At 43.3% G+C, this 59,810-nt stretch overlaps 1 protein-coding gene and 1 long non-coding RNA gene across 3 annotated transcripts; both read right to left on the reverse strand.

Moving 5' to 3' along the window:
- Positions 1–9,984: 9,984 nt before the first annotated feature.
- On the reverse strand, positions 9,985–40,074 carry MFSD1 (major facilitator superfamily domain containing 1). 2 transcript variants are annotated; one of them, XM_081911114.1, is made up of 17 exons: positions 39,890–40,074; positions 38,714–38,766; positions 38,107–38,219; positions 37,074–37,116; positions 36,753–36,820; positions 36,376–36,484; positions 35,549–35,651; positions 33,785–33,883; positions 33,302–33,413; positions 29,282–29,338; positions 28,485–28,641; positions 27,581–27,678; positions 20,226–20,338; positions 19,783–19,830; positions 16,763–16,823; positions 11,960–12,071; positions 9,985–11,045 (listed from the first exon to the last, which is right to left on the reverse strand). In XM_081911114.1, the coding sequence occupies exons 1-17, from the start codon at positions 40,047–40,049 to the stop codon at positions 10,986–10,988; spliced, it is 1,566 nt and encodes a 521-aa protein (XP_081767240.1). In that variant the 5' UTR covers positions 40,050–40,074; the 3' UTR covers positions 9,985–10,985. The 2 variants fall into 2 exon arrangements, with proteins under 2 accessions (XP_081767240.1, XP_081767241.1); XM_081911115.1 differs by lacking the exons at positions 9,985–11,045; positions 11,960–12,071 and adding an exon at positions 12,222–13,020 and having other exon boundaries at positions 39,890–40,072.
- Positions 13,715–15,555, reverse strand: LOC309370001. Its single transcript, XR_014168336.1, has 2 exons — positions 14,154–15,555; positions 13,715–13,781 (listed from the first exon to the last, which is right to left on the reverse strand). It is a non-coding gene; the product is annotated as an uncharacterized lncRNA (long non-coding RNA).
- Positions 40,075–59,810: the final 19,736 nt, after the last annotated feature.

The raw sequence follows: 59,810 nt of genomic DNA on the forward strand, positions 1-59,810 counted from the left end.
ACACTCTGTCTCATGAGACCAGGGCCCTGCAGGGTCTGTAAGACAGAGTTGATCGCCTTCCCCTATTTTCTTTTTCCTTTCTCCCTCTGTGATGGAACTCTTATTTGGGGACTTCCCTGGCTTTTTTTCTGGCCCACGTAGGACCAGTCTGGATAAGTTGGCCTTGGTGAAGATTTGACGTTTTCATCCCTAAAAAGTTTTTGATTTGAGTTTCTACTGAAATGAGGCTGCATTTTAATGTTGTATTTTAATCTTACATTTAAAGAATATCCAACACACAATTGAAGTTCATAGTTTGCTATGACTGTTGGGAATTGTAGATCTGTGAGGGGGGAAATGAGACTCCAGGACTCTTTAGGGGGAAGTCATGTGCTTTACATGAACACTGGATGTGCTTAAAATATATGGTGTGCTCCTACCCTTCACGTCCACTCTGTCAGTCACTAGTTTTATTTCTCTCCTACATCCACCTTTTCCAGCCATCCCATCCAGCTTTCAGGGTCGTCCCCTTTTGACCATCAGTCAGCATCTGTAGGCACTGAGCACGCTCACTCCTCACTGGGGTATTGGGCAGGGTCCCTCATTAGTTTTCCTTTTTCAAATGGCTGCATCCAACATTACCATTTAACTCCAGCAACAAGCTGTGCAGTGGATTCCCCCATTCTCTAGCCCTAGAACCCCCTCAAAATCTGCTGTGGGGGGCCTGCAGGTATTGGAAAGGCAAGAGTAGAAATCATTCTATTTGTGACTTAAGAGCTAATTCTGTTATTTGTCAGCCAACCAAGGGGTGTTGGGTGGAGGTGAAGCTAGTGACCAAGCAGAGACCAAGCATGGTCTTCATTGAGGTAGCTCTGTGGGAGTCTTTCCCTCCATATGATTGGCTGAACGAACAAGGTCTGAAGCAGGAAATGCAAAAGCTCTCTGTTCCTTTGTCCTCAAACTGCACGCTGGTTTTTCTTCCATTTGCTCAGTAAAGTGTTATCAGGGCTTTTCTCTCTGGCTCTGTTAATAGAAGCACCCTCAGGAGTGGATGGGAACACAGGGAAGGTAAAGGGAAGTCCTTTTGTGGCATTGGCTATAAATGTTAGATGTTTTATTATGTTTTTCTATTCTGCTGGAAGCTGCCCAGAATGGCTGGGGAAAGCTAGCCAGATGGGCGGTGTACAAATAATAAAATTATTGTTATTATAACCCCCAAACTTTTGCATTTCTTCAGATTCCTCCAAGTATGCTGCTACCTCTGTCTTGTCCAAAGCTGTTGCCACTCTGACTGCATAAACAAAAACAATAGGAGAACTGAGTCAGAATTTAAAATTAGAAGGATTTGGGTTGATCAGAAATGGCTGGGCCAACTTGAGACTTTACTCCTATGGCAATTTATCCCATGCTTAGTGAAAATATTTAAGTAGTAGTGTCATTAAATGAAGGGGACTTGTTCATAGGTGGGTTTGGCTTTACTGAATAAAAGGCTCCCACACGTTGACTTTTTAAAAACTGGTCGTACTCTCTCAGGGGAAAGATGTTGCCAAATTTGGCTTGAGCTAACTCTTGATAATGTGGGAATTAAGTGATACTGCGAAGTGAGTCCAAGAGATGTGCTCTACTTCAGTGATTACATCTACAGGAGTTGTCATTATTTATATAGACTGTCACTTTTCTATATGAAATAGTGGGGGGGGGGGTTCATTGATTTGTATTAATAGGATACTGGTGACATCTAGTGGCTGGCTTAATAACATATCTCCAGTGTGAGTAACTCTGGGATTTCACTTCTGAAATGTAAAATAACATCGCAGTTCTCCACAGGCTTGTTAAAGGTTCCGATCTAGCAACACTCTTAGGACAAGCCATGGGACCAAGTGCACGTCAACAAATGTTTCCACCAGAACTGAGTCTCTAGGCTATACTTCAAAATACACTGAAATGGAAAATCGGTAATGGGGATCAGTGGCTAAGCTATGCTCTAAGAAGCCCTCCAGTCAAGTAGAACTTCATTATTCTGGAGGCATGCAAGCATTTCAGTGCTAAACCAGCAGGATGAGCCCATGAGAAAGACCCATGCAGTCAGCCACGTTCAAGCAATCGTGCTACTCATACGCACTGCAGCCTCAAGCAATAACACCATGTGGGAATGTGGTTCTTGCAGCTGTGGGTATGAACAAGGGGTTTGGGTTGGGGTAAAAATAAAACCAGATGCTACTTGAAGACTTGCTAAAACTGCTAGTGTATAGAATCTTTAATCTGCAAATAAATACAGCATGCTCCCTGTTATACACCCCACAGCCCTGGGAGTCCTCATAAGGGAGCTGGGCCTGGAGGAAGAACTGTGAGGGGAGAGACTTCATCAGGCAAGGCCTTCTTCCACCTGCCTTGCAGTCTCTGCTTCTCAGTACGTATTGTATTATTTTATGCACTGTGACCCACCATTGTTTTATTGATTATAGTTTAGAAATTATTTATTGTAATTGTCAAGTGTGTATTTGTGTTTAATTTTGATATGCTGGTATTTAATATTATTCTATTCTATTCTAATGGATTGTTGAATATTACTTTATTTGATATAAGTTGCTTGTTTTAAAGTTATGTCTTATTATCACATTTTTGTATTGGATTAGATTGTGGCAAGGTGTATATTCTTTGTTTCTTCAGCCTTGGGTATTGTAAAATAGAAAGACGGTATACAAATTAAAAGGGAAAGGAAAACACTACGCAGGCTCTAACAACCAATTTGGTTTTGTTGCCAAAAATGCTGGCAAGGGAATCCAGAAAGTATTTCATGATGATTCAGACTCTCAGAAGTGACCACTGGAAAACATTGATCCACAGGTTGACAGATGAGGCAGTGCACTCGCTTTCAATCTCTGGGATTATTGAAACAACTTTGAGGAGACTCTCATGAGGGTGTCGGAAGCGGAGTATGCAGCATCGATTTCCATTACAGTCTTTATTGTGCAACCATCTATGTGGTAAGTAGGGTATTAAACAGCAGATAACAACACTGGTGTTTTCTGAAAAGCAAGTACTAAAGCATTCTTTATGGTCCTACATCTGGTATTCAGGTACCATATTAGTTATAGGGCTCCCCAACACATTCGCTGAATGGTGGACTCTTTATTTTTAACTGCAATCGGCAAAAACCCAGAAGAGGAAATACTTGCAGTTATAATGATGGAAAATGCTTCACCTGCGGATTTTGCTCCTGCCATGCACTTGTTAAAGGTACAGTGGTGCTTCAGGTTACATACGCTTCAGGTTACAGACTCCACCAACCCAGAAATAGTGCTTCAGGTTAAGAACTTTGCTTCAGGATGAGAACAGAAATCATGCTCCAGCGGCGCGGCAGCAGCAGGAGGCCCCATTAGCTAAAGTGGTCTTCAGGTTAAGAACAGTTTCAGGTTAAGAACAGACCTCCAGAACGAATTAAGTACTTAACCCGAGGTACCACTGTATAGTAACCTACTAGGAAGAAGAAGAGAAAAGAGTGAATCCTGGTTAAATGTTGGTGTTATAGTTAATATTCCAGCTCCAGCCTATGATGGCTTAATTGATTTCACCAACAATTGATTCCATGCTATGAGTTGAAGTATTTCTGGGGTGGGGGAGAGATATTTTAAAAACTTATTTGAAGTGGGATGCAGATTTAACATCTTTTCTTTCCTGGATGAATAGAAATCTTACTCCCTGCGGTCTCACACAAGGGAGCCGCTGGTTAAATATCAAAAACTTGTTTCATGAACTTCCCTAATTAGATGTGAATACTGCAAAGATGAGTTGTGGAAAGTAAAAATATGCAAAGCGTTCCCTAGGTTGTACATGAAGCCTAATAAATATCTCAAGTCTCCTTAGGCTGCAACAAGCAGCTACCTCTGCGCCACAAAAAAGTCCTCCCCAATGCAGCACCACTATGTAAACCTATTTATAGACCTAGAAGCACCTCCACCTGGAGTTATCAAACCAACTCTTTGTTCTTTACAACCCAAGCAGCAGCTTGAGTTACACTACATATTCACCCTCCTGCTTCAAAATAAGCAAAAAAAAAGCCCATCTTGATCATCAAGAAAGGCTTTGTGCAAATAGTGATCATTATCCTGGCCTCCCATACGAACGACTGTGGTCTGCTGGAAGATATGTATCTGACTAAAAACCAAATACTGCCCCCAGTGTCTTCCATTTTTATACCAATTTATTTGCCGGTGTATATTTTTGCAAACCACTTTCGGAAGCTGCCTTTTTTTAAAAAAAAAAAAAAGCACTCTATATAATTTTTGTTAAGTAAACAAAACAAAGATTTGAGGAGTGGCATAGCGTGGGTTGCCAGTGCCCAAGGCCATGCATTGGTGGTGAGTGGGAGGGAGGGAAATAGAGGAGAATACACATGTGTATTCAACAGCCTAACGGTGTCCACAACACCCAAGAGATTGCAGTTGCAGAGATAAGAAAAGAAGAGTTATTCCGTTGTCTGGAGAAGTAGCTTCCTGGTTCACATGGAGAAACCTTTTTTAAAAAAAATAAAATAAAGGATACAGGATATTCTCTCACAAAAATATATTAACTTTTGTCCCATACAGAAAAAGTGGTGCCCTCCTAGCTCTTCACTGGCTGGCTCCACACCTCTGCATTCAGCAAAGCTCTGAATGGAAAATAGCTGTACTCATGCAGCTCCTTCATGCAATCAGGCCTTCCCAAAAGCTGAAGTGCGTGCAGCTGGCTTCTTGTTCTTCTTCAGACTGTATGGTGCACTCTTGTCAGTCAGCATAAACCCTCCTGAGCAAAATGGGCCAACTGTCTGATTCAGTAGAAGTCACCTTCTTTGTTCCTACAGGAACTGCAATCGGCAAAAACCCAGAAGAGGAAATACTTGCAGTTATAATGACTTCACCTGCGGATTTTGCTCCTGCCATGCACTTGTTAAAGGTACAGTGGTGCTTCAGGTTACATACGCTTCAGGTTACAGACTCCACCAACCCAGAAATAGTACCTCGGGTTAAGAACTTTGCTTCAGGATGAGAACAGAAATCTTGCTCCAGCGGCGCACCTAATCACTTTTTATTAATCAGCATAATCAGCTACAGTCTACAGTGGTACCTCGGGTTAAGTACTTAATTCATTCCGGAGGTCCGTTCTTAACCTGAAACTGTTCTTAACCTGAAGCACCCCTTTAGCTAATGGGGCCTCCTGCTGCTGCTATGCCGCTGGAGCACGAATTTTGTTCTCATCCTGAAGCAAAGTTCTCAACCGGAGGTACTATTTCTGGGTTAGCGGAGTCTGTAACCTGAAGCATCTGTAACCCAAGGTACCACTGTATCAAGAAACAAAGTAGATTGCACGAACCCAAAGTCTGCCCCCCTGCCTCTGATATATACATTTCCCCCAACCAGAATGTTCTCAAGTTTTGAACCAAGTTGAGTTTTGAACCAACTGCCTTAAAGCACACACAGAGACACACACCCTACCCTAGAAAACAAAACCCACCCACTCCAGCACTATCATTTCTGACAGTGGGTAGATGTAAGTCTTGGGGAAGGTCAGAGCGTCCTTGTGTTTGGAATGCCAAGAGGATGAGTGTCCTCTTTCACAGAGTGACATTGGAGTTGGCCTTCAGAAGAGGTCAAAGTGTACAAACCAGGGTGAACTTACAGGTGGGTCTCAGTGCTGCAGTCTACACAGTGCCTTATCATTTGCCTGGCCCAGCCCCACCACAGACTTTCAGCTGAGCCAATGCAGATACCAAACTCCTTGCATGTTGAGCTAAGGCAGCCAGGAGATAGGGAGGAAGGTCTCTGAGACGAAAAACTTGGAGGTGTTGGAGGGAATCCGAAAGTGAGGCAAAAGGTTTAATATTATTAATCTAACAATAGCAAGGAAGTAGATATGAGGAAAGCTCTCAGAAGAAGTGAATATGGAAGGGTTAAAGAAAATGGCATTTTGGGTGGAGGGATAAGGTACAAGTTGCGTGTGAAAGAATCAGAGAAGTTACAGGAAATGGGTGAAAATACTTTTGAGAGGAATATGGGGGTAAAAAGATAAATTATAAAGAAAAAAACCTCCTCCACTAAGGGTCTCAGCAAATTCTGCCTAAGCTCAGGAGGCTGTGACATTACCTCACTCTGTGGTCAGAAGCTCAAAGTTCCCCAGTTGGAAGGCCCACATGTTATCAGGTAAGCAATAAAAAACTCATCAACCACAAATAAGTACTTTTGAATACAGGTGCTAGAAGACAAAAAAGCGGTGGTCTGCTGCCATCCCACACTGTTTGTTAGCTTTCCAGAAGCATCTAGTTTTGGAAGTCAATGCTGGATGGATCTTTGGGTCCAATCCAACAGGGCTCCCTCCCTGTCCCTGCCCAAGACTGCAAAGCTGCTTTGCTGGGGAAACAAAGAGCACCATAGTTCAACGGAACAGCCATTTCAGATAATTACCTTTCAATTCAAGCCAGCCATCAAACATAACTTGTTCATTGAGACATAATGGAACCATAAAATTCATACAGAGTAATTTGTTTTGAGTATAATGTTTCCCCATTTGCTTCTGGCAGCATTCAGTAGAAAAGCCTTAATAACCAGCTTCACAATGGCGCAAGTTTCTAAATAGCAGAGAATTTATCGGCACTTGCAGGAGCTGGGTGACTGTTGTCCCAAAACCAAAAGCCATCAAGCCAGAACACACACACACACACACAGAGAGAGAGAGAGAGAGAGAGAGAGAGAGAGAGAGAGAGAGAGAGAGAGACAGACACACCTCCCCTGCGGCCATCACCTCCAGAATAATATACCGTAAGTGAGCCTGCATTTATATAAAGGGGCCAACGACCCACATATTTTCATGAAGCCAAGTTCTAGAACCCAAGGAAATCCAGAGAAGTTGAATGGGCAAAAGGAATCTGCCTCATGCAGCATAAACGATGGAAATCATTACAGTGGTACCTCGGGTTAAGTACTTAATTGGTTCCGGAGGTCCGTACTTAACCTAAAACTGTTCTTAACCTGAAGCACCACTTTAGATAATGGGGCCTCCTGCTGCCGCCGCGCTGCCGGAGCCCGATTTCTGTTCTTATCCTGAAGCAAAGTTCTTAACCTGAAGCACTATTTCTGGGTTAGTGGAGTGTGTAACCTGAAGCGTATGTAACCTGAAGCGTATGTAACCCAAGGTACCACTGTATGCTTTGATGGGCTTTTTGTTTAAAATGTTGCACACTGCATTTTTAACAGCCTGGCTGTGTTTTCATAACAAGCAACCAATTCTCTGTAGTGGTTGCCACCAAACTGGGTAGCTTTAAATGGGGATTGCATAAATTTCTGGAGGACGAGGCTGTCGCTGGCTACCATTCAGGATAGCTATTCATGATACTGGCAGTAGTTCTCTGAACGCTAGTGGCCAATAACACCAAAATTTGACCTGGAAGAAAAGGTATTGGACAGAACCATTTTACCCCCAGAGAGTTGACCATGGATCAGGCCCTTGGCCCCAAAAACATTGGCCACCCCTGCTTCAAAAAGTAAAACGCAATGGAAGGTTTGAAACTGAAAATCAACAAGTAGGGAGGTTGTAAAGGATGGCATTTGGCCCATTTGCTTATATACAATTTCATGAAAACCAGGTCATTTTATGTAGCATCAAGCTTAATCTGAAGAAGAAGAAGAGTTCCTATTTGATATCCCGCGTTATCACTACCCGAAGGAGTCTCAAAGCGGCTAACAATCTCCTTTCCCTTCCTCTCCCACAACAAACACTCTGTGAGGTGAGTGGGGCTGAGAGACTTCAGAGAAGTGTGACTGGCCCAAGGTCACCCAGCAGCTGCATGTGGAGGAGCGGGGAAGCGAACCCGGTTCACCAGATTACAAGTCTATTGCAGTTAACCACTACACCACACTGGCTCTTTAGCCAATGGAAGTAGGTATTTACACCAGAGAAACTTCATGAGTAGGGCAGTATCCAACGAAGCAGTTGTGCCACTATAATGACATTTTTCCCAGCACAACCCCTAAATCTGCTTCAGAAAATGGTGGGATCCTCTCTTGATGGGCGGGGGGGGGCATGGGAAGAGGAAAGCGGGGAAGTTGCAGTACACAGCTAAGAGTTACCGTATTTTTTGTCCCATAGGATGCTCCGTCCCATAGGACGCACCTAGTTTTTTTGGGGGGGGATAAAGGGGCGGAAATTCCTTTATTTCCCCCCCAAAACCAGGTCGGGAAAACCAAACCAGGTCGGGGAACAGCGGAATGGCGGCACTGCGCCTCCCCGCTGTCCCCCAAGCTTGTGGGGCTGGCCGATGTCTGCCCGAAGTGCGGGGCGCTCTGCTTCAGCGCGCCCCACGCTCCGTGCGGCAGGCTGCTATCCGCAGGCTCGCCAGGCTTGCTGATAGCTTCCTGAAGCCTGGAGAGTGAGAGGGGTCGGTGTGCACAGACCCCTCTCGCTCTCCAAGCTTCAGCGAAAGCCTGTATTCGCCCCATAGGACGCACACAGATTTCCCCTTCATTTTTGGAGGGGAAAAAGTGCGTCCTATAGGGCGAAAAATACGGTAATATATCTGGGCAAAAGGCACAGTTACAATCTCTATCTGCATAAAATAAGAGCTTTATCATATTATTTCCCACCAGCAGAGTTTCTCCAGATATAACTTGCTAATACTTCAAATAATACATAAAGAGCTCAACATAATAAGCTGGCTTGCAATACTTATCTTTCCATCCACCTGAGTATGTTTGCTATAAAATAAGTGAAAACAAATATTAAAAGGCAGCAAACTATTGTGCTTATTTGTCTTTATTAGCAAGAAGGGAGAATAATTACAATTACAAATAAGCCATCCATTTAGAATTTACATTTTCCTCTAAAATATTTTATTTTTATTATTTCTCATGAAATAAGTAGTAAAAGAAATGCGTCCAATTGACTTGGGAGTATATGACTTTTTTTAGGTCATCAATGTTCAGGTATAGTGTGTTCTAAAAACAAGTCTTGTGCTTGAGTAAAGAGAACTGTGTTCCAGAGCCTTCAGGAGAGTTTCCAAAGACTGTGTAGATACTGCTTGTTATAGCTTAAAGGTAAAGGACCCCCAACAGTTAAGTCCAGTCACGAACGACTCTGGGGTTGAGGTGCTCTTCTCGCTTTACTGGCTGAGGGAGCTGACGTTTGTAGCAGATAGTTTTTCTGGGTCATGTGGCCAGTATGACTAAGCAACTTCTGGTGAAACCAGAGCAGTGCATGGAAACGTCATTTACCTTCCCGCTGGAGCGGTACCTATTTATCTACTTGCACTTTGATGTGCTTTCAAACTGCTAGGTTGGCAGGAGCTGGGACTGAGCAACGGGAGCTCATCCGGCGCGGGGATTCGAACTGCCGATCTTCTGATCGGCAAGCCCTAGTCTCAGTGGTTTAGAGCACAGTGCCACCCGCCAGCCCCTTTGTTATAGCTTAGGGAACATTAAACTATTCAGATAATGGAAAATGAGCAGTACAATTGTATGCATGCCAACCTAAAGGAATTTCTACCAGATTCGATGGGATATGATCCCAGTTCAGTATGTAAAGGATTGTAGCCTAAGAGATTCCACACAGTATATTTGTGTACAGTGGTACCCTGGTTCTCGAACTTCGTTCCTTCCAGGAGACCGTTCGACTCCCGAAACCATCTGAAAACCAAGGCACGGCTTCCGATTGCCTGCAGGAGCTTCCTGCACTCAACTGGAAGCTGCGGAAGCCATGTCAGATGTTCAGCTTCTGAAAAACGTTTGCAAACCAGTAAGGGAAGAATTTGCTGACAATTAATCAGAAATTAGAATACAGAAAGGGGAGGTATGAGGAAGTCGGGAAAGTAAGTTAAAAGAAAGAAAATTTGAATTTATATGTGTTTTATGTTTTGTATTTTTTATAATGTCTTTTTTTCTTTTTTTCTTTTTTCTTTTGTTGGTTATTGTGTTGTGTTGAAATGTTATAAATTTGTGGAAACTTTAATATAAATTTATTTTTTTAAAAAAATGAAAAACGTTTGCAAACCGGAACGCTCACTTCCAGGTTTTCGGTGTTTGGGAGGTGATTTGTTCAGGAGCTAAGCCGTTTGAGTACCAAGATACCACTGTACTATCTTGGGATCAACATTGAAATTGAAAGGTGCACCAGCTTATATAACCGCCGATAACATCCAGTGTTAACCAACTGATGACTGCATTGCTAGTAATGCAATATTTAACTATTAACAGCTTCATATTAAAACATTTCTGCAGCGATAGAAGCCTGAAGATGACCCTGAGGCCCGTCTCCTCCTGGAATTTTAATCCATTTCATTTATGGCCACAACAAATGGCTTTTCTTATTGCAGCAAACTGCAACAGCAAGTTCTACCATTTTATTGCTACCATTACCTCAATAAAGAAGAAGAAATACATTTTAAGCTATTTCCATAGGAAATGTCATGCTTCTGCTTTTCACCAACACAAAATATGAAAATTCCTACATTTTCAAGAAGTCACTTTTAAGGTAGTAGTGTGTTTAAAAAGTTTGATAAAAAGCTAAAAATTTCACAGAAATAAATAGTCTAGTGAATTAAGGCTCCATGCTTCCTTCTTAAGAGCAAAAGAAACCTAGAATGTAAATAAAAGATATGAGAGTCCAGAGTGTGGTTATACTGAACAGGTTTTGTGTGGTTTTTTTGCCCCAAATTCATATTGTTTATGAAATTCTATTCAAAGTGCAGGAAAACAGTAAGCGGATATGAGTTCTAAGCAAACCAGGTGACTGCAATCAGCTGTAAATCCATGGAAACTTTTTTAAAAATAAAATAGTTCCATCCCACCCACTTTGGCATAGAATTCAATGTAGCATCTTAAAAATCTTCCAAGAGGTCAGCTAAATGCTTGTTGGCACAAGATCTAATATTGACCGCTTTCCATTCTGTATATTGCCGCTCTCTTCCACAGAAGAGTAGGGGGAGTCCTGCGTTGCACAAAATTTCACACTGCCATTTCCACATCTTGAACACAATTCTGCTATTTCAACACACTTCTGTGTGCCAGTGCAGCTAAGTGGCAAACATAGGTGTCTGGCAGCTGTGAAAGCAAGAAAGAGTAAGGCATCTCATCAGCAAGTATTTCCAGCTTATCGGCTATTTTTTAAGCAAGGAAGGGCAGGTTCACACATGCATATTCACCCCCTGGCAAGCGCAGCGCAAACCCACGATGGGCATGTACAATGGGAAGGCGTATTCGCCACAGCTGCATCTTCCAAACCCCTTTAAAGGCGACGCTTTTCAATGGAGTCTATTCACAGCTCTTTACTTATCTCACATTTGGTTTTGTCCTTTGTTACTACAGTGAAGTTTGGCAAAAGGATCAAGCACACCTTGCCTCTGCCCTACATGTGACACTGTCACTGTTTGTGGCCATTTCTCATAAAAGGCTGTGAACCTGAGAAAATTATTTTACTTTGGATGGGTGCTCATACAGCCGTACCTCAGAAGTCGAACCGAACCAGCTCTGGAAGTCCGTTCGATTTCTGAAATGTTCAGTTTCCAAAGTGCAGCTTCTGATTGGCTGCAGGAAGCTCCTGCAGCCAATCGGAAGCCCTGTCGGACGTTCAGCATCCGAAAGAACATTCGAAAACCGGAACACTCACTTCTAGTTTTCGATTGTTCAGGAGCTGAAACGTTCGACTCCCAAGGCGTTCGGGAGCCAAGGTACGACTGTACTTCATTATGCTGAGCATACAAAGTTAATCTGTACAGACTGCTTTGACAAGCCAAATCCAATGTGTCACCAAAAGATTTTACGTGGCCCTAGCTACCAGAAGTCCATTTAACTGAGATTTTCTGAATGCAAATAATATGCTTTGCCACCAACTATACATTTTGTTGACTTGCTCTATTAGGCTAGTATTTAGTGCAAAAGGTGGTTTGGTAAGATATCCTTATCTAGAGCAATACATATTGCAATCTTTTAAAAAGAAATATTTTGGTTATCAGTACCTGAGCACCTAATCTGGAGAGATACCTATTCCTCAAACTAAAGTCATTCTTTGGTTGCAATTTGGCTAAGTCATCTTCATTCTGACGTCTGATTTTTTCCCGTCTTTTTGCTCTGTAAAAAAAAGGGAACTGCTATTAACACAAATGTGCCCAGAAGTTTCGTTGCGCGTTATACCTAGATCAGGGTTACAGTTAAGTGCAGCTGCCAGATAAATGGAGGCAGAGTAAGTCATACAAATTTGACAGGCAGTAAAGACAGACACTATCTTCATTTATTTATTTATAAAGGTCGAAAAATTGAGTGCAAAGTGTAAGTTTTGACGCAGTCGGTCAAGTTTTAAGCTTTGCCTTTAACAACAAAAATGCTTTAAAACAAATACAATTCCAGTACAAAAGCAGAGACAAATGCCCCTAACCAAGACAGCCTGCCTAGCAGCCTGATAGAAAATCCATCCAGATTTGTTTCTCTCAAATGACATTGTATTTGCTTTTGCAGAACTTATCCAAATCAGTCTACCACCACACCAAGATTTCATGATCCTTGCAAGTCATTACCATGTTTGTTTTTTATTATGAAACCAGAATTTCAAATAAGAAACTGAAGATTAATACCACATTTAGTAAGGCAATCACCCCTTCAGAACACAAGTGACAGTAATGGAGTAACAAGGTGCCATTATTAGTAGGCAAACCACCGTTGTTCCACAATAGAAAAATTAAAAAGTGCAGCCCATAAACCAAAAGATCTGCTCCAACAAGTTGGAAGACGACTTCGGTTCAACAGCAACCGTCTCTTCAGCGATGTGTAGATACACCAGATACACGAGTTTTTGCTCCAACTGCGGTCAAAGTGCTTTGACAAAGAAGCAAGTTTGACAATTCACACAAGTCCAAGTCTCGAAAAAGTTCTATGCATGTTAGTTAAGTTTTCCAACTACTTTGTCCAAACGCTAGGCATCAGAGTTTCTCCACACACATACAATAAAACACTCTTCGACTGGCCAAGCTGCTGATCAAGCGCTCCCCACTTCTGGTAGGTATTTCCTATTCAGGTTTCTTTTCTGCAAGAAATAGTGTAGCAAAAGGTTATTGTAACAGTTTGCTTACAGGCTCTTCGTCGCTTGTCAGAAGTGTCATGGCGCTATACTGAGCTTTTAGATATCAACAGAATGGGCTAAGAATCCATCACAAAGGAGCTGATTCTTCCCAGACAAAGCTTCAGATATAAGTAAGCAACTGTTTTCATGTTGAGATGTCCGCTCTGGCTTAAGGGAACAATGCACTTGGAAACATTCCTGTACATGTTTCACTTAAATGAATGGGAAGCATGAAGGGAGAACTGTGTGCTCTCATACGCCACCATTCATTTCAATGGGAGTTGGTGCAAGAGGTGGGCTTGGTGCATTTAACTTTATACATACAATATATTGCCTGCCCTTCGCCATAAGCTCCCATGGAAGGTGGCAATTAAATCATACAGTTAAAAAAGCATGTAAAACAGTAAAGATATTCCGGTATAGAAAGTGGTGGTGGGGTGACACATTATTACAGACTTTAGTACTTTTTTGCATTTAGCTACTACTCTTTTGAAAGTGCTAAATGAGGCTGCAGCTTCTCTCTGCAGAAACTCTGCTGTGGCTAACTCATTAGGCTGGCCGGGGCTAGAAATATACAGAACACATTTTTAGCACCCCTACCCATTTTCAAAATATCCACAAGAAATATGAAAACAAAAAGGCACAGTCTTCAATAGGGAAACATTTAAGAAAAGCTAGCTTTCGATTCAACAGCTGAGGAAATGTTCGGCGTGAATTTTGAGGTTCTGCTTGCAATGTTGAATAAAGGTAAAGGTAAAGGTACCCCTGCCCATACGGGCCAGTCTTGACAGACTCTGGGGTTGTGCGCCCATCTCACTAAGAGGCCAGGGGCCAGCGCTGTCCGGAGACACTTCCGGGTCACATGGCCAGTGTGACATCGCTGCTCTGGCGAGCCAGAGCTGCACACGGAAACGCCGTTTACCTTCCCGCTGGTAAGCGGTCCCTATTTATCTACTTACACCCGGAGGTGCTTTCGAACTGCTAGGTTGGCAGGCGCTGGGACCGAGCAGCGGGAGCGCACCCCGCAGCAGGGATTCGAACCGCCGACCTTTCGATCAGCAAGTCCTAGGCGCTGAGGCTTTAACCCACAGCGCCACCTGTGTGCAATGTTGAATAGACTTGTACAAAAATAAAAGACGAGGTTCCTGTCATTTGAAAGTCCCAAGTGTAAGAGTGTCTTCCCCACACATTTCAAATCTTGTCCAGCAGACAAATGGCAAGGATTTTTGAGATTCTGAGGACACCAGGAGCAGCTCTTGTATATGGCAAATGTTTTATTTACAGTGGTACCTCTAGTTGTGGACTTAATTTGTTTTGGGGTGCCGTTCGCACCCCAAAAAGTCCGCAACTAGACCACCTCTTCTGTGCTTGTGCGCAGCGTGATCGAGTGCTTCTGCGCATGTGCGAAGCGCACTGATTGCCTCTGTGCATGTGCGGGTGGTGAACCCAGAAGTAAACACTTCTGGGTTTGCTGCGTTCGTAAGCTAAAAGTCCGCAACAAGAGCAGAACGCAACACGAGGTATGACTGTACTATGTTTATATCCCAACTTTCATCCAGGAAGTTCACAGAGGCATATAAGTTGCTCCTTTCCTCTTCCTCCTACTTGTAAGTTCACAACCACCTTGTGAAATATGATAAGCTGAGAGGAAAGCCCAACGTTACCCTGTGTGGTCTGTGGTTGACAAGCAATTTAAACCCTGGTTTTCCACAGCCCAACACTCTGCCACTATAATCACACTGGTCCCTTCATGTTGCAAGACCTGCATCTAGATATTTTCACGAAAGCAAACTGGCCTCCCCCTCAAAGGAAATATTTGCAATGACCTGCTGATTTCACCAGCATCTTTGCTTCGAAAAGCACCTTCCAGGGGAATATATTTGAGCAAACACAGGACTCCTCCTTCTTTATGGGAAGTCAAGTTATCCCAGTTTAGTGCTCCTACACATTTCACCTATTGCTATTAATGGGAGGATAAACACAGAGAATTATAACCATGTGCATCACGGCATTTCGACATCATCTGCTTTCTTCTCAAGGTTATCACCAGGCTATTTTCCTACATGGAAATGATTTTCATATGGCAATTCTGGCACATCTAGAGTGACCTCTAGGTAGAGTTTAATTTCTTTTAATTTCAAACTCTGTTCTGAGGAACCCTGGGCTTCCTCAGAAATTCTCAGCTGTCATTCAGTTGCCAACACACTTCCCCAAGAGCTTAAAATTCACAGGGCTTCTCTTACAGAGTGTCAAATGTTTTATGTACTGTTGTCACAGTTTAGTTGGAATGGCAGTGAGGCCCAAGAATCCAGCATCCCAAATGAACTTCTCATCTAGAACAGGGGTGGGGAACATCCAACCTCCAAGGGTTCCAAATTTGGGTTCCAGTTTCTCCCCAAACATACCCACTACCTGTGATGACATGTGCAGGGCAAGTAATAACGCCAGTGAACAGTCAGGAACCTTAAGGTGTATTCCTAATTGTGTACTGACAAGGGAACCACCAAAGCCTACTGGACTGGTGGCCAATCCCTGCCAAGTTAAGGTAACACTCAACCATATCCCTTGTTCAATTTCATTTAAAATTATTTGTTTTTTACTTGATTCAGTAATAAATGATTTATTAATGGTTGATTTACAGATGCATCCATTGTAATTTATTATTTAGAACAATATCAACTTGACTATGAATATATATGAAAATACTGAATAACTTTTGTTAACATGAGTAATGGAAATATTTTCTGAAACTACTCTGGAAATTTGGCTAATGAAAGCTCAGTTTTTCTAGCCAGAAAGGAAGGGTCCCCGCTGCATTTGTCGTTTGAGAGAGAGTGAGTTTCCAGCTTACATCTTACATGCAAAGCAATCTCCACATGGTGTACACTGGGAATTTTGCTCTGTAGCAAATAGCAGTCTGATCACAGCAACATACAGGTAACTCAGGTTGTGTTTTGGGGGTCTAGGCATATACGCAAAAATGTGTAAAGCCAGGAGGGCCCCCCGGAACCAGCCCCCAGGCAAGGTGGAGGACTGCTTATCCCAGCCCAGCTACCACCTTCCCAAAGCCCAGTGAGCACTTGCTAATGTTTCAAGAGACAAAAATTTCTTCTTCTTTTTTTGCAGCCCCGTGAAAACGCTAAACAAGTGCTTTTTAAAAAATCTCATTTTTAAGCCACATAAACTGCTTGCTTCGAGACTATATTTAAACATCACACCCCAGACATGTTTTAACACATTGCAACAATTACTATTATACCCTATGTGCCTTTCAAACACAGAAGTTAAATTTGTTGGCAAAACACATTGCGCCATATAAAACTGAACCGCAACACTGATTTTTTAATGGCCTGCTTTAAGCTATCTCCAACAAGAGATGAATGAGAGTTGTCCCACTGCTGAAGAATATTTCCACCTCATTCACTCAAGTTTACCATATCCGTTCCTGGATCTTTGGTGCTACACTGTTTTGTGTTTCCAAACCAATCTGCACCTGTAGTCTTGATTGTTTTGTAATACATCAATGCATACTCTAGGGCAGTGTTTCCCAACCTTGTGCCTCCAGCTGTTTTTGAACTACAATTCCCATCATCCCTGACCACTGGTCTTGCTAGCTAGGGATGATGGGAGTTGTAGGCCAAAAACATCTGGAGGCACAAGGTTGGGAAACACTGCTCTAGGGCTAGAAACACAGCGACATACTTACTCAGCCACAGCTAGTTTCTGTAGTTTTTCCCTTTTCTTTGCAGACCAGTTAAGGTCACCTCCTACGACAGAAAAGATATGTCTTTTAACAGAGTGCATGGATGTTTTTACAAAGAGTCACAATCCATGCATATTGTGGGTACAACGCCACAGTTGTATTAAAGTATTTAGCACAGTTCACTTGGTGTAAGTATCATGTGCTACATGAAAAATCTAGAAGGTTATAGGATGTAAGAAGACAGAAGCAGCTCTAGACAGAAGGAACTCTCCCCTTAAGTGCTCCCATACCAAGCGCTGTGGGGTTCAGTGCCATGATCAGGAAATAACATTCCTCTGCCTTCTCTTTAGAAATGAAGAATAAAAGGCAGGATTTTGGCCCGCCCCATATCAGGGTGGGAGTTAGGAGCGGATCAGCATGAATTCACAGATAATTCTTGTCAGAGAATTAACTCATTAGTCAAAGAAATAAAACAGATCAGGCCTAGCGAGCCCAGCAAGAGTTACCAGTAGATCTTGCCCCAATGAGACAGTTGTGAGGACTGAAATTCCCTGCCTTCCTACAGTTCCCTCCTCTTCAAGGTTTTCCCAAGCAATTGGAGACTTTTGACATCTTGTCCATCTCTGCTCTACCCTGTTCATACCTCTGCTGGTTCTGACAGGCTCAGAAACATACGAGTTGCTACGCGACAACAGCTGCACAGATGCTATTAGCCCAAAGATGGAAGGAAGAAATAATCCCGTCTAGGGAAGAATGACAAGCCAAGCTGCTGGACTATGCCGACATGGCAAAACTAACTTGGAGACTCAGGAATCAAGAAGACAAGAATTTTGAAAAAGAATGGGAAAATTTATAATTTACTTAGGAGACCATTGTAAGCAAATTAAAACTTTAGCTGGACTAGAGCGCCGGTGGTGGATAACTCATTCTGAAGCTGACCGGACGCAGGTTAGAGCTCAATGTTGAGCCTACCAGGTGGCGGTAGCAACGGCGAAGAAGACTTTCTTCACCGCCTCTATTGCATCAGCAGAAAACAGCAGCAGGAGACTCTTTCAGGTGGTTCGCAATTTAGTGGAACCACCTGCTCCATCGGGGCCCAGCATGGGCCACATGATCTCCTGCAATGATTTTGCAAAGTTTTTTGCAGATAGTGTTGTTCAGATTTGGGAAGAGGTAGACTCCACTGTGGGAGCAGGGCCGGGGCAGGAGAGTGCTAGAGTCCTGTCTAGTCAAGTTGCGTGGGATCAATTCCAATCTGTTACCTCTGAGGATGTGGACAGGTTGCTTGGACGAGTGAAACCAACCACCTGTCTCCTTGATCCTTGCCCATCCTGGCTTATAAAAGCTAGCCGGGAAGGGCTGGGCGATGGGCTTCGTGGGGTGGTGAATGCTTCCCTCCGTGAGGGAGCCTTCCCAGACCCGCTGAAAGAGGCGGTTATTAAACCGCTTCTTAAAAAACCATCTTTAGATATGGCCACGATGGCCAACTATCACCCAGTCTCAATTCTTCCATTCTTGGGCAAGCTGACTGAGCGAGTGGTTGCTGAACAACTCCAGGCACACCTGAAAGAAGCGGACCATTTGGATCCCTTCCAGTCGGGATTCAGGCCTCATGATGGGACTGAGACTGCCTTGGTTGCACTGGTTGATGATCTCCGATGGGCTAGGGACAAAGGTGAGAGCTGTTTCCTAGTTCTGCTGGGACTCTCAGCAGCTTTTGACCATCGATGATAACATCCTTCTGGACCATCTAGAGGAGCTGGGAGCAGGGGGCACTGTTATACAGTGGTTCCACTCCTTCCTCCTGGGCTGTGTTCAGAAAGTGGTGGTGGGGGATGAGTGTTCAGACCCCTAGGCTCTCACTTGTGGGATGCCTCAGGGTTCTGTCCTCTCCCCCATGTTTTTCAACATCTACATGCAGCCGCTGGGAGAGATCATCAGGAGGTTTGGGCTGGGTGTTCATCAGTATGCAGACGATACCCAGCTCTACCTCTCTTTTAAATCAGAACCAGTGAAGGCGGTGAAGGTCCTGTGTGAGTGTCTGGAGGCAGTTGGAGGATGGACGGCGGCTAACAGATTGAGGTTGAATCCTGACAAGACAGAAGTACTGTTTTGGGGGTACAGGAGGCTGGCAGGTGTGGAGGACTCCCTAGTCCTGAAAGAGGTAACCCTAAAGGACCAGGTGTGCAGCCTGGGAGTCATTTTGGACTCACAGCTGTCCATGGAGGTGCAGGTCAATTCAGTGTCCAGGGCAGCTGTTTATCAGCTCCATCTGGTACGCAGGCTGAGACCCTACCTGCCCGCAGACTGTCTTGCCAGAGTGGTACATGCTCTGGTTATCTCCCGCCTGGACTACTGCAATGCGCTCTACGTGGGGCTACCTTTGAAGGTGACCCGGAAACTACAACTAATCCAGAATGCGGCAGCTAGACTGGTGACTGGGAGTGGCTGCCAAGACCACATTACACCGGTCTTGAAAGACCTACATTGGTTCCCAGTATGTTTCCAAGCACAATTCAAAGTGTTGGTGCTGACCTTTAAAGCCCTAAACGGCCTCAGTCCAGTATACCTGAAGGAGTGTCTCCACCCCCATCATTCTGCCTGGACACTGAAGTCCAGCACTGAGGGCCTTCTGGCAGTTCCCTTGCTGCAAGAAGTCAAGTTACAGGGAACGAGGCAGAGGGCCTTCTCGGTAGTGGCACCCACCTTGTGGAACGCCCTCCCACCAGATGTCAAAGAGAAAAACAACTACCAGACCTTTAGAAGACATCTGAAGGCAGCCCTGCTTAGGGAAGTTTTTAATGTTTAATAGACTATTGTATTTTAATATTTTGTTTGAAGCCGCCCAGAGTGGCTGGGGAAACCCAGCCAGATGGGTGGGGTATAAATAATAAATTATTATTATTATTATTATTATTATTATTATTATTAGATTGTAAATTTGTATTGGTAAAAACAAATAAAAATATTTCCCAAAAAAAGAAACATACGAGTTGCAAGACTAATATAATGAAGAGGCTTACCTCTGAGGAGATTCACAAAGTACAGCATGACAACAGCAATGAGGCCCACTAAAAAGCAAAAACGAAGTCATATAAAGCTCAAGTATACAAACCAGGTGGGACAATCTTATGCAAAGAATTTAAAAAATAAAAATGAAGAGCGTAAAAATCTGAGATTTCCCTTGCGCACGAACAGGGTTCCCACGTGAGAAACAGAAAGACACAAAACATACTTTGATTCCAAATGTCTGCAACCACATGAAGAATCTTCATGCAGGTATATGCATTTATAACCCTGCTGTCAGAGTCAGCTCCCATCATCAGGGAGACAAGGAAGGAGGGCTGTGGCTCAATGGAAGGCCGTCTGCTTTGCAAGCACATGCCCCTGGGTTCAATCCCCAGTATCAACAGCTAGGACTGGGAACGACCCCATTCTGAAATCCTGGAGGTATGACTGTACTTACAGCACAAGCAAGCACTGAAGAAGATTTCAAGGAAGAGGTAGCCCCGGGAATCCAGGATCATGCCAGCTGCGATGGCAATGATGGCCAGGCCCAAGTTCTGAATTGACTGCATGCTGAAAAGCATTAAGACGATTAGCTTACAAAGCTCAGTTTTTCAACTAATAAAAAGAAACCAATTGAAAGATATTGCCCCCACTTGCTCATAAAATCCAAACGAGCTGACAGATGAGCAAATAAAAAGCCATATGCATCTATTAAACAATGAGATATAGCTGGTAAAATAAAATAAAAGCTGGAGGGTTAATTTTCCTTCCAAAGCAACACCATTTTCAGGCAGAAACACTAATAACAGCCCCACAACCTGACCTAGACAGGCTGGCAGGAATATACTCTCACGGTGGCCCACAGGAGAGGAAGGTTTAAAACGTGTTCAAGATCTCACATACATGGACACCTGCTATCTGGTACACACACATGCTATCTCAGACAGCTAGGTTTCCATTCTTCCAAGCTGAAAGCGATATACCTGGAGTCAGGCCTGTAAAACAGGGCAAGGCCCTGGACACTGGTTTTGCATCAGGCCGAGAAAATCCATTTAGCAGCCCCAGTTTCAAAAATCAAGTCTTCCGTTCCCAAGGCTGAATCCGAGAAAATAAGTTTCGATGTTTTTGAACCGGTGAACCAGCTGCAGCGAAAGACATCTTAAAGCAGTGGTTTCTCTGGGCCACACTTTCAGTACAAAAACTTGCTTGTGCCACACCATTTTTTTATTTTTTTTTTTATAATAATGTTTTTATTTGCTTTTTTCCAAGGTCAGATACATCGTCAGTTATTCAACAAAGGCAGTTTTACAGAAAGAAAAGGAAAAAGGTTATAAGCAAAAAAGAGATCTTACTTTACAAAACAATTTTTCATGATCTACTGGACTTCCCCACATCTTCCATCCCCTGCATCTTTTTCAATAAAATAAAGTTACAGCAAATTAATACCTTGTTTCCTGTGTTTTGTACTTTCCTCAATTGTATATTAGGTTTAGGGGAAATATTGTTAGTTCACAATTCCAACAGTCCTCAATATAGAAACTTTACCCTAGACTTTAGTCATTTCATCATCAGAACTTAAATTCAACAATATCAAAAATTTGAGATCTGAAGCTTGTTGTCTAAAAACTTAACAAATTCTCAACATTCACATAACTTATAATGTTTTTGTAAATAGTCCTTAAATTTTTTCCAGTCCTCTTCCACTGCCTCTTCTCCCAGGTCTCGGATTCTGCCAGTCATTTCGGCCAGTTCCATATAGTCCATCAGCTGCGTATGCCACTCTTCCAGCGTGGGTAGCTCCTGTACCTTCCAATATTTAGCCAATAGAATTCTTGCTGCTGTAGTTGCATATAAAAAGAAAGTTCTATCCTTCTTTGTCACTCTCTGGCCCACAATGCCCAGGAGAAAGGCCTCTGGTTTCTTAGTAAAGGTATACTTAAATACCTTTTTCAACTCATTATAAACCATTTCCCAGAATGCCTTCACCTTCGGGCATGTCCACCAGAGGTGAAAGAACGTTCCTTCAGCTTCCTTACACTTCCAACACCTTTTATCAGACAAATGGTAAATCTTTGCAAGTTTGACTGGGGTCATGTACCACCTATATATCATTTTCATAATGTTTTCTTTCAAGGCACTACATGCCGTGAATTTCATATCGGTGTTCCATAACCTTTCCCAGTCTTCAAACATGATGTTGTAACCAATGTCTTGAGCCCATTTAATCATAGCTGATTTAACTAACTCATCTTGTGTATTCCATTTAAGCAGCAAGTTATACATTCTTGAGAGCACTTTCGTCTTAGGTTCAAGTAGTTCTGTCTCTAATTTTGATTTTTCCACCTGGAAACCAATCTTTTTATCTTTTTTAAACATCTCTTGAATTTGGGCATAGAGAAACCAGTCTCGCACCTTGTCCTTTATTTTTTCTAAACTCTGCAGCTTCCAATTATCTCCAACTTTTTCTATTATCTCACAATATTTAGCCCAACCACTCTCCATGTTAAGTACTTTGGTGGTCTTCGCCTCCGTTGGTGACAACCACCTCGGTGTCTTATTTTCAAATAAGTCCTTGTATCTAGTCCAGACATTAAACAAAGCTTTCCTGACAATATGGCTCTTGAACAATTTATGTACCTTTACCTTGTCGTACCACAAATATGCATGCCATCCAAAAGCATTGTTAAACCCTTCCAGATCTAGGACATCAGTGTTTTCTAGTAGAAACCAATCCTTCAGCCAGCAGAAGGATGCTGCCTCATAGTATAACCTTAAGTCCGGCAGGGCAAACCCCCCTCTTTCTTTAGCATCTGTTAGTATTTTAAGTTTTATCCGGGGCCTTTTGCCCTGCCAGACAAATTTCGTAATGTCCTTCTGCCACTTTCCAAAACACTCCACTCTATCCACGATCTGCAGGGTTTGAAACAAGAATAACATCTTTGGCAATACATTCATCTTTACAGCTGCAATTCTTCCCGACAAGGTAAGTTTTAGTCTTGACCAGATTTCTAAATCCTTTTTAATTTCAATCCAGCATTTTTCATAATTATCTTTGAATAAGTTCAAATTTTTCCCGGTCAAATTCACCCCCAGGTATTTCACTTTTTTAGCCACATTTAACTCCGTTTCTTTCTGAAACTCATCTATTTCTAAAGAAGTCAAATTTTTCGCCAAAACCTTTGTTTTTTGTTTGTTCAACTTGAATCCTGCCACCTGACCAAACTCATAAATTAATTCTAAAGCTCTTTTAGTACTAGCTTCTGGCTCCTGTAGTGTTAAAACCAAATCATCTGCAAAGGCCTTCAACTTATATTGTTTACCTCCGACCTGTATTCCTTGTACCTCCCGATCCTTCCTAATCAAGTTCAGCAGTACCTCCAGGACCGAAATAAATAGCAGGGGTGATAGGGGGCACCCCTGTCGTGTTCCTTTTTCAATTCTGAACTCTTCTGTCACCACATTATTCACTATCAATTTAGCTTTTTGCTCTGAATAGATTGCTTCTATACCATTTTGAAACGCCCCTCCCACTCCCATCCCTTCCAAATTTCTCTTCATAAATTTCCAAGATATATTGTCAAAGGCCTTCTCTGCATCTATAAAAATTAATACAGCTCTTGTGTTCAAATTTGTCTGTAGTAGCTCCAGAACATCTATAATGTTCCTAGTGTTGTCAGACAGATGTCTACCAGGGAGAAAGCCTGCTTGGTCTTTATGAATTACTTCATTCAGAACTTTTTTAAATCTACTTGCCAGAATGTCAGCAAAAATTTTGTAATCCACATTCAGGAGTGAGATAGGACGATAATTCTTGAGTTGAGTCTTTTCAGATTCCAATTTTGGTATCAAAGTGATGAATGCTTCTTTCCACGATTCCGGAGCCCCCTTCCCCTCCATAATTTGGTTACACACCTCCACTAATGGTTGAATCAAATAATCTTTTAAAACCTTGTAATATTTGGAGGTGAGTCCATCTGGGCCTGGGGATTTCCCCAATTGCATGTTCTGAATGGCACTTTCTATTTCCTGCTGTGTTATTCTGTAATTCAGGGTTGTTTGTTTATCTTGGGATAATTTTTTCAATCCGTTACTTTTTAAAAATTGAATAATCTCCTCCTCCGCCTGTGGACCTTGAGTAAACAGTTTTTTGAAATATCTCTGGAAACACTTTCTAATTTCTTCTGGTTTCTGAATACTTTCTCCATCAACCTCCAAGTTGGTAATAGAATTCAATTTGTGTCTCTTTTTCAGCTGCCATGCTAATAATTTTCCACATTTGTTTGCTGATTCAAAAGATCTTTGTTTCATTTGTTTAATTTTCCATTCTACTTCTTGGTTTATCAATTTGGTATATTGTGCTTGATGGAACTTAATTTCTCTTAACACTTCTTTTGACTTTGGGTTAAGTCTAAGTCTTTTTTCACCCTCTCGTATCTTCTCTAAAATCTTGTCTCTTTTCCCATTCCAGAGTTTTTTCTTAATAGAATTTTGTTGAATCAGAAACCCCCTCATTACAGCTTTGCTTGCGTCCCAGATTGTTCTCTTGTCCACCGGGGTATTCATATTGATTTCAAAATAATCCTTCAACGTTTTTTGGGCCTTCTTCACAATCTCCTGATCTCTGAACAAAGTGTCATTCATTCTCCATCTGAAGGATCCAGCTGGCACAAGTCTCAGATCCATTTTCAATGCGTTATGGTCGGAGCAGGTTTTAGGGCAGATCTCTATTTTTTTTGTCTTAGGGGCCAGCCCTCTAGTTATCCAAATTTGGTCAATTCTTGTCCATGATAGGTGAGCCTCAGAAAAGAAAGTCCCTTCTTTACCTAGTGGGTTTTTGGTCCTCCAAATGTCGATCAAGTCCATATTGTCTGTCAGTTCAAAAAAAGATTTAGGTAGTCTGCCATCTTTAGTCAAATTTTGGTTTTGTGACTTATCCATATGTGTAGAGACGACTCCATTCATATCTCCCATCAAAATGATGTTAGTGTAGTCTATATGATCCAACATTATCTCATGCAGCTTTTTGTAAAATTCCGCTTTCCCCTCATTTGGTGCATATACTCCTACTATCAAAAATTTTTCTCCTTGTGTTTGGATTTCAATCGCCAAAATTCTTCCTTGTTCATCTTTAAATATCAACTTTGGTGCTAGGTTCTCTTTTGCATAAATCACTACTCCTCTTTTCTTAACTTTGTCTGAGGAAACAAATTCTTGGCCTAATTTTTTGTTAATTAAAACTCTCCTATGGAGCCTAGTCACATGTGTTTCTTGTAGGCATATAATGTCCAATTGTTCCTTTCTCAATATGTGAAAAATCTTTTTCCTTTTCTCAGGGGAATTTGCACCATGAATGTTCCAACTAAATAGCTGCAGAGACATCTTGAATCAAATTGTTAGCCAGTAGGAGTGTCTTTCTTGCTGTCAAGATCTGGAGGTATTGCACCAGGCGGAGGTGGTGGCCAGGCACCTGCTACTCCTTTCCGAAGGTCCTCCCCGTAATCGTTCAAAAATTTTTCTTGGTCTTCTACTGATCTAATTCTCACTTTTTTCCCTTTAATGCTGAAGGATAGTCCTTGAGGGAATTCCCACCTATAAGGGATTGTGTTGTTTCTCAGTAGGCTTGCGAGGTCTTTATATGCAATTCTTAAATCCAACAGCTGTTTCGGAATGTCTCTGAAGATTTCTGCAGTTCTTCCCTGAATCACCAATGTATTTTTAAAATGAAGGCCGAGTATGTTATCTTTTTCTTGCTTAGATCTCAAAATGACCAAGCAATCTCTTGGTTTGTCCTTCTTTGCTACTCTTCCCAGCCTGAAGGCGGTGACAATTTTAAAGTCCTTGTCTTCTGCGATACCCCAGAACTTTGATATTTCTGCCGTCAGGTAGCTGATCAAATCTTCTTTCTCAAGTTCTGGTATATTCCTAATCCTAAGGTTGCTTTCCCGGTTTTTCAATTCTGCCATGGACAGGTAGGCTTGCTGTTCATTAAGCTGTCTGCTCAGTGGTCTTACTTCTCCTCTTACTTCCTCTATCCTCTTTTTATTTTGGTCTGCCTTTAAATTTGCTTCTTCGGCTAATTTACGATTTTCTGCTGTTGTTGCCTGCAAATTTCCAATGGCCTCTAAATTTTTAGAAACTTGGTCAGTCAATTTGTTGATTGTGGCTGTCACCTGATCAAACTTAGAGGCCTGCTCATCTGCCTTTTTATTTAACGCTGCCAGCTGTTCCAAAATTTCCTTAGATACAGGATCTAGTCCTCCTGCAGCCATGTCCCGAAAAGCTGGCTGTTTAATTTCTCCTTCTTGCAGACCTGTAACTATTGGAACTGATGATCTGCGAGGCTGCACCGGCAAGGTTGTTTGTATTAGCTCAGATTGTTTTGCTTTTTTGGCAGCTCTTGTTTTTGCGGCTCCACTCATTCCACAGCTGTCCATGTAGCAAGGTCAAATTGTAAATCCCATGGGAAAGACAAACCGAAAGGTAAACATCCAGGCAGAAGCTTTACAAAAAACCCTGCAGTTCCCAGAGACTATATATTCCACAATCCAGTAGGGGGAGCTCCCCAAAAGTTAAGAGAAAAAAAAAGGTGAAAAGTTTCCACCATTAAATTCCCCTCTTTAAAAGTTCCAAAAAGTTCCAAAAGTTAGAGAAAAACCGAAAACCAAGGGGTAGAACCTTCAAAAGTTCATTTAAACTAGCAGAGAGTACGTGTTCTTTACAGTGGTGCATGCACAGTTCCTTATTTGTAACCACAAAAGTAGCCCCAAAGTAACTTTAAAGTCTTATATACAGTTACCGCAGTCTGACGATTTTTGTATCCAGACAGCCCGAGAGCTGTTTTGAAACTTTGTAATCCACACAAAAGAGAAAGGAAGAGGTTGCTGCCTATATCCTCTTGTAAAAAAGAAATTCTCAACTTTTCTTAACTTTCCATGCACTTTAATTCGAATTTGCAAGGTGTACTCCAACTTCTTAAAAGTCCCTCTCAGCGCTTCAGATTTATAGCTCTTTGCTTGGTGTTTAAACAGAGCCGGAAGACGGACTTCCTTTTCAACGTCTCCCGCTTTCAGCCAAATTTCAGAAATTTAGAGTCCCAAATCTCAAAAACCTTACTCACGAGTAAGTTGATTCCAATCGAATGTTCAAGGAAGAAAGGTCAGCGCTCATCAGCAGCAGCCGCGCGGCTTCACTCCCGCGGAAAGAGCGATGAACTCACAGCACCGCTACCCCCTCCACGTTCCGGAGCCCCTTACGGGGTCCCTTCTTCGTTTCCGAGGTCGCTCTTGGTGCCCGCCGAGTCCCACGACCACAGGCTCACTCTACCTGTGGTTTTTCTTAACGGGTCTCCGCTTTGCCGTAGCGGACGACCCTTTTCCGCGGAGCCCCTCTTCACAGCGCGAAGAGGGCCGCCATTGCTGTTTCGCGCCGCCTCCGGAAGTGTCACACCATTTTTTTAAATGATAAAAAAATACATTGGCAAACAACTCCTGGCAGTGCTTGATTCATAACATAGAACACAAATACTTTCCACTATGATCATGGGACATACTATAAAGTATTAAACACCCCAGCTACATAAGAACATGAATTATTCCCATAATATAATACAGATTGCCCTTGAATCTTCCAGCCACACTTCCCGTTCTCTCCTGCCACATCCTTTGAGAACCACCGTCTTAATGGAAATTCCTGGATGAACTGCAGTGAAAGGATGTGCTTTGTGAGAACAAGTCGGTATCGTGCTATTAATCCCAAAGTTTAAAAGACAAATCCTTACTCCAAAGCATCGAGACTCAAAAATCTATTACTCACAAGCCATAAGCAGTTCCGAGCTGGTGTTCAGGGACAACGAAAGCTACCATAGGCCACAAGGCACAGGCCAGCAGGGAATAAGCCACTCCCAGGAAACACTGTAGAAAACAGCATTTAAAAAAAACACAGACACATTAAACGTGATCTACCAACAGCTCCAGAGGGAACAAATTATATGGGCTTCACAAATGAGTTGTCCCATTTCTATCCAGTTTGCCCAGTTGTAAGGGGGCCATTCAGAAGGTCGGCAGTTTGAATCCCGCGACGGGGTGAGCTCCCGTTGCTCGGTCCCAGCTCCTGTCAACCTAGCAGTTCGAAAGGACGTCAAAGTGCAAGTAGATAAATAGGTACTGCTCTGGTGGGAAGGTAAACGGCGTTTCCGGCGCTGCTCTGGTTTGCCAGAAGCGGCTTAGTCATGCTGGCCACATGACACGGAAGCTGTATGCCGGCTCCCTCGGTCAATAAAGCAAGGTGAGCGCCGCAACCCCAGAGTCGTCCGTGACTGGACCTAATGGTCAGGGGTCCCTTTACCCTTTACCTTTAAGGGGATGTTTACACTAGTTTGCTCTGAAGCTGAAACAGCGTGCGCACATTTAAAGCTCCTTGACAGAGATAACGCAGCGTACAAGAGGTCCAACGCCCAACAAATGGCATCTAGAACAGCTGCCGAGTTGAGGAGTACCAAAATTCATACAGAGTATACTAATGTCCTAAAGCGGCCTGGACTGCCATAAAAAACAGTTTCTGGCGTATATGTTGCATCTTGGGAGGAAAGAATCAGGGTTACACACAAGTATCCATTATTTTACATCCCATATAATGCACAAAATGAGGTTTATTCTGGGAGATGATTATATATGCACCTTACTGCATTAGATAAAATAAAGTTGGGGAAAATGCCTACCATGGCAATCCAGGGGTTCCAGAAGGTAAAGGCCAGCATTATATGAGAAGCCAGAGTAATCACTACAGCACACATAACCCAGGTGACATTCCTTCCAACTTTGTCTACCAGGAATCCGAAGACGGGGGACATGGGTGCCGAGATGATATAGACAATGCTGTACGAAGGAAAGTTATTTCAGAAGAGCAAGGCAATCATGATACAAAATGCTACAACTGCTCTCGGTTTTCCAGTATGATGCGACTTTCCTTTTTCCCCCACCCGCAAAAATTCAGTTCCTGAATTATTTTTTAGACTGATATATTGTGATATGCAGTCATTCCCATCAATAAATTCATGGCGAATTTATTGGATTGGTCAACTCTTATAAAAAATTGAATTACCACTGAAAAGCTACACTAGCAGTCAAGGGGAGGTGGAATTACAATTCACAAAGAAAACACATTTTAAATTGCATCTTTTCTATTCATTTTCATTATAGTATATATTATCTTAGAAGATCATGATCTACATGAAAGGACTGTATTGTTTTCGGCACACTTTTCTGTAATCGCAACGGCTAGAAATTTACCCTTTTAAGTAAGAAATTTGAAGATTCAAGGGGAAGGAATGCTGCAAGTATGTAACTGTATACTGCATACATATGCCTCAGAGCAAATTTTCAGTTTCTTTTATTGATCTTTTATTCTACCAAGTGTGTGCTTTGGGTGCGCTGCTCAAAGTCAATGTTCTTGAGCTGAAAAAATGCACGCAATGCAATTATTTGGCTTTCCCCCCCTTAAATGGACAACACTTACCTGTTGATTGCACTTGCTTCTTGAGGAGAAAACTTGAATTTCTCAATGAAGAAAACCCTGTAAAAATCCATATAAAAAGTTTTACGATCTTATACCTACTTTCAATAACTATGGGGGGGAAACAGCCTGCAATTCTAATAGTGCTGGTTCGTAACTAGGCCACAATAAGAAAAGCTCTGTTGAAAGAGGACTGCTGATTATTAAGTAATGAGGAATAGGAAATTGTATACAATAAATATCTGCTAATACTCCCCAGAAAAGGGGAGAGCAGTCCCCCCTTTTCTTCATACTGTGAGAGCAGTATGAAGTAGACTGGACATGACGTTACTCATAGACTGATGCTAGGAAGAAACACTCTGACCCAAAATAAGCCCTGGTTGTGTCACTTGGCTTTTAATGGAAACGAAAAGTGGGTGGAGGGGGTGAAAATTATGGCAACATGGAGCAAAATAAAAATAATTTATTATTATTTATACCCCGTCCATCTGGCTGGGTTTCCCCAGCCACTCTGGGCAGCTTCAAACAAAATATTAAAATACAATAGTCTATGAAACATTTAAAAATTCCCTAAACAGGGCTGCCTTCAGATTTTTTCTAAAAGTCAGATAGTTGTTTATATCCTTGACATCTGGTGGGAGGGCGTTCCACAGGGCAGGCGCCACTACAGAGAAGGCCCTCTGCCTGGTTCCCTGTAACCTCACTTCTCGCAGTGAGGGAGCCGCCACAAGGCCCTTGGCACTGGACCTGTGTCTGGGCTGGATTATGGGGGTGGAGACGCTCCTTCAGGTATACAGGACCGAGGCCGTTTAGGGCTTTAAAGGTCAGCACCAGCATTTTGAATTTTGCTCGGAAACGTACTGGGAGCCAATGTCGGTCTTTCAGAACTGGTCTTGGCAGCCACTCCCAGTCACCAGTCTAGCTGCCACATTCTGGATTAGTTGTAGTTTCTGGGTCACCTTCAAAGGTAGCCCCATGTAGAGCGCATTGCAGTACAGTGGTGCGCCGCAAGACGAACGCCTCGCAAGACGAAAAACCCGCTAGACGAAAGGGTTTTCCGTTTTGGAGGCGCATCGCAAAACGAATTTCCCTATGGGGTTGCTTCGCAAGACGAAAAAATCTTGCGTCCCCCGGCGGGTTTTTTTTGCTTTTTTCACCCTTTTCCTAAGCCGCTAAGCCGCTTATCAGCTGTTCCGCTGATAAGCCGCTTAACAGCTGATTGCTGGAAGCCGCTTGACAGCTCTAGCACTAATCCGCTAAGCTGTCAATGGGCTTGCTTCGCAAGACGAAAAAACCGCTAGACGAAGAGAATCGCGGAACGGATTCTTTTCGTCTAGCGAGGCACCACTGTAGTCCAACTGGGAGATAGCTAGAACATGCACCACATTAGACATTTAGGGGGCAATCCTATGTCAAGGTGTGTTGGCATGAGAAGCTTAGGATGCAGAGGATCTCCAGCTCTACTGGCTGGTTTCTGGCTCAGCTGGCATTAAGTTCTCAAACCTGGCTCCGCTGAAAACATGCTGGTATAACTTGCTCGTCTTGGTTCAGCCAGAGGTCAGACGCCTGAGCTAAAGCTGGCCAAACTAAGGCCACTGTAAATACAAAAAAGGTGAGACATTCTGGGTGGGATGATCAGAGTTTGGATCTCCTGTAACTTTATACGCCAGTTCCCTGTACCTAGGATTGCTCCCTAAAATATTAATCCAAGAGTATCAAATAGGATACAAATAGGATACACTGAGGTCCAGCTCCGAGGGCCTTCTGGCAGTTCCCTCACTACAAGAAGCCAAGTTACAGGGAACCAGGCAGAGGGCCTTCTCTGTCATGGTACCTGCCCTGTGGAACGCCCTCCCACCAGATGTCAAAGAGAAAAACAACTGCCAGACTTTTAGAAGACATCTGAAGGCAGCCCTGTTTAGGGAAGCTTTTAATGTTTGATGCATTATTGTATTTTAATATTTTGTTGGAAGCCACCCAGAGTGGCTGGAGAAGCCCAACCAGATGAGCAGGGTATAAATAATAAATTATTTTTGTTGTTTAGTCGTTTAGTCGTGTCTGACTCTTCGTGACCCCATGGACCAGAGCACGCCAGGCACTTCACTTGTTGTTGTTATTGTTGTTGTTGTTATATTCTGAAGAATATCCGTGTTTTAAGTGCAGAACTGAATGTTCACGTCAAAGAAGAACCAGATTACATACCGTAAATTTCGCTCCATAACACGCAGTTTTTTTCTCCTAGAAAGTAAGGGGAAATGTCTGTGCGTGTTATGGAGCGAATGCCTACAGATGGCGGGGGAATTTGCTGCAGTCGTGAGCAGTCCGTGGCTCGCTTTGAAACAGCAAAGTGGGTGTAAGCGGCTCCTGTCAGCTAGCGGAGCCAGGAAGGAGGGAGAGAAGCAGAGTGGGGTTGGCTGCTTTAAAACAACCCCGTCCTCTATGTCCCTCTCTCCTCCCCACTGAGCTGCTAAGTAGCAGCAAAGCTTTTCAGCCAGCCTAGCCGGGAGGAGGGAGAGAAGCAGAGCGGGGTTGGCTGCTTTAAAACAACCCCATGCTCTCTGTCCCTGCCTGCAGTTTTTTGCTGTCCGATTTTGGATTAGCCACTGTAGGGGCTCTGTGTGTGTGTGTGTGCTCCTCCTCCTGCTTCCCCTTCACTCTCCCAGCGCCCCTGCGCTCTCCCTCCGACTTTAGAATTGACACTCTGTGTGTCTCTGTGTGTGTGAGGGCTCCTTCTCTTGCTTCCCGTTCACTCTCCCAGCGCCCCTGCTCGCCCCTGCGACTTTAGGATTGACACTGTGTGTCTCTGTGTGTGTGAGGGCTCCTTCTCCTTCTCTTGCTTCCATTCACTCTCCCTGCGCCCCTGCACTCTCCCAGCGCCCTGCGACTTTAGGGCCAGTTCTCTCTCTCTCTCTCTCTCTCTCTCTCTCTCTCTTTGTGTGTGTGTGTGTGTGTGTGTTTTGACCTCACTGCGCTTGTTGGGGAGGAGTGTTGGTCGCAATTTTTCTTGATTTGTCTCAGAATGGTTACTATCATGGTTTCCCTGCCGGGGAGGAGGGATAGAAGCAGAGCCTGCTTGTTTTAAAGGAGCAAAGCCGGAGAGGAGCCTCTCCTGCATTATTCGCAGCATCCTTCTCCACACCCCCCACGCGTGCTCCTTGTCCCTTGAGTGTTTTTCCTTCCCTCCCCACTTAAAACGTGGTTACAAAGCACGGATCCACATGGATCCTCAGGATTTTTGTATTGGGCTACCCCAAACTCACTGTCAGGTCACATGTCTGTGGCCACAGCATGAACCACAAAAATCATACATCCACTGTTTCGTTTAGAATATTTCTTTCTTGTTTTCCTCCTCTAAAAAATGTGTGCGTGTTATGGTCAGGTGCGTGTTATAGAGCGAAAAATACGGTAGTTGAAGAAAATATACCCCCTAAGCAAGACTTTGAAAACTGACACACTGACTCCTTCCTCAAGCCTTGCCTCAGAAGATTTTGAGCCAAAAATGGAATATGTCATAGAAATGGCACATGCCCAGATCTTCTTGCATGTTCTGATTCGGTAATCAACACTCTAGAGCCACAAAATTTGGAACTCGGAAACCTAACGGCAACATCCGTTTATGTTAGGCGAACTTCTAGGCCATAAAAACAGGGCGCACACTTACAATGCATGTGTTTGCACATTTCGGTGCCATGTCAGAGCCAGAAAAAAGTGGGGTGGGTGAGAAAGATTTTCAAGAGGTTGGAGTGCCTTATTTGGCTTCCTGCCTTATATAGCTCTTTGAGCCTCTGAGTGTTGCTAGTGGAATTACTACTTCTTCAACTGGTAGGCTACTTTTCTACACAGAGGTGCCCAAAGCAGCCTACAGCACCAGAACAGCAACACATTTTAGGGGACATTCTAAATCAAAACAACAGAAAACATAAACAGTTTTTATAAATAATAATAATAATAATAATAATCAGGTATATCAAACATTTGCAACAAGTTACAAAGTGGCAAGTCTTTGTCAAAGCATGCACTTACTTTCCAAGTCCAATGAAAGGGAAGACGGCCACATAGTAGCAAACACAGATAATAAATATGAGCCACAAGGACAGCGAGAAGTCTTTCACATCGGTTAATTTTATCACTTCACCTTGAGAAAAGAGAAACATCAGTTCCGCTATTTTAACTCAATCATTTCTATATTAAGGCCAACTAAAATCAGCAAACCCCATTTCCCGTCATTGACGAATTCTAGCTGGGTTTTTTTACTGGTGGGAAGCAGAAGCTGCAGTTTCTCAACGGAAAAAAACTCTAGAATCGTGAGAAAAGTGAAGTTGGGTCACTTCAAAATGAGTTTTGAGTTTTCCTACCACATTATGGTAAAACCTACACATGCATTCTGGCAAGTGGGGAAAACATGTTCAAAAAGATCGTCTCTGCTTCCTCCAGTACATACATACATTTTCAAAAACTATGGACTGCAGCCTAAGGTTCCATTATTGAAGCCTGACACCCACTTACCAGTTTTCCCCTGCTCTTTGCAAAGAATTTTCTCTGCTCTTTTATCCAGATAACCAAGGATGAGAGCACAGAGTAGTGAAAAGATACATGACACACCACCTGCAATGCAGAGAAATTCAGTGTTACCAGCAGAAGCTACTCACCATTTACGGAACTGTAAAATCCATTCATGTTATTACCCGGTGACTGTATAATTAAGCAATGACTTACATGGGTGAAGCAGCCAGCGTTAAATACCACTACTTTTATCACTAACTGCTACATTGGTATACTGCCTTCATCCAAGAAAGATTTCAAGGTACTTTAGAGGAATATAGACAGTTCACAAATTTAGCTGTGACATCATGTGAGTGATATTCATACATGCCTGTCTCAGTCCCTTCATTAGCAGAGCTAGAGAACATGAGCTTCACCACTGTAACTTGGCATCGCATGGCACTTACAATGAAGCACAAAGACAGTGAACACAGAACCATTCTAGTCCGAGAATCTGAGTTATGTCATCACACAACGCTATTCATAATGCTGTCTTCCCAATTCTCCAGTGTGTTTCTAATTAATTGCTATTTTAATTGCCGTAAGACAGCTTAATATTTTAATCCAAGGTGTCAGATGGTTAAATACTAATAAATACAAATATTTACAAAAGTTTACTATGAATATCCTGTAAACACATATAAATGAATAAAAGCAAGTCTTCTACCAAATTAAAAGGAAAGGAGTTCCAGATTTTACTAAAATGTTTGTGCAGTTCAGTGCTGAGCAAACCACAGATCAGTACATTAAGCACAAATAATTCAGTGTTTGGTAAAGATGTTGAAACAGCTGCATCACCACTTGCTGCAGGCCATGTGTAAACTACTGACTCATTCAATCTTTATTGCCCTGAAAAAGTTCACCAAAGGCTATGTATATGCTGCAGCTCTAATGCGTTCATTGTGTCAGTTTGTATAAAAGGTAAAAAAAGGGGGGGAGGTAAAGGATGCCTGGACAGTTAAGTTCAGTCAAAGGCGACTATGTGGTTGTGGTGCTCACCTCGCTTCCAGGCCGAGGGAGCCGGCGTTTGCCCACAGACAGCTTTCTGGGTCATGTGGCCAGCATGACTAAACTGCTTCTGGCACAACAGGACAATGTGATGGAAACCGGAGCGCACGGAAATGCCGTTTACCTTCCCGACGCAGTGGTACCTATTTATCTACTTGCACTGGTGTGCTTTTGACCTGCTAGGTAGGCAGAAGCTGGGACAGAGCAACGGAAGTTCACCCTGTCGTGGGGATTTGAACTGCCAACCTTCTGATCAGGAAACCCAAGAGGCTCAGTGGTTTAGACCACAGCGCCACCCGTGTCCCTGGTGTATGGTGCCAGACAGCAGCAGATATGCAATATGCAAATAAGAGATTCTCTCTTTCTCTCAGATCTAGAGTTAAAATGATTCCATGGCAGCAACCTTTCTGATGTCAAGATCAGAAAGTCCTCCATTGCTCTCATTATCTAGCCTCAAACTGAAGCTTTTAACTTTGTAGTTTACAATAAAAAAGTGGGTTTACAGAGTTGGAACTGAATTTCAAGCCTTAGTGTTTTATCCAATTAAGCCATACACAGAGAATGCCTTCTGAAATCATGGGACATTAAGTTAGTGATTACTAACGCAAGTCCACTAATTTTAATGGGTCTAATCTGAGTCTAACAACCCACAATCTTCCAATTCATCAAAGAGGAAACCAAAATGTTCATACAAAGTTAATACTGAAAGCATTTACTAACCTATCAAGAGAGCTATGCCAAGAGTGGTGTGACCAGTAGAACCGATCAGATCTTGAGCTTTGGAGTACACCCATCCCATAATGTTCATATTGACAGTGCTCCCCTGGAAGAGAGATGATCTGCAACTGTAACATATACTTCAAACCAATTTTACAAATAGGCCAAAAAAAACCTTAAAATAAGATCTATATTTGAATACAGTGGTACCTTGGTTTAAGAACTTAATCTGTTCCAAAAGTCCGTTCTTAAACCAAAGCGTTCTTAAACCAATGTTCTCCCATAGCAGCAGGGGGCTCAATTTACACTCAACAGGAAGTGGAACATGTGATTCCAAGACAAAGTTCACAAACCAAAACACCTACTTCTGGGTTTGTAGCGTTCTTAATCCAAGTTGTTCATAAACTAAGCTGTTCTTAAACCAAGGTACCACTGTATCTGATTTACAGAAATTAATTTAAATATCTAAGTTAGTCGTGCCCATTAATCTCAATGGGTGTTCTCCAAGCAGAACAATCCCTATGTCCCTAGTTAAGAACTGTTCTCCCCACTCTAATGTGCATAGAGAGAAATAAACAGGAAAATCCACCACCATGGGTGACAGTCAATGTTATGCAAGTGGCTTCCCCTTCTCCTGCAATGAAACCCACCCACCTGTTTCGAAGGGTCTCCCAACATTTTTGGGCATATTTGGGGGGGGGGAGTGTCAGACACAGAGAGGGGATGGGCAAGTTCCACTTTACAAGCAAAGGCTGACACTGATTGATGACAAATGTCGGGATAGTAATGATTAAAATTAGAACACACAAAAAAAATGTTTTTAGACTTACAATTCTAGCCATGCTGAGTTGCAGTCCAAAGACAAGGTTTAATTCTTTTCCTTTAAACCAACTGACAGCATAGGTATTTTGCGCCACTGCTAAGGACTCTCCACCAATCCTAAATGAAGCAAGAAAGTTCATGAATACAGATATTTGAAGCAACGTGGATGAAACTCCGGCCTTCTAATGACAGCAATGTATCCATGTTGATATGGAAGTTTTACCTTAATGCAAGAACTAGAAAACCAAAAGGCAAATAATCCAGCTGTTCAGATGCAAGAGCGCAGGGTATTCTTCAACATATAGTTCCGTATGGGCTGCCTGCTTTTTAAGAGGGAGAGAGGGTACATAGCAAATGTTGAGACACAGCCGAGGTGTGAACTCACCCAAATACAAATCTGCCAGCTTCCATCAACCAAAAAGCGTTACATATTGCTCCCACAGCAAAAATCACCTGTAAAAAAAGGAATGCATGTCACATTTCAATGAAGTGTTGGAGCCATGCCATATGCGACTATTTCAGACTGCAATCCTACACACTTTCCTAGGAGTAAGCCCAATGAACTCAGTTAGGTAAGACATGGGAATCTTACACTGAAAAAGCAGATTAAATAGTAAGCATTTATTTTTCCATATGTGGGACATAAGCATTAATTTTTCTATATTTAGCTATTGAAAAGTACATGAATATTATCTGTTTCACTCACCTGTCCAATACAGACAAAGGTGCTGAATATTATTGTGCCCCACCTGGAAGAAAATGAAGACTTTAAAAATACTTATTTTAATATTTGCAACTAGAAAATATAACAACGGTTAGGGTAAAAAAAATCCAATACTACAATGGTTATAGTAAAAATATCAATAGCACGTCAATGAAAACTGATTGATTAAAAAAATATGTTCTAAAGGCCTGTCTGAGCAACAGTTTCTAAAAGACACCTGAAAGCAGAGATGACTCCTCCTGAAGTTCTACTGGCAAGGAGTTTCACATGGCTAACTTATTACACAGAACTGTCCCGATACAAAACCTGACTAATGTTGAAGTTATTGTTGACTAGGACTGAAATAAAACTCTCCTGCATCTCTGGAGACAAGCCTGCAAAACTCCAGTGTAAGAAGAGCCTGTTGGATCAGGCCAACAGCCCACCCAGTCCAGCATCCTGTTTTCACAAGGGCCAACTAGATGCCATGTGGGAAGGGAGGAGCCAAGTGCAACATCACTCTCCTCACTTGCGTTTTGAACATTTTAAACAAATATTAGCAAAACATCACATTATTTGGGCATAAGCAAAATGTGGATCAAGTTGTTACTTTCGAGATAGATGGGTTATACCAGGGGTAGGCAACCTAAGGCCCGGGGGCTGGATGCGGCCCAATCGCCTTCTCAATCCAGCCTGCAGACGGTCTACTCATGTTTTTACATGAGTAGAATGTGTCCTTTTATTTAAAATACATCTCTGGGTTATTTGTGGGGCATAGGAATTCGTTCATTCCCCCCCCCCCCATATAGTCTGGCCCACCACATGGTCTAAGGCAGCCTTTCTCAACCTGTGGGTCCCCAGATGTTGTTGAACTACAACTCCCATCACCCCTAGCTAGCAAGGCCAGAGGTCAGGGATGATGGGAGTTGTAGTCCAACAACATCTGGGGACCCACAGGTTGAGAACCACTGGTCTAAGGGATGGTGAACCAGTCCACGGCTGGAAAAGGTTGCTGACCCCTGGGTTATACAGTTACCTTATTCCAAAGACTCTGTCTATCAGAAAGCCTCCAAAGAAACAGAGAACCACATTGGGCCAAGAATACCAGGCATACAGTGCCATGAATTCAGCTGTGTTCACCTTCATATCCTAAAAGGAAGAGCGCAAGGAAGAATTACTATCTTTTGACACCACTTTGTGTTATGACACATTCATAGAGAAACATCTATCCAGTGAAATGCTTTTTCATTACAGCACCATGCAAGTCTACATTGGGGGCTGATTGCCTGTACTCTACCACATCCCTCTAAACTCCTGGGTCACTCTTCACAGTCTGTCAGGAAAGACCCATCAGGGCTGGTGAGAAGTGCGATGTGGGGAACATCAACCTCTAGCACTCATGGCCAAACAAAAGCAAACCTAACACATAAATCACCTCGTATTTAGCCATAATGTTTCTTGTTACCAGAGAGTGAAAAAGCAATCAGTTTAATTATAGGTCCTTTTTCTTAAAAGCAAAATCAGCACAATTCCCCCCCCCCCTAAGTTACTGCTAGTCATCTAACGTATGACTAAAAAGATAACCTCTCTGGAGGGAAAAGGGGGAAATCCACTATACTGCAGATATTCTGTACATCACTCACCTTTTGGACCTGAGTTTGCAACGCTGCGGGGTTGTCATAGCAAAAATAGCTGCCTATACAGGAAAATTAAGACAACAAAATTAAACATGAACTCCCCCTCCCCCCTTTTAAAGTAACCTGGAAAAGCTGTATTAATAGCAATAATGGTAAACATTTTGGATCATACCAAACCACCACAATGGGAAGAGGCAGGAGAAAAGATGCCCTCCATTTTCTGTCCACTGAGAAGCAACAGAAGGAGCAGCTACACCTCCACCTTCCCCTTCCCTTCTCAAGATTCAGCAGCCTTACAGCAACAGGTAATGTTTCTCATGGGAAGGGTACGTGTAAGAGCCCAGATTCAACCCCTGAAATTTCAAGGCAGGGCGAGGGGGAATCCCTGTTTGAAATGCTGAAGGGAAGTTGGTCAGAAGGGTAGGCCAGGTTTCCCCAGCCTAGCAACTGCCAGACCTTCTGAACTATAATTCAGATTAGCTTCACTCAGGCATGACTATTAGCTGGACTCAGCAGCAGGACCAAGCTGGGTGGCAATGATAAGAGTTGTAATTCTAAACATCTGAATGCCAGGTTGGTGGAAGGCTGGCATAACTAGTACTGAATGAGACCAATCAAATGCCTGCCTCAGCACAAAGCAGTTTTCTAGATCCTCTTTACATGCTTTAAAGCTTCCACCGCCTCCTACAAATCCTTCCGTAGGGAGGAGAATTTAAAAAGCGAAACTCCACTTCAGCTAGTCATCAACCACAGGGAGCTTGACTTCCCTGTTTGCTTAGGGGTTTTCCTCCCCATGGCATATAGATGCTTCCCCATTCTGTTGCTTGCACAGCAATCAGCAAAGAACACCAGGAATGCACGTTTTGTTTTTTTGTTTTTGCAATCTAAAATGCAAAACCCCAGTTCTCAGGGCGGGGTCTAGCTTCACCCTGAAACACACAGTAAAGAAAATTAGCATTTTCTGGCACGTTCCCAAGATCACTCCCCAAAGGTCAATGGTTCCTGAAAAAGATATGCTTCGCGCCGCCCTTCCGGCCCCACGATCAAGCAGCTGTCGGGGTTTTGTTTTGTTTTTCCCCAAGGCAGGTTTTCCCACCACCCTCCCCGAGAGCCCCCTTAACTGCAAACCAGTCCCGGACGAGCAAGGGGGCAGCAGCAGCAGCAGCCTCGCTTTATGCTCACCGAAGCCCAGGAAGCACATGAGCGCCAGGACCAGCATCCGATGAGCCAGCCGCTGCGGGTCGCACAGGGCCGACATCGGCTTCCTCGCAGGGCAGCCATCGTGCTCCGGCGACGAGTCCCCGTCCAGCAGCGCTTGCTCCTCTTCCACAGGCGCCGCCATCTCGACGGGGCGAGGAGCGAGGCGGTCACGTGAGGGCGCGGGTCACATGACACGCGGCCGGGGAGAGCCTGGTGGGAAAGCTTTGCCAGCGCAGGACAACTGGCAGTGCAGAACTGGCAAGGCAGGGGGAGGTTTCGGATTTTTCCCGCGGGTGGCACCCAGTGCTGGATTTACATTTAAGCTAAGCAAGCTGTAGCTTAGGGCCCCGCTCTCTTGGGGGGTCCCAAAAAGATTGAAGGCGGGGGACTAGATGTACATTTTCAAAATATAAGATAAAAAAGCAAATGAAATTAAACCTACATACAGCAACAGCGTTTTGTGTTATGTAGGCGCCTATATGTTATGTGCAAATGGCTTTAGATAACTGTTAGGTCCATAAATTACCATATAGCATATATTCAACACAAAAAACAGTGACAATTTGTTGTTGACAAAGGACAGCTGGACATACAAAGGACCTCATTACCTTCAGTAGCTTAGGGCCTCATCGAACCTAAATTCTGCCCTGGTGGTACCCCACCCAGGAAATAATAAATTGGGAGTGGGTGCGCATGGGGTGGAAGGGTAGCTGTGCAAAGTCAATTATTATATTATGATTTTGTATTTATTAAATTTGTTTTCCCGCCCTTCGGCAGTCTCTGGGTGGTTCACAGCAGGGAAAGGCAAAATAAAAGCACAAATGCAAACGAGTCCCGTTGTGTGGCACCTCGGACCCTATATAGCGTGCCTTCTACTTGCCTACCCCCCCTCCCCGCTTCTCTACATACCTAAACTTTTTTACCTTACTGAAATCCATCAAGAATTTATAAACAGCAGTTTTAGGTTTTAGTTTTCTGTAAGGATCCAACAGTGGCAGTAGATGGCCCATGAATAGACACCAACAGATGTTGTAATTGAAAATACTGCCATTCTACACTCATGGCTTACTTAAGCTGTAAAACAGGAAATGATTTAAAAAAAAAAATCCATCTGAACATTATCAGTTCCACCTATTTCTTCCACAAAAGACTTTCTCACGATCTTCAGATCTGCATTACCACACATTATATATTTAGCACAGGTATATGGATCAAAACTGACCAGCCAACATACACCCTGTGTTGTTGCTAAAACTTTGTTTTATTATATTTAGACCCCAACACTATCTAGCCAAAGAGAGCAGTTAAATAAACCATCTCTGGAGTTACCCAAGCTAGAGTATAGAAGGAGAAAATTGTCAATCATTTTTAACAAATATGACTTATGATATAGGCTACTACAGTGGTACCTCGGGTTACAGACGTTTCAGGTTACAGACGCTTAAGGTTACAGACTTCACTAACCCAGAAATAGTACCTCGGGTTAAGAACTTTGCTTCAGGATGAGAACAGAAATCGTGCAGCGGCAATGGGAGGCCCCATTAGCTAAAGTGGTACCTCAAGTTAAGAACAGTTTCAGGTTAAGAACGGACCTCCAGAACAAATTAAGTTCTTAACCCAAGGTACCACTGTATCTGGAAAATTAAAACCACCTTGAGATTCTGGCTGTTGCATGTTCTTCGTAGGCCTTTGCAGATTAGAAATAGGGCCAAAGTTGGTTTGAAGAAAATCTGCTATTTTAGATCCACCACTGGAGCAAAGGACACCCCATTTAAACCCCTCTCCCCATCCACTTCCAGCCGAAATTAAGGGTAAATCGCATTCAGAAGTCTTGTGCTCCCTTAATTTGCTCTGAGTCTGTCAGGGAGAATTCCTTAAAACTGATAAAAATATGGTATCTCTCCCCACTGAAGGTGACACAAATCTCAAAATCTGGCAACACCTTATGTTGGATAGGGTGTTCACAGAGAGGCACATATCTTCTGGAACTGCCTAGCACACTATTTGGTTGGATAAGTAAATAACCAAACAAAACATGCAGCTATTTTCACACCGACTTTTCTTTAACATCTAAGAAGGAGATAACAATACTTTGGCGTTTAAGTGACTAATTAGTGGCACACATGAAACTCACCTGGCGCTGGAACGATGTTGAACATTTAATATTGTACAGATGGCATTCCAGAATGTCGAATATTGCAATGGCAAAGAAATTGACATATCAACTGAAACATATGAAGGGTCTCACCGGAGACCTACACTTCTATGTGTGGCATTGTTTCTCAGCAGGTGTTAAATAAGCTCAGAAAATTCCACTGGTCTCAACATCACTTTGGAACAGAGCCTAGAACCATCAAAACATCACCAGAACCCTGCATGTTACACCATGACCCAGAAATACTTATTTTTAGTTTATTCAAATAGGGGAAAAAACATACCTGAAAAGTAAAGGCAAGGTTTAAAAGCAATTTCTATTCTCTTCCTGCCTTATTTAAGTTCATAATTTCTGTTTGGTTGTTTTTTTTGTTTGTTTTTGTATTACAGTGATACCTCGGGTTACATACGCTTCAAGTTACATACACTTCAGGTTACAGACTCCGTTAACCCAGAAATATTACCTTGGGTTAAGAAATTTGCTTCAGGATGAGAACAGAAATTGTGCAGCAGTGGCGCAGCAGCAGCGGGAGGCCCCATTAGCTAAAGTGGTGCTTCAGGTTAAGAACAGTTTCCGGTTAAGAACGGACCTCCGGAACGAATTAAGTACGTAACCAGAGGTACCACTGTACTAGTGTTGTTATAATGAACATCACACAAAATAAGACCTGTGTCAGAAAAGGCAGGAATTCTTACCCTTGCTCAGGGCCATCTTACCCATAAATGCTAGGGGTGCGGGGCACCCGGGCACCGGGCTCTCAGGGGCGCTAGGCCGAGAATCCAGGGCCCGAGAGTTGAGTTCAGCAAAGAACCCGCCCGTTGGTCTTAGCGCCACGGCGGGCTCTTCTGCTGCGGGCGGCTCTGCGCCACGAGTTCAGGGGCTATCGAGCCAGCAAGACGCTGAGGCGGCCAGCCAGCTCCGCCCCCTACACACCTGGGACTGGGCAACCTGGGAGGGCGCTGGGCGGATCTTTGCTCCCCAGGGCTGCATATGCTTACGACAGCCCTGCCCTTGCTGCTATATTTTTTTATGGAAACACTTCTAATTTAGCAACAAAATACCAAAAAATTAATCGCCCAAAACTGTTGGAGGCAGCATGCTTCTGAATACCAGCTACTGGAACTGCAGGAGAGGAAAATGCAGTGACTCTCAACCCATGGTTACCATGCCTAGTATGTTTGCATGGGATTGTATCTAAAGTTAAGAAATCAGAGTTGTGGAGCCGAGTCCTATGGATATTTTTACCCGATAGTCATTTCCACTTAATTCATTGGGACTCACTCCTAAGTAGGAGGTCAGTTTTGTGTGCTCGGGAGATGGAGGGATTACTGTAATTGCAGCATCTTCGGTGCCTTCTCCCAAACACATTTTCTGGAATGCAAATTCAATTTCTTTCAGTGTAACTTTTTTGCAAGAGGCATAAGATCATATGCCACTGGAAAAGAGGAAATCGGTACTGCGTAGGCCTGGCTTGAGCACTGTATATCTTTTATTTTTGAGACGCTGATACTGGTCTTTTAACAGATGGTGTCACTCTAGAGCTGTATACCTTTGGGCTTGCTGAAGAAAAACCCAGGCAAAATGTCCGTATTTCCTTTAAATGATTAACACGAGTAAAACTTTATATTATTACAAGTGTGAAATCTATATTCTGAGAACTAAAAGCTGGTAGCCTCATAATCAAAGTACTCTGCTAGCAGAACCTTACTGAATAAATAGGGTTCTGTTACTGTACTGCGTTGGGAATTACAGCCCCTGCTACAGCAGCTGGGGGCATTCTGTATTGCTTGTTTATTCTATTGTGCTTTTATCCCACTCTACTTTGGATGGCTTAATCGTTTTTCTATCCAGGCAAATACCAGCCAGCCCCTGGTGAATTTTAACATCATGCACCCTCATGTTTGTAATTTGGGTAGGAGGACTGTATATATTCTAGGACAGGGACTGGGAGCCAAGTCATGCTCCAGATGTTGTTCCCACCATCTCTGACAATTGGCCATGCTAGCTGGAACTAAAGGAAGTTTGATTCCATCATCTGGAGGGCTGCAGGTTCCTCATCCCTGTTCTAGAATCTGGATGCTGTCTCAGTCCTTGCAGTGAGGGGAAATGTTTAAAGATCAATCCAATTGTTGCTAACATTTAAAAATTATATTCTCATCTCGGCCGCTTACCCTCAGATGATAGATATTAAGGCATATTAAGGGAGCCAGTGTGGTGTAGTGGTTAAGAGCGGTAGACTCGCAATCTGGGGAACCGGGTTCACGTCTCCGCTCCTCCACCTGCAGCTGCTGGGTGACCTTGGGCTAGTCACACTTCTGTGAAGTCTCTCAGCCCCACTCACCTCACAGAGTGTTTGTTGTGGGGGAGGAAGGGAAAGGAGACTGTTAGCCGCTTTGAGACTCCTTCGGGTAGTGATAAAGCGGGATATCAAATCCAATCCAAACTCCTCTTTAAGGCAACCCTGCTTAGGGTTTTTAATGTTTGATGTTTTAGCGTGTTTTTAATATTATTTTGGGAGCTGTCCAGAGTGGCTGGGGAAACCCAGTCAGATGGGCAGGGTATAAATAATAAATTATTGTTATTATATTAATGGATCTTGGCATGCGCATTCTGTAAGCAATTGAAACATTTTTGTTCTGAGAGGTTTTTCCTGCTGGGTGAAAGGGTCTCAATCATGGGTGATATTTTGTATGGATTTTGTATTGATTTTATTCTGTGAACAGCCCTGAGATCTTATGATGAGTATATAAATCAAACAAATAAGCAAACATATAAATAAATAATTTCACTTTGCATCATTTAAAAATATATCAGCTGGGTTTTTTTTGTGTTTTTAACTGTTTCTTGCTTTTTTATGACCCATTTCCTTGATACACTTGCGTAGAAGGTGATTAATAAAATAAGAAAACAAGGAAGAGGAAAGAAGTAGATCCTTCCTAAGACTCAGAAACTGTTCTTCACCCGTACTTGAAAGTATCAATTAATTTTTGCCAAATGTGATATAAAATCTACATAGAAAATACTAGAAAACCAAAAATATCCCTGACACTTTTTATGGGTGAGAGTAAATATGGATAGTTCTAGTTACAGGAAGGTAGCCGTGTTGGTCTGCCGAAGAAGTGTGCATGCACACAAAAGCTCATACCAATAACAAACTTAGTTGGTCTCTTAAGGGACACGGGAGGCGCTGTGGGTTAAACTACAGAGCCTAGGACTTGCCGATCAGAAGGTCGGTGGTTCGAATCCCCGTGACAGGGTGAGCTCCCGTTGCTCGGTCCCTGCTCCTGTCAACCTAGCAGTTCGAAAGCACGTCAAAGTGCAAGTAGATAAATTGGTACCGCTCCGGCGGGGAGGTAAACGGAGTTTCCATGCGCTGCTCTGGTTCGCCAGAAGCGGCTTAGTCATGCTGGCCACATGACCCGGAAGCTGTCTACGGACAAATGCCGGCTCCCTCGGCCAATAAAGCGAGATGAGCACTGCAACCCCAGAGTCGGTCACAAGTGGACCTAATGGTCAGGGGTCCCTTTACCTTTTTATACTGCCCTCTCACAAGGTACTACTGGAAGTAAATATGGAGACATATAACACCATTCCTTTGGGAGCTGCACTGGCTGTCTATAGACTACGAAGCCCAGTTTAAAGTTTTGACTGAATGGTATAGGACTAAAGAAAGAAAGACTTATCTCCTTCCTTACAGCAAGACCTGCCCTACAGACACTCCCAAGGTCAACTTCAATGGTTGCTTACTTTTGTTAAACCTTTGTTAGGTTCCATTTTTGGCAGCTATCAGCCTGCCAATGCAGCCTATGGATTGAGAAAAGCAATGAACACCACCAGATTAATGTAGACATTTTATTCACGTGTTTGGTGTCACAACTCTTGCACTCACCATACAACAGGAAGGGTGACGCCACTTGATCGTTTCCCCAATTCCTTTCCATTCTGGGACCTACCGTAATCCTCCCCACTCATGATGCAATGTGTAGATAATCAGCGGTGGGTCTGATGAGAGTGAGTCCCAAAACTCTGGATGGTTCCCTATCCCTGGCCTAAAATCTTATGGTTATGGGATTCTATTTTAAAGAGCAGTTCCAGGGCCCACGTCTCTAATATCCTATCACAGAATCATAGAGTTGGAAGAGATCTCGAGGGTCACTTAGCCCAACACCCTTGCAATTTAGGAATCTCAACTAAAGCATCCATGACAGATGGGCAGCCAACCTCTGCTTACAAACTTCCAGTGAAGGAGAGTCCACAAATAGACACTACCTACACTACAAACTTAAACTCTGCTAACTGTCATGGTTTTCCCTCAAAGAATGTTGGGATATTGCAGTTTCACAAGGGCACTTCACACCATAGCTACCAACTTTTCCCTTTGCTTGCGAGGAATCCTATTCGGAATAAGGGAATTTTCCTTTAAAAAAGGGAAACGTTGACTTCACACACCCCAAACTCAAACTACTCCAGGGTTTCCCAAAAATAAGGAAATGACTATTTAATGGCCCTTAATAAAAGCAGTTTTCCTCAACATTGAGCAACACGAAAAAAACATCTCCTGTAACTATGCCCACTTCAAAGTCACCTGTGTTTTTCTTTTCAGATAATTAAAGGCAGTTTTCAGATACAGTTAATTTGCTCTGGAAATGCACTATTATATCCTTAGGTTAAATGCTAAATCAAGTATAATAGCTTGCACTATAGCTTTTCAATTCGGTTCAATAAAGAACATCTCTCAGGAGAAATAGTATGCTCTCCCCCATCAGTTTAAATTCAAAATAGTTACCACTTTATCCTTGCCTGATTTTCCATCACGGCCGCCTTTACCTTGGAGATGACCTTGTTGTGTCTGAAGCTTAATGTCTTTAATATACGGTATGAGTTAAATCTAAGATGATTCTCAAATGCATTGCAGGTAAGTGTTTATGTCACAAATAAATACAGTAGACTACTCTTAAGCCCACACTTTAGAATGTTTATTACTGAAGCAATTGCTGTCTTTACATAAATCAAAGCACTCAAAGTGCCATATGATACCAAATGTTTGGTTTAACAGCATAAAATTGAGCAAAAGCTGTATACAGCACTTTATAGGAGCTATAAAATTCATGGGCCTGCAGTCTCACATTTTTGCATCACCCCTAATCAATCAGAGTTTTCCTGGCATTCCGGATAATAAATACTCAGTTGAAACAACTATTAGCTTTCAGAGTTACTCTTTTTAAAAAATTATTATGGTCTCGAGCAAATATGTTGCAAAATTTAACAAAACGGCAATAAAGCAGTGGTGCTTTTTTTGAGGGTAGCCAATACAATTTTGCAGCGAAAACCTATGCATTTTTATTTGTAAGTTTCACTGCATTCAGTGGACCTAGGAAATAGCACATAGGAGGGTGCGGCCCAAAGGAGCACAGCTATGCACATTTACATGACACAAAGTCCAACTGCACTCATCAACTTTTTCTTCCTTGCCACATGGGTCTTTCTGTCACCGAACTAACTAAACATTACACTGCAGCCACATACGCAAAGTCCAAGTAGACCTTCTCCCCGTGCAAAGTAGTGAAGAAAACTTGCACGGGAGAAAGGCAGTGCTTAACACTAACCCTTCCAGTACCCTGAAATCCTATGTTCCTCTATCTTTTATCCCAAGCTGTCTTCCTCCAGGCCTAACATTACATGGCAAACACAAGTCTGAAACCCAATACAGATAAAATCAGCTGCAGCATAAATTTCTGGCAAAAAGTGACTGATGGGGAACGCATTTCCTTTGTCCTGTCCTTTCTCCCCTTTGTCAGGCTTAGAAGTGTAAGGTGTAGTTGACCCATAGGGACCATAATCTGATCCCTTCAGGAGGATCCAGTTTGTAATGCAGACAACACAGTCCCTTTCTGAGCCTTTCAGCTTTATTGTCCTGAACACACAACTGTTGCGTTAACGCATAGCCCAGCTTCGGGACATAACATCTTCCAATGTTCTTTTTATTCCAGTTTTTGCTTGATCACAGATGAGAGGGTGAGTTGTCAGAATGCCTTCATATCTCCCCTGAATCATTATTCTCCCCTGAATCATATCTCCTTCCATTCTCCCCTTTCATTACATTGGTCTTTGGGAACCAGCTGTTGTCAAGAGGAAAGCAAATCAGCACTCTGTCCAATTAAGGTTTTAGACTCTCGTTCCCAGTGGCGTAGCGTGGGTTGTCAGCACCCGCGGCAAGGCAAGTAATTTGCACCCCCTAACCCGTGGATTTGCGCCCCCTAACCCTAACCCCCAGATGTTGCGCCTGGTGCGGCTGGGCCCCCCCCCCTGCACCCCCCACGCTACGCCACTGCTCGTTCCAAGTCTGCCGTGGCCAGGAGCCACTTTAAATCTCATATTAATCAGGATTTATTGACCTACCTAAGAAAACCCCGTACGCCAAAACTGCCCGCTCATTGTTCAAATGAGTGAGACCAGTCTCACTAAGGCTGCAATCCAGCACACTAGCATAAGGGCCATCAAACTCAATTGAACTTACTCCTAAATAAACATACATGGGCTTGCATTTTAACAGCACAACCCTGAACATATTCTCAGGCATTCTTGGTGGTTGCTCCCAGAATTTGGAACTCCCTCCCTAGAGAGGTTAAACTGGCTCCCTCCTTGTTGTCTTTGCGCCAAAAGGTGAAGACCTTTCTATTCCAACAGGCCTTCCAACAGGGAACTGACTGCTTTTGAGGAAAGGGCTGGTGCTGTGATTTTTTTAATTGTTATTATCTGTGTTTGATGGATTTTTAATACTATTTTAATTGTATTAGTGCTTAATTACAATTTAATGATCGTCTTTCAGCTAGTTCTGTTTTATCTGTGTAAGCTGCCTTGAGCGCCAGACTTAGAAAAAGGAGGGATGTAAATAAACCTTAGTCCCATTGTGCTCAGCTTCCTAATAAGAGACCTAGTATTTTAGCCAAAGAGTCCTTAGGCCAGCTGGCGTTTTTTCATCCTCAGCTTCCCAGCAGAAATTCTGAGGGTAGCAGCCATGTCTTGCTATCCAAGGTTGCTGTTGTGGCTTTTGGTTTTCAAACATTTTTTTACTGAAAGCAAGAGTAAGTACACAGCAGTTACATACAGAGATGATGTCAATAACATTCTTGCGACCCTTTTTTTTTTTACATAGTTATACTGTACAACTTATCCATGAACAATTTTCAAGTAAAAATATGATCAAATAAGCTATCCAAGATTGTTGTAAGGATCACTGAGGGAAAGCACTAACTAGGTTTTGGGAAGAGGGAGGGAGCACTCTAGGATCCTGTCAGATCCCTCATTTCTCCTTCCAAAAACCCAGCACCTCGCTTACCCAACTTTGGTAAGGCAGCAATAGGGCTTGGGTGGCATCAAATGTTACCAAAGGCCACCAAAAAATACCCTTGAGAGTCACATACAGTGGCACCTCGGGTTACAGATGCTTCAGGTTACAGACTCCGCTAACCAAGAAATAGTGCTTCAGGTTAAGAACTTTGCTTCAGGATGAGAACAGAAATCGTGCTCTGGCGGCGCGGCAGCAGCAGGAGGCCCCATTAGCTAAAGTGGTGCTTCAGGTTAAGAACAGTTTCAGGTTAAGAACGGACCTCCGGAAGGAATTAAGTACTTAACCCGAGGTACCACTGTACGGTCCTTTTGTCACACCTTGGACCATCCTGAGTTAGGCCAATAAAAGATACTGTCCTAGCTATTAGACACCTTGTTGTTGTCGTTTAGTCGTGTCCAACTCTTTGTGACCCCATGGACCAGAGCACGCCAGGCACTCCTGTCTTCCACTGCCTCCTGCACCTTCTTACATATTATTTAACTTTTTAATGGATATATATGTAAGAAACACCAACTGCACAGATATACGCAGCACAACTGCACAAACCATCTGGAAAACAAGCTGGTCTGTTACATAACAGCATTTTGTGCCAGTTGAGATATATAAAGGTTGCAGGGGAAATATAAGGAGGGCACAGAAACAGAACAGGTCAGCTAAAATAACACAATGTAACCAGCATGGCCAAAAACCTAATGGTTTTCCAAATCTGCTCATTTCTGACCCTGTTGCTATTAGATAGGAACATTTGTCTATCTTCAAAGTGATGCCATTTTAAATGCACAAACGCAAACTTCCGCAGGGCCTCATTGGTTAAATGAGGTTAGGTCAAAATCCGTTTCAGAGATGCTGCCTTGTGCAGAAGACAAACCTTATGAGTCTACAGAAATGCAGGAAATTCACGCCCTTCCTGCCACTTCTATTGTTTTGCTTATGTTGGGCTTCAGCCAAAATGAAAGCAGCTGACTGACGCCCCTTCTAATCCAATAAAAACTTTTTTTTCCTTCATGAAAAATACATAAAAGGAACTGTGTGTACCTTCCAATTGATGATATGCCACACATCTTTATACACAGGGCTTTTTTCAGCCGGAACTCTCTGGAACTCAGTTCTGGCACCTCTCTAAGCCCTTTTCTGTAAATCATTTCCTGGTTTTTATGTGAAGTCTGGACTGTATTAGAATCACTGTTGTTCGAAAATGGAGTTAACTCTTATGGTTGGATGTCAAGCCTATTGAGCAGAGCAGCTCATTCCCGGTGGTCTTTGTCCATGAAAATGAGTTGCAGAGATCGAAAGTCCCCACCTCATCCCCAGGGCTTTTCTCAAGCAATCAGAGACTGCTCCTGCAGGCAGCCAACTTCACCTCTGCCCACTTCATGCCTCTTCTGGTTCTGAAAGCCAAGTGGGGAGCGGGGAGACACCTGTGACTCTTCACCACCCTGACTCACCTCTTCCTCCTGGCCTCCCTCATCCCATTTGCCTACTTCACCTTCTCCCTCTGATTCTGGATTTCTCTGTGCCCCAGACTCTCCCAGCTCCAACCCTCTAACATTTCTCCGATGGAAATAGGGACGTCCCATTCCTTAATGATACGTTTACTGTTTATACCCCACAGTAAACTGGGTTGCCCCAGCCACTCTGGGCAGCTTCCAACATACAGTCATACCTCATGTTACGTTTGCTTCTGGTTGAGCGCTTACAGGTTGCGTCCCATGGCAACCCGGAAGTAACAGAACGGGTTACTTCCAGGTTTCGCTGCTCACACATGCGCAGACAAGCAAAATGACATCACGCGCATGTGCAGAAGCGGCGAATCGTGACCTGTGCATGCACAGATGCGTAGACGCGGGTTGTGTTCTTTTCAGGTTGCGAACTGGCCTCCGGAACGGATTCTGTTTGCAACCAGAGGTACCACTGTATATACAAACATAAGAAAACATTAAACATTAAAAAAAAAAAAGTTTCCCTATACAGGATTGCCTTCAGACTGCTCAGGGATTGGCTAACTCCATACCCTCCAACATTCCTCTGATGAAAATAGGGACAGCCTAAGGAAAGTCCGTATAGTAAAAGCTATGGTTTTCCCAGAAGTGATGTATGGAAGTGAAAGCTGGACCATAAAGAAGACTGATCGCCGAAGAATTGATGCTTTTGAATTATGGTGCTGGAGGAGACTCTTGAGAGTCCCATGGACTGCAAGAAGATCAAACCTATCCATTCTGAAGGAAATCAGCCCTGAGTGCTCACTGGAAGGACAGATCCTGAAGCTGAGGCTCCAGTACTTTGGCCACCTCATGAGAAGAGAAGACTCCCTGGAAAAGACCCTGATGTTGGGGAAGATGGAGGGCACAAGGAGAAGGGGACGACAGAGGACAAGATGGTTGGACAGTGTTCTCGAAGCTACCAGCATGAGTTTGACCAAACTGCGGGAGGCAGCGGAAGACAGAAGTGCCTGGTGTGCTCTGGTCCATGGGGTCACGAAGAGTCGGACACGACTAAACGACTAAACAACAACAAAGGAAAAGTGGGACATTCTGGGTCAAATCAGAAACCAGGACAGCTTCTCTAAATCTGCAGCTCACTAAGCCCTGTTACCTCTTCAGCTTCAGTCAATCAATCAATCAATCAATCAATAATGTGAATTTGTTAATCTACATCTCAGGGAAGTTAAATGCTTAAAATTGCTACACGTTGGGGAAAGAAGAAACAAGTATTTTACTTACATATTTATTTTTATTTCACAACATTTATATACTGCTTCCAGCATCTTAAAAAGCAGAGACATTACCTTGCCAACAAAGGTCCGTATAGTTAAAGCCATGGTTTTCCCAGTAGTGATGTATGGAAGTGAGAGCTGGACCATCAAGAAGGCTGATCGCCGAAGAATTGATGCTTTTGAATTATGGTGCTGGAGGAGACTCTTGAGAGTCCCATGGACTGCAAGAAGATCAAATGTATCCATTCTGAAGGAAATCAGCCCTGAGTGCTCACTGAAAGGACAGATCCTGAAGCTGAGGCTCCAATACTTTGGCCACCTCATGAGAAGAGAAGACTCCCTGGAAAAGACCCTGATGTTGGGAAAGATGGAGGGCAGAAGGAGAAGGGGACGACAGAGGACAAGATGGTTGGACAGTGTTCTCGAAGCTACAAACATGAGCCTGACCAAACTGCAGGAGGCAGTGGAAGACAGAAGTGCCGGGTGTGCTCTGGTCCATGGGGTCACGAAGAGTCGGACACGACTAAACGACTAAACAACAACAACATATACTGCTTCATTGTATGAAAGTGTCAAGGTGGTGTTTGAAAAGAATAAAAGCAATGACATTTTCCGTAAAATGTTAAAAACAAGTACTTAAAACATTTTTTAAAAACTAAAATCAGCAAGAAGAAAAGACCGGATTAAAACACATGTCAACATTCCACAGGTCGGGACAGGCTTGCCTAAACAGAAATGTATTTAGCAGGTGCCAAAAAGAGGACAGTGAAGGCGCTTGCCTGATGTCAGTAGGAGTTTTGAAATGTAATTGCTGCCACACTAAAATATCAATTTCTTACAAGTGCAGAACGAGCATTATGTGGCAGCCGTAACAGCACCAGTTACTGAGATCAAAGTATTTGAGTGGCATTTGATATGGCATAAGGTGATCTTGCAAGCAGCTACCCAATGCAATGAAAACCAACAGTTTTTACAAAGGAGGGATAAAAAAAAAGCTGGCAGAACAAATTACTTAATAAAGTTAAGCAAGCGACGATACTTTGATTGAGCAATCATAAAAAGCAGCAGGGACTCGTGGCATATAATTCTCAACCAATCCACAAACCAAGTGCTTCCTTTGCTGTGTTATAGAGCAGCATATTTATTTCCTGCAGAGGCCGAAAATGAAAAATATGCTAACACAGCAACAAAAAATCACAGAATATTTTATTTCCCTTAAGGGCATCTAGCTCGGCAGCTGATTTAAAATTTTCATTCCGTAGAGATTGCATTGCTTTGCAATTTTTATATCTCCGAGTTCATCACCCGCGGTTTAGAAGCTCCAAATAACTTCATAAATATGAGTCATTACATTAGGAGAAACGTGTATATATGGCCCAGCTTTTTTATAGTAAAGGACAATGAATAAAGTGAATTAAAGCAGGCCAAACAAATTAATAAGCAAACTGCTCTTTTTAAAAATAAATAAGCATGGAGTTATATTAACTCATGGAAGGCAAGTTACATGAAACTGGAAGGTCATGTTGCTCTAAAAATATTTCTCATTGTATCTCCATATAGACCATTATTACAAAAGTGGCAATAGGTTCTGCTTCTTTTTCTCGAAAACTCAAACTGAATCATAGCCTGACCCTCAAAAAAAGGGGGGGGTTGCACAGCTACAAGGACAATGAAGGTCTTCCACATTTCTCAAACTCACCACCATCTTGGACCATCACAGTCTTTGGTAATGCATACTTTTTCCTGATGGACGTTGCATTAAGGAGCACCTGACTATACCTATTCTGGTGTGCAGAACCAATGGACGTATGTGAGAGAGCAGGTAAAGGCAGGGATCCAATTGTGGACTTGTTCACACTGGAACAAAATGTAGATTTGCAAAGACCTGTCTCTCCATTAATGTAGGGGGCAGTACAGTAAGGTGCAAATCCACACCTTGGTTCATTGCGTAGAAGCTCTGTACCAGATTCTCCAGCCAGTTTCTCAAGCACAGGGCATGGAAGCAGCAGTGGGAAGTTACTACAGCTCTTTGCTATGGTGCCCTGTGTTGTCCTATTATGCAGTGTGGCTCTCATTAGGCTTTGGTCCAACCCACTCATCAGTGGGGGCAAACGAATTTTGCCTGGCATGCTCATTGACGAGAGAGAACAGATACCAATGGGAAACTGATTGCAGCAAATTAAATAATCCCATTTTATGCAAGTGTTGGGGTTCTACCTGCCATCAAGGGGCCAGAACCTGGATTTGCCTGGGCCAGTATAAATAATAATCCATTTTTATTGGGGCAGGAGTTTCTAGTTTTTCCCCCTGTGCTGATACAGCTTTAAGAGAGTTCAGAATTTATGTATCATGTTGATACATTCACCTGGGATTTTCATACCCCCCCCCCCAACATTTCTCTGATGAAAATAGGGACGTCCTATTCAATCATCATCATCATCATATCCTGCCCATCTGACTAGGTTGCCCCAGCCACTCTGGCCAGCTTCCAACATATAAAAAACCATAATAAAACATAATAAAAATAACTTTGCTATACAGGGCTGCCTTCAGATGTCTTCTAAAGGTTGTAGAGTTACTTACCTCCTTGGCTCAGAGGTCGCATAACTCCATACACTCCAGGATTTCTCCAATGAAAATAGGGGCATCCCTGTGATCTAAACCACTGAGCCTAGGGCTTGCCAATCAGAAGGTCGGCGGTTTGAATCCCCACGATGGGGTGAGCTCCCATTGCTCGGTCCCAGCTCCTGCCAACCAAGCAGTTCGAAAGCACATCAGAGTGTAAGTAGATAAATAGGTACTGCTCCAGTGGGAAGGTAAACGGCGTTTCCGTGTGCTGCTCTGGTTTGCCAGAAGTGGCTTAGTCATGCTGGCCACATGACCCAGAAGCTGTAAAGCGAGATGAGCACCACAACCCCAGTCATCCATGACTGGACCTAACAGTCAGGGGTCCCTTTACCTTTACCTAAGGGAAAGTGGGACATTCCAGGATCGAAGCAGAAACCTGGACAGCTTCTGTAAATCTGGGACTGTCCCTAGAAAATAGGGACACTTGAAGGATCTGGATTTTGGAGGGCAATGCCATTTGTTTCGTGTTGCAGGGAATTCAGGCGTCTAGGATAGTATATATGAGCTACTTTTCTCCCTCTCATTTTTTGATCTTCGTGGGATCTTAGCACATCTGCCATCACTTACTACAAAGCACCACACTGATCACATTCTGAATAGCAGTGCCTGCCTGTATAACTTCTGTGCCTCTGTAGCATCTGAAGTGTTCAACGTGGATTTCATATGTTACCTTGGTTATACTCCAGCAGAACCAAAATGGCAGCCAGAGTTATGCATCCTATAGATAGACTAAATAAGGCATTGGGGAACCTGTGGCCCTCCATAGAATACAACTCCCATCATCGCTCCCTATTGCCCATGCTGTCCAGAGCTCATGGAAGTTGGAGTGATCCACAAGTTCCCTGGTAAATAGGGTGGGAAGGGTGAACAGATCTCCAATAGCCCTCTTCTGCCTCTGGGAAATATTTCCCAGATGAACTGCTCCCCACCCAAAGGAATGGCTCTGTTGAAAATCCCATCACTGCGAGAAGTAAGCTCATAAGCAGGGCGGGCTTTGGCCTTTCCTATGACTGCCTCAAGACTGTGGAATGTCTAGCCTGGGGAAGTTTGCAAAGGCTCATCTTTATTAGCCTTTTGGAAACAGTGCAAAGCGTATCTGTTTCTTCCACCACTTAGCGGCTTAAGTGTTTTTGATTGCTGGGCTTGACGACATTTGAGCTTAGCTCTCATTTCAGTGCTAGCTGCAATATTTTAAATTTGCGCTTCGGACGTTCATTTCAATTTGATTTTTGTATTGCAGATTTATTTGTGTTAACGTCCTCAGAGCATTTGCAAGGGCAGAATGAGAATTCTAAAGGACATGAAAACTTGTTTGAGAGCCAGTGTGGTGCAGTGATTAGAGTGTTGGACTAGGACTTGTGAGTCCAGGGTTCAAATTGCCACTTGGCCATGAAGCTCAGCTTCCTCTCTCAGACTAACCTACCACATGGAGTTGTTGTGGTGATTAATTGAGCAGGGGGAGAACCATGTATGATACCTTGAGCTCCTTGGAGAAAAAGGAGGGAAAGAAAGAAAGAAAGAAAGAAAGAAAGAAAGAAAGAAAGAAAGAAAGAAAGAAAGAAAGAAAGAAAGAAAGAAAGAAACCCACAATGGCTTCCTTCCCTTCCATACTCAACAAGAGAGGTCTCTGAGAGCAGAGCCATTTAGCATTTCCTCCCCTCTCGGTAGCTCCCTCTTGGTAACTCAGTTGGCAGAGCATGAGACTCCTAATCTTATGGTTGTGGGTTCAAGCCCCATGTTCAGAGCCGTCTTTCCTATGGGGCTTACTGGTGCATTGCGTCAGGGCACTGGCCTCTCAGGGGCGCCCCAGCGAGTGGAGGAGCTGTGCAGCTTTGCCAGTGGCCTCCCCTTTCCCTGCACGCACACCAGCTGTGCCCCGTCAACTATATGGCTGGCGGGTGTGCTGCTTCTTCCCAAGCCTCCGCAGGAGGAGAGCGATGCCTGCAGAGGCTTGGGAAAAGGTTGACAACTCTGGGAAACGGTCGGGGGCGCCGGAGGGATCTTTGCACCATGGCACTGGATATGCTTCAGACGGCCCTGTCCATGTTGGGCAAAAGATTCCTGCATTGTTAGACTATATGACCCTCGTGGTCCCTTCTAACTCTACAGTTCTATGATTCAGCAGCAGCAGCAGAGAGGGACTGAAATGAAGCAAAGAGCCCAGAAGGGCTTCTTGCTTGCAGCAGTGGCAGAGGAAAACATAGGCTACAACAGGGATTGCCAAAATGGTGCCTTCCAGATGTTGTTGACCTCAGACTCCCATCAACCCCAGCCAGCAGGATCAATTGGGACAATCATTTCAGAATCATATACAGTGGTACCTCTGGTTACGTACTTAATTAGTTCCAGAGGTCTGTTCTCAACCTGAAACTGTTCTTAACCTGAAGCACCACTTTAGCTAATGGGGCCTCCCGCTGCCGCCGCGCGATTTCTGTTCTCATCCTGAAGCAAAGTTCTTAACCCGAGGTACTATTTCTAGGTTAGCGGAGTCTGTAATCTGAAGCGTATGTAACCTGAAGCGTATGTAACCCGAGGTACCACTGTAATAAGAAAATGAATTTTTAAAGTATGGGAGAGGTATAAAGACTTATTAGAACAAAAAATACCCTGATGGCTCTCCCTGTTAGAAGCACTATCTGTGAAAAAACTACATGTGTGGACAAATTAGCCAACATATAGAGAGCTGTTAACTGAGGTAGAAAACCAGGTAAAATTAAAAGATTTTTAAGAGATGAGAGAATGGGTTACAATATCATCAATTAAATTACTTTTTAAAAGCAGATCGAAAGAAAGGTTTCTGTTATGAATTATCAAGATTTCAAAGAGAGGTTTTGGAAAATAATTTTAAATTATTGTCAAAGATGTACAATTTGCTCCTGGAATGGGATACTAAAGGTGAACAGGTGAAATCAGTGATGATAAAATCGGTGAAAGATGTGGGACATAATATACAAATGACAGACTGGGAGAGGCTATGCTGTGGAAAACTGATCTGAAATCTATAGCATGTTCTTCACTGAAAGAAAACTATATGAAAATGATGTATCGGGGATACCTAACCCCAGTAAAACAAGCAAAAATGTATAGAATGAGTACCAATATATGGGGGGCTACTTGAAGATTCTGACACCAGTGTTTCCTGAGGCTGGAAGTACTTTGACCCCCTGATACGGTAGGCAAGGCAGCTATGGAGGTGAATCAGGAATCCCTCTGAGTCTAGGACCTCTGGCATCACTTGTGGCTGAGATGCTGGAATCAGGAGTCTGTGTGAAGTCCTCAGACTTCCTAATATGCAGGTTTCCATATGTGGAGGAGTCCGCCCTGGCAAAACAAACCCTGTGTTGCAGCCTCTGGGTCTTTAAGCCCCAGCCTTAGCACCAGACACTCAACTAAGACTCATTGGGTTTATTTGGGCTGGTTTTCAAAGTCAGAATAACAGAAGCAAGTCTAGGTGGTCAGAAATTCGGAAGCACTCTATAGAGTTGACCGTTTCCACTGGCCACGGAAGAGAACAAAGAGGCATAAAACTATAAGAAGAGCCTGCTGCCTCAGGCCAATGACCCATGCAGTTCATGTAGTTCATGTAGTTCATGTAGTTCATGTAGTTTAGCATCCGCTTCTCTCAGTGGCAAACTAGATGCCTGTGGGAAGCCTTTGTGCAGAACCCAAGTGCTGACATTAACAGAAATCAGCAGCTGATGTCATTAGGAATTCAGAATTGTGGTGATCACAGCCCAATGGCGCAGGAAAGGCCCTTGTCCTGTGCTGGCAAATTGCCATTTCCATTTGTGGGCAAAAAAATACCTTCCTGAGGCTTTCTGCTTTGTTTGGTTTGGGCAATAATGCAAGGAAGTAAAGAATGTGCATCCATATCTGGTTCTGTCATCCCCCCTAGATCCAGGCGTCACCTATAGAAAGCATCAAGTCTTATGCTAGAAGGAATTTAAATAAATGAGCTGAACTCTCGTTTCTGCTTTCTCAAAAGCGGCAGGCGTGGGGGCGACGCATCATTTCCTGAAAGGAACATATGGTTTTTATTGTTCTGCCCACAACGAGGTTAGAATTCATGCTGCGTTGAAGTTTTATAACAGAACTTTTTACAAGGTTCCAGTTTTGATACGGAGGTTGACATTTGGGGGGTTAAGCAGTCCTCAGTGGTACAGATAGATCATTTTAGATTCACTTACTGCAAAATGTGGTAAAATAGCCCTCTTGCATTGGGGTGGGAAGGAGGGGCCTTTTCTCAGTCATTCCTTCCCCCTTCACCAGCTGCTGCTTCACCATTTATTTTTCACTCAAAAAGGGTTTATACAGTCCACAATCCCAGCAAACCTAGGGGGTCAGGTAATGAACATGACACCCATGCAGCCAGTCATCTTCGGCTATTGTGGGCAGATTCACATCACACATTTAAAGTGTGTTCAACACACACTTAAAGCGCATGATTTGCCCCCAAGAATCCTGGGAGCTGCAATTTGTTAAGAGTGCTGGAAATGGCAGCTCTGTGAGGAGGAAACTGCTCTCTCCATTCTCCAAGAGCCAGGCAAAATCACTCAAGGAGGGCTCAGAGGAAAATTGTGAGCCATATGGTTTGAGGAGTCTTTACTCCACTCTGCCTAATGGTACAGCTGAACCCTGTTGTCTGAATGGCCGCATCTCAAGAGCTTTTTCTGCACACTTTCCTAGCTTTAAGATCTATGGATACGCTTTGTGGCCCCATCTGAATGCAAAGCATGCGCTCTGTCTCTCTCACCCTAACTCTAATACATTGGCATCCCAAATCTCCTGGCACCTGAGAAATACCAAGCATAGATTTCACTGGGGGTTCACAAACACCTCCCCCTTTTTATTCTGCTTTCCATGCTTATCTCAAATCAGCCAAATTCATTAAAGGTTTAATAACGTGGGTGTGTTTGTGTGCTGGTGTTTTTTCTTCTTCTTTTAACAAAATGGGGGGGGGGATCCTTCCTAGCCATCTCTTTTTGTAAGCAAATATTTTAGCCTCCCTTTGTCATGCTCACTAAGTTTACTGGTAGAGCTAGGAAGAGGGTGATGC

The sequence above is a fragment of the Podarcis melisellensis genome (genome assembly GCF_964234715.1).
Source record: "Podarcis melisellensis genome assembly, chromosome: 5".
NCBI lineage: Eukaryota > Metazoa > Chordata > Lepidosauria > Squamata > Lacertidae > Podarcis > Podarcis melisellensis.

Excerpts from the sequence above, each read along its gene's own strand:
- MFSD1 (XM_081911114.1), bottom strand. The coding sequence starts at position 40,049 with ATGGCGGCGCCTGTGGAAGAGGAGCAAGCGCTGCTGGACGGGGACTCG. Across the intron at positions 29,339-33,301 it reads CCTTTCATTGGACTTGGAAA|GGTTTTCTTCATTGAGAAAT; the intron begins GTAAGTGCATGC and ends GGATTTTTACAG. Across the intron at positions 19,831-20,225 it reads CTTCAGTGCTTGCTTGTGCT|TGGGCCTCATTGCTGTTGTC; the intron begins GTAAGTACAGTC and ends TTTGCTTTTTAG.